The sequence below is a fragment of the Rana temporaria genome, chromosome 1 (genome assembly GCF_905171775.1).
Source record: "Rana temporaria chromosome 1, aRanTem1.1, whole genome shotgun sequence".
Lineage (NCBI taxonomy): Eukaryota > Metazoa > Chordata > Amphibia > Anura > Ranidae > Rana > Rana temporaria.
Window position 1 is genome coordinate 596,265,422 of NC_053489.1, and position 72,089 is coordinate 596,337,510.

Genomic DNA, 72,089 nt, shown 5'->3' on the forward strand with positions numbered 1-72,089 from the left:
TACCATCCAAAGGTCTAAGGTAGAGACTCAAGCAGCGGGGCTGCAAGAAGAAAGCCAGGAGGCTTGATAACATTTTTGGGGTTGAAATTATTGAGGAAACCCCTGTGAGAGCAATCATTTTGTTAAACTTTACTTTCTCCTTTAATTTAAAGTGGGTTAACAAGTCCTAAAAACATTATTTTCTGGCTGGGCTTTTTAATCCTTTGTTTTTAACCTACTCATGCAGTGGGAGTCCATATATCTGAGGGCTCCCTTATTCTAAAGTTGACTTCTGATTGGTCTTCTCCCAATTTTTAGCACATGTGGCCTGGTAGTTCAAGATGGGCATAACAGGTTGACAAAATATTATATAAAAAAAGCATGTCTCACTATGTATAGCCCTCCTCACAACCTTGTCCAGTGATGTAGATCCATCGCCAATTACAATGAATGATGCACTGATGACCACCACAAATACATGACAACCCTTGCACTACGATTTTCTTCTATCAGACATCTTTTGCAACTAACAGTTCCCAGCACTACTGGAATGTAAACAGCAGCATTGGGGAACTTGACTGACATTATTGATCTATTATTGTCATGACCAATTTTTTATCAATGACATCTCCCAGGATATTCGAAACAAGTAAGCGGACCAAGAAGGTTAATTTAGTGGCGGTAGTAATACCCCGTACTAAATAAATAAATTCTGGTTTCTGCAGCATCAAATCAGCTGATCTGACCATTTAGTATTCCTTTTCAAACTCACTGTTGACCAGGAACTGAAGCTTATGATTAATGTCTGCTACAGCATGTCCCTGGGCTCCCTTCATGCACACCTGCCCTGAATTTGTTCACTGCTATATATGCTCCAACTTTGAGACTCTCAATTAGGACCACACTTTACAGAGGAGCCATAACAAGGTAGTGTGGCTTCCACATATATGTGCAAATAAAACCTCTGTTTTTATTGTAAATTGTTAGAGAAAGCCAATTTTTTTTTCTTTGCAGGCTAGCTGGTAAGTGTGCTGGATATCTTCTGTTTGTTTCTAATGTGTACAACCAGCTCTCATGTACCAGGCCCGGTCAGTTCAGAAGGGGGGCCGGGCACCTGTACTTTTGCTGACACTCTTGTGGATCCCCCTGCAGTGCTTCTACTCCTTTTTCTCCCTCAAGCTGCACTGCAGGGGGAGTCATTCTAGGATCTGCGCCCCTTTCCAACTGTTGTTGCACCCCCTCTGTGTACCCCCTCCTCGCCTGAAGTGCTGCTGGCTTCCCCTTTCTTCTCTTCCCCAGATGGTACAGGCACACAGGGTGATTGTTTCTTTAAGGAGAGCGGGTGAGCTTTTTTGGGGGCAGTAATTTATTCATTTCTATATGTGCTCCAACTTGTAGACTCTCGAAAATAAGCATTAGGACCACACTGTACAGTGGAGCTGTGGTGAGGCAGTGCAGCTTCCACAAGTATTCACAGATATGTGCCACTAAATCTTCTATTTTTAATGCACATTGTTAGATAGTGCCAATTTTTTTTGCAGGTTAGCTGGTAAGTGTGCTGGGAATTCTTCTTTTTGTTTGTATTGTGAAATGCTCTTCAATGTGCATCTTACTTCAAAAATGGGTTATAAATTGGGATGGTTGCCATTCTTATATAGTAACTTGAGATTTATTTTTCTCTTGGGTTTTTTCTTTTCCTGTTGTAGGTGCCCCTGATGATGTCAGTTTATGATGAAACGGCCGTAGGGCGTCACATTTTTTTGCACTGCGCATGCGCGAAACGGCAACCCATGTACTGACACGAACGGAGCTTCTTTCTTATACATCCTTGCAAGGAAATTGTCTGCAACTCATTATAGAGAGTTTTTTTAGCTGCTATTGTGCATTTTACAATACATTTTTATAACGTCTACACTATTGGAAGCCTTCTCTCTTTTTTCCTATACCATTTGGCTTCACTACATTTTCAAAATCTGAATCACCATTGCTTCTCTTGTGCTGAAACACCTGTCACTGGAGCACCTGAGGGATTGCACTGACCATTGCTACAGAGGGGATAGATAAAGGATCATTCCTGGAGGTCTCCACAGGACACTATACACGATTATCTGTATCTCTGCAGAGCCTGTATTGACCCCCCTGAGAAGGGCGGTCACAGGCTAGCTGGTAAGCCTCCCCTCAGGCCTTGTACTCACGGCAGGACATGTCCGATGAAAACGGTCTGCAGACCGTTTCCATCGGACATGTCTGGCCGGGGACTGCCCGGGGACTTCTGTTCGATGGCTATACACACCATCGAACAGAAGTCCGCGCGTAAACATTACGCGGGGCGTGTCCGCGGTGTCGCCGCGTCGATGACGCGGTGTCGCCGCGACAATGACGCGGCGACGTGGGCGGCCCGCCTTTAAAATGCTTCCACGCATGCGTCAAAGTCATTTGACGCATGCGAGGGATGGCGGGCGGCAGGACATGTACGGTAGGTCTGTACAGACGACCGTACATGTCCGGGGGGACAGGTTTCCAGCGGACTGTTTTAAAGCAAGTCCAGGAAACAGTTGTCCGCTGGAAACCTGTCCGCTCCGCCTGGAAATGGTCCGCTCGGGCCAACACACGGCCAAACATGTTTGCTGAAACTGGTCTGCGGACCAGTTTCAGCAGACATGTTTGGTCGTGAGTACGGGGCCTCACATTCACTGGTGGTGGGTCTTTACATATTTTGGAATAACATTGGAGTAACACATGATTACATCTTTCTCGCGGGAATATTTCCCATATGAACTTCATTCACCTTTATTGGACACTATTTTTGTTATAATTATTTTTGAATCACTTTGGCAACATGTGACTTTTTTCAGCGCTACACATTTTTTATCTGCATTTGTTTTTTGCTTTATATCTAGCTTTTGTGTTTAGCAGCAGAACCTTTCTCTAGTTTATATAAATGTATTTTCCTTTATTCACCTAGCACACATTTTTCCTTCCTTTTACCCATTGTAGTATTAATAGTAAATAAAAATAACAACAAGTTTTGTTGTCACGTCATGGCTGTAGGCTAATATGGCTCTCTATTTGATTTCAACAATAAATTGATAAACAAAACACAATTTTTTTTATTTTTTTTGCAGTAAAATTTATGTAAATGCCATCAGTAACATGTTCTGATAAGAGAGGAGATTTATTTTTTGCTTGAACACAGAAAAAAGTAATCTAGGTACTCAAGCAAAAGAAAGACTATATAGACTGCAATGTATTGGAAAGAATGCAGACAGTCTACCTTGGTCTGGTTAAATGGGAATGTAACTAAGTGGACAAGGATTTAATGTCATCTCCCTAGAATGTACACAATTAGAGGTCAGTGAGAAAAAAGTCAAAAAAATACACAAAAAACTTTTCATGTTTCTTAACCTCCCTGGCGGTATGATTATTTCAGATTTTAGGTGCTGAAAGCGGTACCATTATTTTGCAAGGAAATTTGGCGTTTTACATTGTAGGCCTGTAATTCTTAGGAACAACTCACTTAAATCTGTCCGAACAAACAATGATAAAGTTTGAAAAACAAAATCATAAATTATAATATAATAAATAATTATAAATAATTATAACAAATAATAATATAATTATAATAAAAATTATTCAATAATGTAATCAACTCAAAATCACTGAAATTTGCTCAGTTGCAGAATTGTCGCTGCCATTACTTTTATTTATTTTTTGACGAATTTCCCCACAAATCGCTATCGCTCAATTCTGCAAGTGATTATAATTTATTATCACTGTTTTCTAGCTGGTCTAAAACCATTTTTGACATAAAGGGACACTTTTTGGTTGCTATGGACAATCTACAGTTTGCAGGCAGAAAGAACTGTTTTAATTATATAAAAGTATATGCAGGAAACTGGGCAGACCATTAGGGACAAAGGGGGTGTGTATTTTTTACATACAGTACTGTAATCTGTAAGATTACAGTATACTGTATGTATTGTGTTTATTAACTTTTTTGAATTTGGCGCCGTTCTCCACCCAGGTGCGTCGTAAGGTCGCAGGGAATGGAACTCAGCGGCACAAAGGGACACTGTGAATCGATCGAGGAGACACCGCTTGATCACACAGCGCGGCGGCATCGCAGGATCCAGTAAACCATGCCTGTGGACTCTGCGAGGCGATCCCGAGTCTGGCTTGAGGTTACCGCTTTTCGTAATGAAATACCACCCCGAGCCAGACTCGGGAATACCGCCAGGGGGGTTAAAGGGGTTGTAATGGTTTGTTTGTTTTATTTTCTAAATAGGTTCATTTAGGCTAGTGCATTGTTGGTTCACTAACCTTTTCCTTTGATTTCCCTTCTAAATGTTTTTTTTCTTTGTCCGAATTTCTCACTTCCTGTTCCTCCTCAATAAGCTTGCCCCCACCATCTGAGCCATTCTGGCTGGGGGTTAGTCAGCGTGCTCGCCCCCTCCCTTGGGACTACATCCATGCAGGGAGACAATGTGTTCACAGGTTATATTTTTTTAAATGCCCAAAATGTATATATTTTAATGTCATAGTTACTAATTATATTATATCATTTTTTATTTGTATGTCATGAAATTCTCAACAAAACTAATAATAGATAACAACAGGTATACAATGCTTTTTTCCAGCTTATAAATGCTAATGGACATCTGGTGGGTTCATTGCTCTATCACCTCTGTGGGAATTTACATATCTCTTTAACATGCCCAGACTGTCTCCTGACAGATTAGTAAAAGATTATTCATAATAAAGTGGTTTGTGTTAGGCTTTGCTTATACAGTAAGTTTGGTTGCTGAATATGACAGTTTTAGAATTAGACTTAGGAAGAGTAAAGGCTAATTCTTGGCATTATGTAATAATCAGTGTCAAGCTGTGTAACTCTTGTAGTCTTCCTGAAATGTTTAAAACAGATGTTTCAAGGCCCCTAATAGTACCATCAGATGGAAGATATTCAAGACTGTAGAATCGTCACAGTAGGACTGTAGAATAGTCACAGTAAAGGTCCACATCTGGCTGGTCCACAATTTTTGGGAGAGCTTTATTGAATGTGTTAATATCCTGACTAGGGATGAGCCGAACACCCCCCCCCCCATTCGGTTCGCACCAGAACCTTCGAACAGACTGAATGTTCGCACGAACATTTAGAACCCCATTGACGTCTATGGAACTCGAACGTTTGAATTCAAAAGTGCTAATTTTAAAGCCTAATATGCAAGTTATTGTCGTAAAACGTCTTTGAGAACCTGTGTCTTGCCCCAGGGAACATGTATCAATAGAAAAAAAGTTTTAAAAACGGTCGTTTTTTCAGGAGCAGTGATTGTAATGATGCTTAACCACTTCAATACCGGGCTTTAAAACCCACCTCCTTCCCGGGCCTATTCTGGCACTTCTTTCCTACATGTACAAATCCTCATTCTTTTGCTAGAAAATTACTCAGAACCCCCAAACATTATATATGTTTTTTAGCAGACACCCTAGGGAATAAAATGGCGGTCATTGCAACTTTTTATCTTGCACCGTATTTGCGCAATAATTTTTTAAACGGCTTTTTTTTGTAAAAAAAATGGTTTCATAAATTAAAAAATAACAAAACAGTAACGTTAACCCAATTTTTTAGTAAAATATGAAAGATGATGTTACGCCGAGTAACTAGATACCTAACATGTCACGCTTTAAAATTGCGTACACTCATGGAATGGCGCCAAACTTCGTTACTTTAAAATCTCCATAGGCGACACTTTAAAATTTTTACAGGTTGCCAGTTTAGAGTTACAGAGGAGGTCTAGTGCTAGAATTGTTGCACACGCTCTAACGCACGCGGCGACACCTCACATGTGTGGTTTGAACGACGTTTACATACGTGGGCGGGACTTACGTGTGCGTACGCTTCTGAGCGCGAGCTATCGGGGACAGGGGCATTTTAATTTTTTTATTATTATTTTTTCTTTTTTATTTTACTTATTTCTTTATTTTTTACACTTTTTTTTACACTTTTTTTTTTTTCAATCGCTTTTATTCCTATTACAAGGAATGTAAACATCCCTTGTAATAGGAATGTGTGTGACAGGTCCTCTTTAAGGAGAGATGCGGGGTCAATAAGACCCCACATCTCTCCTGCAGGCTGGAAAGAATGAGATTGTGAAAAAAAATTCACAGATCTCATTCAAACTAGCCGCAATTGCGTTTTGTTTACTTACGGGGACCCGGGCGTGACGTCATCACATCGCGCCCGGGCCTCCGACGGTCATAGAGATGACTGGTGACCAGATCGTCACCAGTCTTCTCTATGGCAAACATCCGGCGGACGGCGATCATCTCCCCGGGCCCCCGGTGGGACGGGAGAGCCCGGAGAAGCACCGGATGGCGGCGGGAGGGGGGGGATGTCCCCTCCCGCCGCCTGTAAGAACGATCTAGCGGCGGAACCGCCGCTATGATCGTTCTTACGGTGCGCAGGATCGCCGCTAAAAAATGATATCTCAATGATGCCTCCGGGTGCAGGCATCATTGAGATATCCCCCCCGCAAAGCCCATCACGTCATATGACGTCCACCCAGGATAACAGGTCCCCGTTTTGGACGTCATATGACGGCGTGCGGGTGTCAAGTGGTTAAATAAAAAAAATATATATATGAAAAATTATTTTAAATATTGTACCTGCTGGGTGTCTATAGTATGCCTGTGAAAACGTCTTTGAGAACCTCGGTCTTGCCCCAGGGAACACGTATCAATGGAAAAAATGTTTTAAAAACGGTCGTTTTTTAAGGACTCATTAAAATCACTGCTCCTGAATCTTTAGGTGCAAACTACAGAGCACACGGCCAGTACACATCAAGTAGCTTTAGGTGCAAACTACAGAGCACACGGCCAGTACACACCAAGTAGCTTTAGGTGCAAACTACAGAGGACACAGGCAATAAACCACGTAAGAATACTGCAGCTAGCACAATCACCTGCCTGCCAGTAAATTAGGAAAAACTGATCTAGCTAAACTATACAGTGTATAAATATATGTACAACACCTGGGATGTATATATATCCTCTACACACTGTAACATTAACTGACTAGCCTGCCTGCCTGCCTGCTCTATCTACCTGCAAAAAATGACACTCTCTCTGTCCTCTCTTAACCATCCCAACACACTACACAAGGCCGACCTGCATGCGGCCTTTTATAGTGTGGGGCGTGTACTAAACCCCCTGAGCCACAATTGGCCAAAGCCCCCCTTTCTTTGGCCAATTATGGCTCTCTGTTTTATGCAAGCTGTGATTGGCCAAGCATGCGGGTCATAGTGCATGCTTGGCCAATCATCAGCCAGCGATACCGCAGTGAATTATGGTCTGTGAAACGTAACTCAAATTTGGCGCGAACGACCCATTTTGTTCGTATTTCGATGAACGATCGAACATACGATGTTCGAGTCAAACATGAGTTCGACTCGAATACGAAGCTCATCCCTAATCCTGACGTGTTAGTCTTCTTCTGAGTACTTCACACCCATTTTCCATTTTTGAATCAGTTTGAATTAGGCATCTTTCTGACAATAGCTTACTTAATCTGTGGATATTTGCTACATTTGGTTGCTACTCATATCTTTTTTTTTTTTTGGCTTCGGATATATGGCCGTCCTGGGCTTCTGCTTATTCTTTGACTTTGCTTGCCTGTTGCCAACCCTGACGTCAAGTCTGTCCTGATCCTATTTGCAGGAAAGTCTGTATTTCACATATTGGCGGCTGGTGCCCAAAAATTTGGAGGGAGGGGGGCGCAGAGGACGCTGTGAGATTTACCCACAAATGGAGCCCTCCAGTGGTCACAGCTTTCCGGTGGCTTCTGTGGCTTCTGTGTTAACCAGGTCTTCTTTCCGGGTTCCAAATCTTCAGCCTACTGATTGGCCGGGGTGAGAAGCTGGAAATCAGAAGTGATGCAATGGCAAATATTGATACGCTAAAATCAAAAGTAAGAAGGTTTGGGGCACAGTGCTCTGCCAACAAGCCAATTAGAGCCTCAGGCAATCACATTGTAAAACAATTACAGACTAATAGAAACCCATTAGTCCGGTGTCCCCCACAATGCAAACACATAAAACGATTGATTTTAAAATAAATTATAATATGACTAAAAAATGTTAACTTCAAGATCTTAGTCATATCAGTTTATTAAAATAAATTGTTCTATGATCAGCTTTCTTATTTGCAAACTAACTTTGGGAACTTTGGGGGGGGGGCGGTGCCCCTGTGCCCCTTATGAAACGCCCGCCACTGCTCACATAATGTCTAGATGTCTTCTGTCTTCAGTCACAATCCTACAGAGTGGTTGTGTAGTGTCTCAAACATATTTTTTCTAATAGGGATATGACAGGATCCCATAGAAATTATTAAAGTACAAATTACTCAGGTTACTTCATATAATAATCAAAACCAGGTCATTAATTGGATACAGGAGGTAAAAAATACCCCATTTAAATGGCGAGCAATCCACACAGGCATACAGATGGGTATAGGGAATGACCGCTATTTGCACCATCCTTTAAGTATCTTCAGGCATGAGCTATTTCTAAGCAAAGTCAGTGGCTGAGGGATTTGGCTTACCTCCCTGAAGCCTGAAATTCTACTGCTCCAAACTCCAGCCTGTACACATCCCTATACTCCCTTCAAAACTTTGTTCTTCCACCATCCCCAAGATCCTATATCAGTTTTCATTCAGAGGTCCTGGGAAATCCCAGATAAAAATTGCTAGTGCACCAATTACCTCCCAAAAAACAACCTATCTACCTTCCTATCTTCTCATATAAAAGGAGTAAGCACTGTTGTCACTGATCACACAACCTGGAGCTTGAGTCTAGATCCCTCATGCTGGAAGCCCTGATTGGAACATGGAAGGAAGTGTAGGAGACATGCTGCATGCACCTTCACACAAAATTGTTAAACCTGTTGAATCACTACCAAGTTAATCCATGCCCTAACTCTACCAACATTATAATTGCTTCTTGCATCTCACAGTATTTGCAGGTAGTTTTTGGTTCTGCAGCTCACTAAAGTGTCATCATGCTGCAAAATCTCTAACACCTAAGCAACCCATGAGGCCCCGTACACACGTCCGAGGAACTCGACGTGCCAAACACATCGAGTTCCTCGTCGAGTTCTGAGTTGAAGCCGCCGAGGATCTCGGCGGGCCAACTTTCCTCATTGAACAACGAGGAAATAGAGAACCTGTTCTCTATTTGGCCCGACGAGTTCCTCGTTGGCTTCCTCGGTGAAAAGTGTACACACGACCGAGTTTCTCGGCAGAATCCAGCGCCGATCGAGTTTCTGGCTGAATTCGGCCGAGAAACTCGGTCGTTTGTACGGGGCCTAACACTTAAAGCTGCTTTCCAGGCAAAACAAAATCATTCCTTGCAATGGAGCTGCTCCATGGACTAGGGTAACAGGATAAAAAGCACATTTATTTACTTGATCTCCCCTGCTGCACTGGCAGATGATGTTCTTCTCTTCTCTCCTAAGCTTCCTACAATTGTGGATGGTCACTCAGCATCTTCTTGCCCAATGTAGAGCTATGATCTCTGCATTGTACTTGATGACTTCAGTGGACTTGTGACTGCCAAAGAATAGGCTTTGGGTGGCTGTCTAGAATCATGCAGGAAGTCTGCATGTAAGGGGGTTCAGGTAAGCAAAAGTGCTTTTTTCGTAACTCCGCCGGACCGTTTTCACCGTACATGTCTGCCCGGGGATTTCTGTACGATGGCTGTACTAACCATTGTACAGAAATCCGTGCGTAAACAATACGCGGGGCGTGTCCGCGGTGTCGCCGCGACGATGATGCGGTGTCGCCGCGACAATGACGCGGCGACGTGGGCGGGCCTGCCAGTTAAATGCTTCCACGCATGCGTCAAAATCATTCGACGCATGCGAGGGATGGCGGGCACTCGGACATGTACGGTAGGTCTGTACAGACGACCGAACATGTCCGAGCGGGCAGGATTCCAGCGGACTGTTTTAAAACAAGTCCAGGAATATTTGTCCGCTGGGAAAAGGCCCGGCGGGCAAATGTTTGCTGGAATCCTGCACGCTCGGGCCTACACACGACCGAACATGTCTGCTGAAACTGGCCCGCAGACCAGTTTCAGCAGACATGTTTGGTCGTGTGTACGGGGCCTTACCCTATGCCATAAACTTAAAACCCTAACACTTAACCTGTTGCTGACATTACTGTGTGTCAAGCCAAACCTTTTTTTCCTAATTTTTATTAGAGTGGGGAGTTTCTGCCAAGTTTTAACTGCTGTACATGATTCTGCTAGGGAGATTTACCCTAATTTCCTGTCCTGTTGACAATGTTCAAGAAGACAGGGAGTGAGGGGAATAATCATAAAAATAGAGTTGGGGAATGATTGAGCTCCTATCACATTTCATTCGTTTTTTTTCCTCACTTCCTGTCTTATAAAGCCATTGACAGCCAGGGGTGTCCACAAAGACCTTCAACCATACATAAAAACTGTGTGTATCTGAAGTTATTCATGCTTGCTTAATTTTTAGCTTCACTTTTGTATGCAATTTTTTTTAAGAAGAGAAAAAATGTAAACGTATTTAAAGAAATTAAGCATAGTTCACACAAAAATGTATACCGTGGGGGAGAATTACTAAAACTGGAGAGTGCAGAATCTGGTGCAGCTGTGCATGGTAGCCAATCAGCTATATATATATATATATACTGTATTTATTGGCGTATAACACTCACTTTTTTACCCTGAAAATAGAGGGTAAACTGTGCCTGCGTGTTAAGAGAGAAAGTAACTGCTCAAGAGAACCAGAGAGTCAGTCTCCTGGGATCCGAACCAAGGGTGCAGGCGATGCAATCAGAATGCAAATATGAATAAAAGAAAGGGCTGGGACAGCCGCACTCCAAAAAACTTGTTCCTTTAATAAAAATGGATCACAAAATGACATGCCACGGCCAAAATCAGAACAAAAAAGCTGATGCGTTTCGCACTGTATCTCAGTGCTTATTCATAGCTGAGCCTGCGTGTTATACGCAGGGGGCTGTGGAATGTTTTTTTCCTGAAACTTCCCTCTTAATGTTAGGGTGCGTGTCATACGCCTGTGTGTGTTATATGCCGATAAATACGGTATATATGTGTACCAAGCCCTTGCGCCATTGAATAAGCCTAAACAAAAACTGTTCTGTTGAGTTCTCTGTCTGTTCAGGATTCTCTCAGGATTTCATTATTTATATATTGCATGCATTATTCAAAAAAAAATTGATTATGCTAATGTACATTCAATAAATAGGAGCAAAGGTATAATTTTCATCACAGGAAAAAACATGCAGATAGAAATGTGATTTAGTATATATTTGCATTTTAAATAAATACTGTTCTTTTACTTTTTGCTGTAGTTTTCAAAATGGCATAGCAGTACAAATCTTGCACATAACCTAGAACAATTCTTAAAATGACTCTAAAGGTTACAAAAATGCTTTCCAGAAGAATTTCCTATGGGCTGTTTGACTGGGATGACTGTCAGCAACCTTATTTGATGATCCTTCAGTTACAGACATGCTCAGCCAACTGATGAACAGTTGAAATCACTGGAGTGGGTTTAGTAGCAATTGACATCTCTTGTGTGCATCATTCAAAGTTTTCTGTTGTAAGTATATGTTAAGGAAGAAAAGAAATGGGTATCATGAAATGTTGCAGGCATTCTGAGAGCAGCCAGACAATTATACTTATCTGATCAGTGAATCTTTCTGTAAACAGCAGTCTTTAAGAAAAAAAATACAGGAAAAAATAACCCAGTGTTCAAAGCTAAGAACATATTACAGTTACCATTGCTAATATTTGTTAGTTCTTATATGCATACAAGTCTTCATAAAGGGTAATGTATAATATTTTGTTGCTCCTAACAATAATGAGGCAATGTGGCATATGTCATTATGAAATATGTACTTAATGTAAAATAACTATGTACAGTTTATTAGTTTGGCTCTTCTGCTTTATACAACCCCTCTAAATATCTACTAGCTCTAATATGCCCAGTGGGGATTTTTCCATTATTCTGCCAATACGCTTTTCACATTTCTGGAGCTTCAGCAAAAGTCAGAGCTACCCAACCTTTATTCATGTTATACGACTATGTCTTGGAAACCCTGGCCCAGATTCTCGTAGATGGGCGTAAAACTGCGGCGGCGTAACGTATGTCATTTACGTTACGCCGTCGCAAGTTTTACAGGCAAGTGCTTTATTCTGTAAAGTTAGCGTAAATCACCCGGCGCAAGCCCGCCTAATTCAAATTAGGCAGGGAAGGGGGCGTATAGCATTTAAATTAAGCGCGTTCCCACGCCGAACGTAATGCGCATGCGCCGTCCCTAAAATTTCCTGACGTGCATTGCGCTAAATGACGTCTCAAGGACGTCATAGGTTTCGACATGAATGTAAATGGCGTCCAGCCCTATTCACGGACGACTTACGTAAACAACGTACATTTTAAAATTTCGACGCGGGAACGACGGCCGTACTTAACATTGGTTGCCCCTCATATAGCAGGGGCAACTTTACGCTTCGCAAATCTAACGTAAACGTCATAACTTCACTGTGTCGACCGCGCGTACGTTCGGGAATTCGCGTATTTTGCTAATTTGCATACTCGATGGGGAAAACGACGGAGGCGACACCTAGCGGCAAAAAAAAATTGCATTTAAGATCCGACAGCGTAAGAGCCTTATGCCTGTCAGATCTAATGGATATCTATGCGTAACTGATTCTAAGAATCAGTCGCATAGATACGACGGCCCAGATTAGGACTTACGACGGCGTACATTGCGTTGCGCCGTCGTAAGCCCTTTGAGAATCTGGGCCCCTGTTTTTAAGAACAGTTTGGAATTCCTCTTTTACAATGAACAGAATTTAACAGGCGTTTCAAAACTATTCATCATACAGTTCAAGTATATGATATATTTTAATTGAATATGTCTTTATACTGTAATTACAAAGGACTGTATATCTAAGGTTAAAATGTTTCCTTCAATTTTAATGGAATGGGGACAGGTTAAAACCTCTGTTGGGTATTTGTTGCTGTTTGTGTGGGTGGGGAGATTCACTGGGCCAGATTCATCAAGAGATACGACGGCGCCGTCGTATCTCTGAGATCCGACTGTCGGATCTATGCGACTGATTCATAAGAATCAGTTACGCATAGATCTCCCTTAGATACGACTGGTGTAAGTGACTTACACCGTCGGATCTTAGGCTGCAATATCCCGCCGGCCGCTAGGTGTCGCTTCGGTTTTTTACGCGAGGAATATGCAAATTCCGATTTCCGCCGATTCAGAAACGAACGCCCGCCCGTCGTTTTTTTTTACGTCGTTTGCGATTGGCTTTTTCGGGCAGATAGTTACCCCTGCTATATGAGGGGTAGCTAATGTTAAGTATGGCCATCTTTCCCGCGCCGAGTTTCAAATTTTTACGTCGTTTGCGTAAGTCGGTCTGGAATACGAATGGACGCAATTTACGTTGCCGCCGAAAACAATGACGTCCTAGCGACGTCATTTGGAGCATGCGCACTGGGAAATTTCGCCGGCGGCGCATGCGCAGTTAAATCGAAATTTGAATTCCGCCGGGGGAGTTAAGATCCGCCGGTGCAAGTTTCGAGGTAAGTGGTTTGTGAATACTGCACTAGCCTCGCAAAATTGCACCGGCGGATCGTAAATCACATAGGTTACGCGGATCTAAAGATCCGCTAATCTATGTGAATCTAGCCCAATGTCTCTATTTATTCTGGTGATAATAGTCACATCTTACATTTTGATTATGTAATGTCCTGTAAACATTTGTAACCTGTCTGACTTAAAGTGGATGTAAACCCTCCATATACCCAGTGAAGTGAACAGCCTCAGATGATATTTAGCTATATAAATACTGTTTAGAAAGTGCAGCTCCTTCCAGAGGTTTTCACTTCCTGGTTCACCTGTGGGAGTGGATTATTGCCATACACTGTGAGACAGCTGATTGAAGGAAAAGCACGCACTCCCTCTCCACTTAGGCAGAGACTTGCAGAGCTGTACTGTCAATTGACCAGCTCTCTGCTAATTTGACACAAAATTCAGCCTTGTTTTATCACAGTTGACAGAAAACTTGTCAGACGTTATCATGCTGATAACAGAAGAATGGAGCAGGAGAAAGCCATGGGACTTATTTATTTGAAGAAAGATGAGAAAACACTGTAGACATATGTGCCCAGCTCAAATTTCATGAATCAGGGTTACATCCACTTTAAATTAAATATATATATATATATAAAAAAATATATATATATATATATATATATATATATATATATATATTTTTTCCACATTTTGCCACCATGGCATTGGTTTAATAATGTTCACGACAGATGATACTGTTTTTGGCTATTATAATTAATAATAGAATATTAATAATAATAATAATAATAATAATAATAATAATAATAATAATAATAATAATAATAATAATACTAATAATAATAACAATAACAAAAAATATTATTGTCTTTCTGATCTGTAATTTGAATTTAATATGTATTAATATTAAACTGCTGTTATTAGCACTTGCATAAGAATAGCTTTGTTAACATCTTATTTAGTCTCAGAGGTGACACATTTTGAATTTTAAATTAGTGTGAGGAAGATTATCTGTCACAAATAGTTTCTCACATTATGATTCTAAAGACATCTAACACTGGCAGGTACAACAAACATGGTGCAAGTGATTATTTATTCAGACTTGCAAACTTCAAACACTTTTTTTATGTCAATGGGGATTTTCCTTGAGCATGGCTTAGGAAGCTAATGGGATGAATTAAAACATCAGCTTTATTATAATCACTTGTGGTTTTCTTTTTATTTAAAGGGGTTTTCCTCGCTTGGCAAAAAAGTGGACCTTTGATGGTGACGCCTTCCATGCAACATAATCATACACTTTAGCTATAGCTCACAGAAGCACCAATTTTATGGGGAGCACAACGTGTCTATTCATTTTTTTAGAATGAAAGGTGCTTAATGTTCAGCCTGCATGTGATCTTTCCCCAGAACTTTGAAAATGCACACAATTTCTCTTTGTAAAGAATACCCAATTGTGTGTGAGGAATACAATAAAGCAACATTTTGCTTGCACATGATTGGATGATGGAAGTCACCTTCACCTCATTCACTATTACAAAATCCCCTTCAAGGTGCAACTTCCCTTGCAACGTGAACTACGTATTTGCCCTTAGTAAATCAATCAGACTGTGTAGCAGGCACAAAGTATTACAGCACACAACTTGAACCAAATTACTCACAAGTGACATCTAATGAGACATCTACCTAATGATCCAAAATTAACTTTTTTTTATAAATCTGTGAAAGTGTTTTATTTGCAAGTCATGGTTCAAGGGTGTACAGACACCCAGGGTCACCCTTGTTTTCAGAAATGGCTGCCCTGAAGAAGCTTGGAGGAATCACTATTCCACATACTTTGTCGATACAACAGAACATGTTTACAAAACTCAAATATATCATTAACCTCCCTGGCGGTATGATTCTGTCTGAAATTACGTACCAAAAGCGGTAAAATTATTTTGCAAGGAAATTTGGAGTTTTATACTGTAGGCCTGTAATTTTTAGAAATAACTCACTTAAATCTGACCAAGCAAGAGTCTTGTAGGCATCCCGGGTATGATTTTTTTTTTAAAACAAAATTATAAATTATAATATAATAAATAATTATAAATAATTATAACAAATAATAATATAATTATAATAAAAATTATTCAATAATGTAATCAACTCAAAATCACTGAAATTTGCTCAGTTGCAGAATTGTCGCTGTCATTATTATTATTTTTTTATGACAAATTTCCCCACAAATCGCTATCGCACATTTCTGCAAGTGATTATAATTTATTATCGCTGTTTTCTAGCTGATCTAAAACCATTTTTGACATAAAGGGACACTTTTGGACAATCTACAGTTTTTAGGCAGAAAGAACATTTTTTATTATATAAAACTCTATAGTCACATGGGCTTCTCAGATGTGGTAGGGAGGAAATGCTCAGAATAGAAAGTTACTGAAAACTGAGTATGTGCTGAGTTGCTTCATCAGCTGCAAAATCCTGAGCTGAATTGGGGACATGAACAGAAGGTGGAGATAGAGAGCAGCAGGATCAACCAGATTTTTTGTAGAATATAGAAAACAAATCTCATAGTGACCGAGTGAGTATGAACAGCACTTAATACACCATTTATTGATTGTTTTCTATTATGTGGGTTTTGTGACACTTTAAGGTTTCTCCTGCTTTTATTTTTCCAGGTAAGACACCTGACTGGTCATCAGTTGAGCTGTCAACCTCCAACAAAAAGTTAGTCAGCTTGCTCCAGTTAGTAATTAAAAAAAAAAAAAGATAAAACCAAAAAACACACTGTTGTATTTTTTTGGTTGAAGCTGAAATCCTCCTTAATGGCTCATTCACACCATCCACTGTCAATGCACCAGCTGGTGTGGGGTGCAGTCCAGCGGGATTACCAGCGCATCACATTGTTATTTTTTTTAATTAACTTTATTAAAATGTCTCACAGGCATTTCAAAAAGTTCAGTTGGCCATCACATGTTGCAAGGTGGCATATTGCCCCGCAGTGCACTGTGCTGAGAAAAAAGTACTACATGCAATAATTTTTCATTGTCATAACTAGCACAGCACTGCAATGCCATGGTGTAAACCGAGTACACAGGAGACAAGGCATTTTGCATTGACATGCAGTGGGACTGCACTTGAATAGCCACCCAACTCAGTCCCAGGAACATTTGGTGTGAATCAACTCTTAAAGGGCAGGGACTGTCTGTCAGGGGCAGTGCCAGCCCACACAGGAGGTGCATGCTGCTGCAGATGAGAGGAGGCATGGGCATGGCAGACAGACACAGACAGTGGAAAGTTTGTAACTGTATCATGCACGCAGCCTCTAGCCATCTCCTGTAACATGCCCACAGGAGAATAAACAAATTGTTATTTGAACCATGCATTAGCATTACTGTCTCTTTGGTAAGTGCTATGTCAGTTTTTAATGATGTCTCTGTACTCCAGCTGGGTAAATTCACCCTCAACTCCACCGTCCTGCTTACCATTCCACCAAATCCAGAACAGAGATTGAGGGGACCTCTATTTTATTGATCCTGGTGGCTACCTGAGATTTCACCTCAATTTCTGTGTTGGTGGCTAGTTGTCTATGGGACTGAAATTTAAGAGAAATCTCTCCAGCTGGATGCACGTGACACAACTGCTGTGTTATATTACCCTGGCCTTCATGGAAATGGAGAAATATGTTTTTTAACTTTTCTTAAACACAATGCTAATAGCACTAGCTACAGCATATGTTTTTAGCTTAAATATTGATATGTAAACTGTTATGCACTTAAAACTGGCATTTTATGTACTATTTTTGAAATGTCAGTAAAAAATGTGTCTCTGTCAGTAGATTTCATGATTTTTGTCAGTAAATAAAGTACTGCTGCAAATTGGGGGAGTACTGTCATTAAATTTCACTTCGGGGAGTTGGCAACACTGGGCTGTTTATGGTAGCCAATCAGCTTCTAACTTCAGTTTGTTCAGTTAAGCTTTGACAATAAAACCTGCTGATTAGTTTCTGTGCAGAACTTCACCAGATTTTGCATGCCCCTGTTTTAGTAAATCCCTCCCCCCAACTCTTTTATACAAATAATTTTCTAATTTTAGCAATCCTAACATGGCTTACAATATTTTGAGCAATCTCAGGCCCCGTACACACGACCGAGTTTCTCGGCAGAATTCAGCCAGAGACTCGGTCCAGAGCTGAATTCTGCCGAGAAACCCGGCCGTGTGTACACTTTCGGCCGAGGAAGCCGACGAGGACCTCGGCGAGGAAATAGAGAACATGTTCTCTATTTCCTCGTTGTTCTATGGGAGAACTCGGCCCGCCGAGCTCCTCAGCGGCTCCAGGACTGAACACGCCGAGGAACTCGATGTGTTTGGCACGTCGAGTTCCTCGGCCGTGTGTACGGGACCTCAGCCAATGGCAAAAAGCGCTGATTGTAGTGTTCTGGTGGGGGGGGGCGTCCTCCTGTCAGAACACAACTGCTCAGTGGGGGGGGGGGGGGTCGCTGTACTAACCTTGCATGTTGCAGTATACATATTGGCCTAAATTGAAAAAAAATATTGGATTTTTTATTTTTTTATCTGAAGTTTTATAGCAGAAAGTAGAATAGTAGAACAGTACAGACCAAAAGTTTGGACACACCTTCTCATTCAAAGAGTTTTCTTTATTTTCATGACTATGAAAATTGTAGATTCACACTGAAGGCATCAAAACTAAATATAAAAATAAATGAAATATATTTCATATTCTAGGTTCTTGAAAGTAGCCACCTTTTGCTTTGATTACTGCTTGGCATTCTCTTGATGAGCTTTAAGAGGTAGTCACCTGGCGCAGCACCCCATCACTCTCCTTATTGGTCAAATAGCCCTTACACACAGCCTGGAGGTGTGTTTGGGGTCATTGTCCTGTTGAAAAATTAATGATGGTCCAACTAAGCGCAAACCGGATGGAATAGCATGCCGCTGCAAGATGCTGTGGTAGCCATGCTGGTTAGAGACGGGGTTGGAACCAAAGATCTCAAGTTTGGACTCAGACCAAAGCACAGATTTCCACTGGTCTAATGTCCATTCCTTGTGTTCTTTAGCCCAAACAAGTCTCTTCTGCTTGTTGCCTTTCTTTAGCAGTGGTTTCCTAGCAGATATTCTACCATGAAGGCCTGATTTACACAGTCTCCTCTTAACAGTTCTAGAGATGTGTCTGCTGCAAAAGGTGGCTACTTTGAAGAACCTAGAATATGAAATATATTTTCAGTTGTTTCACACTTTTTTGTTATGTATAATTCCACATGTGTTAATTCATAGTTTTGATGCCTTCAGTGTGAATCTACAATTTTCATAGTCATGAAAATAAAGAAAACTCTTTGATTGAGAAGGTGTGTCCAAACTTTTGGGCTATACTGTATATATATATATATATATATATATATATATATATATATATATATATATATATTGCTCAAAAGGTGATCAAATACCACCAAAAGAAAGCTCTTTTTGTGGAAAAAAAGGACATCAATTTTATTTAGGTACAGTGTTGCATGGCCGCCCAATTGTCATTTAAAGTAACGCAGTGCCGTATCGCACAAAATGGCCTGGTCATGAAGGAGGTAAACTTTCTGGTGCTGAAGTGGTTAATCCACCCAACAACAAGATGGGCAAAAATAAAACAAAACACATGTGTAAAAATGCAAAATGCACTGCAAAAAGCACTGCAGAAACAGATCAAAATCAAAGGGCATAGATGTGAACCAAGCCTTAAGATAGGTAAAAATGTGTGGCTATGCCATATTGTAAATCAGGCCTATAGAGTTGATTACAGTAGCTTGAAATTAATAATACATTTGCTTCTTATACGATTATAACTATGGTTAGAGACAGCAGCAGGTTTATGGAGATGCCACATATACCACGGTCTAGGTAAATAAATACATTAATGGGGAAGAGATTAAACCTTTTTCATATTATCACACTATTTGTTTGAAAAATATAGTAAATGGGAGTGATTATATGTAATGGATATGTGCTGATTTATTTCCTACATGGTGTGCAACACCAAACTATTCATCTAAAAAGATATGCAACCTGTATCTGAATCTATAGACATAGAACCTTATAAGGAGTGAGTCTACTTTTGGTCTCCCTGACCCTACATATTGCTCAGACAAAGATAACATAAGTTTCCCACACAAGGGTATGTTAAGCTTGACATAGACTCAATTTCCGATCCCCTGGCTAGATTTCTCTATATATTTTACCCCTCTTATGCCCTGTACACACGATTGGTTCGTCTGATGAAAACGGACCGATGGACCGTTTTCATCGGACGAACCGATCGAGTGTGTGAGCCCCATCGTTTTTTTTCCCATCGGGGAAAAAAAAAGAACCTGTTTTAAAAAGTTGACGCATGCTTGGAAGCATTGAACTTAATTTTTCTCAGCATGTCATTGTGTTTTACGTCACCGCGTTGGACACAATTGTATTTTTAACCGATGGTGTGTAGGCAAGACTGATGAAAGTCAGCTTGATCGGATTATCTAATGAAAAAATCCATCGGTCCGTTTTCATCAGACGAACCGATCGTGTGTACAGGGCATTAGAGTTTATCTTCCCACATGATGAACTTGATGTACAACAGGCACATGATTTGACATTTTATTAAAATGAGACATGTTATGTGATGGAATGATGTGATTTGATATGATACAGTCCTCAAGACAGTGCAGGCTTTGTCAATTTCAATATAGACTGTAAATAAATCAAGATTTCAGAAGTAAATTTGCTCAGTAGACATTGAAGCCCATAAGGCATTTTCTCCGAGCAAAATGCCACATATCAAAATACAGTACTAATTATTTGGAAGAGCAAATTCTCAGCATGAAAATAAATTCTCATTTCCTTTCTTCTCTATAAAACCACACACCGCAAATCATCTGATTAATAGAGGGGAAACACTTTTAGAAATGCTTCTGTTAATTTGGATGCATTTCTGCATGTGTTAATGTATATGAAAAAAAAAAGAATAAATATTTATCTGTATAAAAAAACACAGTAAAAAATGATATTACTCAGTAAAGGGTCAATGAAAGTTATAGACCTAATTGGTGATCAGATATCTAAATACCCTACAAAATAAACCCTTTGATGACAAGAGGTCATTAAAAACCGCACCAAACTTGACAGATTCCATATGCACTGGTTAATTTAACAAATTTGTCTAATAAATATTTTATCATTGATTTTAAAGAAAAATAATGTCACATATTACATTTGAATATAATTTTAACACACAGCACTAGTGTATGGTTGGGAAATAAATGTGTGTATTTTCGTTTTTAAAGGAATACTATTTCTCATATAATGGATGGAATAGTTTAATCTTATAGAAAAATAAATCCAATGTATCTTCTCTTCATGCTTGGCCTATAAAAGATTGACAGCCAGACCAGCCTTTTGTCCTTCTGCATGACATGATGTTCTCTCAGAAGGTGCCAGTTGCACAGCGGCAGGGATGCACAACGGTGTGATCTGTCACCAGCTGTTTCCACCGAACACAGCTAATGACTGATCAATATACAAGCCCTCTGCCAGTATCATGTGACCAATCGCAACAGATCACATGACAATTGTAAAAAATGGATGTCTTTCTTTCATGCCATCCATTGTATACAATGGTGTTGCTAGCTGTGATTGGTTACAGTTATCACATGGTGCAGACAGGAATAATCACTGCCCATCTGTACCATGGGATTAGTTTTGGCCAATCACAGCTAATCACAACAAGACACTAAATGAAACAATTAATGGATCTGAAAATTGGCCTGGTCAGGAAGAGGGTAAAATTGGCCAGTATTGAAGTGGTTAAAGTATATGACAGTACACAAAACATCCCTCCACAGACTCTGCAAGTACAGGGAAATGCCTGTTAATCAGAAATGATTGTAGCCCTTAACTCAGAATGTAAAACAAAATTACAGTATAATAAAATGTTGTTCTACTTATAGCACACAAAAGTGGACTAATGCCACATGTATCTATTATATTGGTTGAGGTTAAACATTTTTTGATTTTTTTTCTGCTGATAGTTCATGATAGTTCAAAAATAATAAAGCTAATACAGATAAATAGATAATAGCGCACCCTAATTGGTAGATTTTTGGATAGTCATGAGTAATTTCCAAACCACCAATAGAGATTTTTAGGTACTGTAATTGTTGCCATTCCACGAGTGTGAACAATTCTAAAGTATGACATGTTAGGCATCTATTTACTCAGTATAACATCATCTTTCACAATATACAAAAATAATTGGGCTAACTTTACTGTTTTTTTTAATTCATTGTGTATTTTTTCCAACAAAATTATGTTTAAAAGAATACTGCGCAAATACTGTGTGACAAAAAATGTTGCAATGACCACCAATTTATTTTCTAGAGTCTCTGCTAAAAAAAAATATATAGTAATTTTCTAGCATAATATACTGATTTTAACTTTAACAAATATCAGAAAAAGGCCTGGTCTTTAAGTGGTTAACCCATCCATTAACTACTTCAGATCCGTGCTATAGCTGAAAGACAGCTACAGTGTAGACCTAATTTGCCGGGAGGGCGTCCATGGACGTCCTCCCGTTCTCGAGCAGGCTACGCGCCCCCTCAATGAGACTCGGCTGATCACAGATCGAAGTAAGGCGTCAATTCTGACCCCTTACCACGTGATCAGCTGTCAGCCAATGACAGCTGATCATGTGATGTAAACAGAGCCGGTAATCAGCTATTTTTTCTCCTCACGCTAATATCGCGTGGAGAAAAAAAAAAAGCCGATCACCGGTGGCTGTCAGAGGGACATCGGTCTCGATCAAGGAGAGCAGCTGCCTGCTCATCTATGCCACCTGTTCCACCAGCCAGTGCACAATAGTGCTGCCTACCAGCGACACCCATCAGTGCCCAAAGTGCCAACCATCAGTGCCCACAGTGCCACCCATCAGTGCCCACAGTGCCACCTATCAGTGTCACCAATCAGTGTCACCTACCAGTGCCGCCCATCAGTGTCAACTACCAGTGCTCATCAGTGTCACCTACCAGTGCCCATCAGTGCCACCTATCAGTGCCCAGCAGTGCCCCTATCAACATTTTATAACTATGAAACATGATTTTTTTTTGTTTCTTTAGCAAAAAATAAAAACCACAGCGGTGATTAAATACTACCAAAAGAAAGCTCTATCTGTGTGAAAAAAAATTATACAAATTTAATTTGGGTACAACGTTGTATGACCGCGCAATTGTCATTCAAAGTGCGTCAGCGCTGAAAGCTGAAAATTGGTCTGGGCAGGAGGAGGGTTTAAGTGCCTAGTAAGGAAGTGGTCAATGTGATGTTTTTTCCCCTCTCTAGTTATCCAGTTACATTGAGAAACCCCAAAAGATTCACGATTAATGAATTTTGGGGGTTTCCACAGTCAGTTATCATTACATCAATTAATAAGAGTTTTCTGCACAATCTGCACTGTCATCACCCAATAGGAAATATAGGTTCTATTATATAGCTAATGTAATTATGAATGTCATTAACTAACTGCATATGTTGCATAACTGAACTACTAATAAACTGCAGCAAATTATTAAATATAAACAGTGAATCCCATTGGTTTACATGCTCACATGGAGCCTGTGTCCATATATAATTAACACAAAGAGCTACACTCCTCTTTCACTTCAGATCACAATACAAAAAAAAATGCATACAACAGTTGTAATTAAAATCAGCCATGTTGGGATAAAAGATTTCTGAAGCTAGTGCCAAAAGCAAAAGCATTTTCCACATCTCAAACCAAGATCAGGATACCCATAAAGGATTACATTTGGCAGTTACCTAAACAGCTTATCTAAGTCACAGGACTTACTGAGAGAGTTTCTATAAGGACCCTTTAACAATGGGGAGGGGACCGCATCGGCGGTAAAGCGCCACTATATTTAGTGGCGCTTTACCGTCAATTTTGTGGTGCTATTTGCCCGCTAGCAGGGAAGTTTTACCCCCCTCTAGCGGCCGAGAAAGGGTTAAAAACCACCGCAAAGCACCTCTGCAGAGGCGCTTTGCTGGCTGTATAGCCGCGATGCCCCATTGATTTCAATGGGCAGGAGCGGTGGAGGAGCGGTATACACACCGCTCTTTCACCGCTCCAAAGATGTGGCTAGCGGGACTTTTTTTACCATCCTGCTAGAGCACCACTCCAGTGTGAAAGCCCTCGGGGCCTTCACATTGGAGAGACAGCAGCGGCTGTTTCAGGTCGGTTTGCAGGTGCTATTTTTAGCGTTATATAGCCTGCAAACCGCCCCATGTGTGAAAGGGGTCTAAAGGAAACCAACAAGTTGCTAAATCACAGTTTTTAGCAGTAATTATGTATTGGTCAGCTCATATCTAAATGCTCCTCAATACTAATTTCCTACTGCACATTTTTTGGAAAACAAGGCTCACCAATATTGGGTGCTGTAATGATTACCAGCTGGATCCGGTAAGTGTACAGTCGCCAGCACACCAAGGATCTACAATCACTGTACAAAAGGTTGTTTTTTTTGCAGCGATCACATCCCGTGCAACATTTCAGAGTCGCCCAGGACCCCTTTGTCAGGCTCACATACCAGACAAAGGAGTCCTGCGCAATGTTGTACTTGTCTCTGTGATGTGATTTCTCTGCAATAAAAACCTTTGGATGGTTATTGTCGATCATTGGTGTGCTGGGGAATGTGTACACTTACATTGATGACTATGACACTATTCATTGAGCTTTAAGAACTCCCTTCCCAGAAAAAAATGTATGTTTAAATATTCAAAACTGTCTGAAGTATTAATTAGTAGAAGTTTCAAAAATAATAAAAATACTACAGTGTATCTTCCACAGTTTGACAAAGTTTCAAAATAAATGGGACCCATTATACAAAAAAAAAAACGTATATGAATTGTTAAAATATTACCGGTATGTTACAGATAATTATACGGCAATTTAGTCATATCCATCTGTCATTACTAAAACCACTGTCTTAAAAAAATCATTCTAAAGTGCCTATTAAAAGTTATATTTAAATATTTGACACATTGATGTCTCATTTGTTAACACTGTTATGTTATCATTCTTTTTAATAATAAAAAAACAAATAGTTATAAAAATGATTGGAACAGAAGGTCAGAAAAGGAGTCAAAACATATCTTCCTAACAAGATGAACTTTAGCTAATAAGCTAATTCAAGACTGAGCTTCATTTCATATAATGATTCACAGCTAGGATAGACAGACTTAACATCAGTAATTATTATCATGATAAATTGTTGCCTAACATGTATTTTCCTTTTGTCCATAGGATTTATTTGTCATTATGTTATTACAATTGCCTCATTCTTTTAAACCTGTGATTTTAAATAACTGATACCTGTGTGTTTCTTTACCTTTATATGCAGTTTTTTTTTCTGATCTCTAATGATGCAGTTCTGTGATAGCAAACATATGCATTACCTACTGCTGTTCTTTTTGATTCACAGATAAGATAAAAAGACTTACCAAGAGTAATTTCATCATGGTAAATAGTTGTTCATAATGTACTCTCCTGTTGTCCATAGAATTTAAGCAGTCATTATATTAACACTTTTTTACATTGTGATTATTTAAAAAAATGAAGCTCATTTATTACCTTTCTATTGTATGCAGCCTTTCTCTTTTCTCTAATGATGTATTTCCATGATAGCAAATGCATTTGCCTTCTGATGTTCTTTAACCACTTCAACTTTTTCACCTATAAATTCCCTATAGAAAAGAGCATGTTTGTTCAGCAAGGCTTTCTTTTGTCTTGCAAGAAAGAAAAACACACCTTTGATCAGTGTTAATTGAAAAAAAAAAAAAAACATTACTGTGTAAAGTACAGTAAAACTTTAGATTGAGAGTAAAATGGTTTGAGAGCATTTTGCAAGACAAGCATTTTTTTTTAAATACATTTTGACTTAATATACAAGTGATGTCTTGATATACAAGAAGCGTCATGTCACAACTGAGTATAAAAGAGAAGAGAGGCGCCTCTAAGTGTAGCAATATGGTTACATTTAATGAAGGTACAACATTTATCAACTCACATGGTTAAAAATGAACCCTTTCCCTGCCAGGCCCTGTGCCCTATTTTGTACACTCATGAGGCCAGACCATTTTTGCAATTTTGCCTTTGCTTGTTTATTTTTCACTTTTAGCATTCAGAATTTGTAAATGATATATTTTCTGAAATCACATGATCAGTAGAATAAAAATAAAGTGCTACTGTTTTTTTGGACCCCTCTGTATTTGCGCAAATGTTTATCAAACCAATATATTTGCAAAAAAATACACTAAAACCATTATTAGCAGATAAAAACACAGTACATTTTTACACAATTCCTACTGAATATAAAAGCCTAACCTGTATTGAGTTAATAAATAACAAATATTTTTACATTTTAAATTGTGCCTTTTTGCGAAATGGTAAAAATTGAACAGACGCAAAAGTGTAAATATCCAAATTTCTCAAAAAATCTGAAGGTTTTAATTTTTCCCTTACAGCTTTAAGAAATTGTGAAAGACCCCCAAAACCATACATTTCCTGAAAGCATATGACCTCTAGAATAAAAAGAAGGTGCTACTGATTTTAGAAATTTGTATGTGCACAAATGTTTATCATACCAACATATTCGCAAAAAATACACTAAAACCATTATTAGCAGAAAAAAACAAAGCACATTTTTACAAAACTCCTGCTAAATCCCTTCTAAATATAATAGCATAATCTGTATGGCATTAATAAATACCAAATATTTGTCAATTTTAAATTGCGCCTTTTTGCAAAATGGTGAAAATCGAACGTACCCAAAAATGTCTCTATAAACCTGGAGGTTTTCATTTTTCACTTACAGCTTTCAGAATTTGTAAAAGACCCACCAAACCAGTCTTAAAGCATATGACCTCTGGAATAAAAAGAAGGTGCTACTCATTTTTTAGGCCCTGCGGTATTTGCGCAAATGTTTAAGAAAATAATATTTTTGCTTAATATACACAAAACCTTTAATAGCAGATAAAACACAGCTAATCTTACACAATTTCACATTTCTCAAAAAATATGAAGGTTTTCATTTTTCACTTTTAGTATTCAGAATTTATGAAAGACCCTCCAAACCATATATTTTCTGAAAGCATAGGACCAGTAGAATAAAAATAAGGTGCTATTGATTTTTAAAGTCCCACAATATTTGTGCAAATGTTTACCAAAACAATATTTTTGTTAAAAATACACTAAAATCATTATTAGCAGATACAAACACATCAAATTTTACAACAAATCCTGCAAAACTCCTACTAAATATAAAAGCTTACCCGTACTGAGTTAATAAATAACAAATGTTTGTAAATTTTTAATTGCGCCTTTTTGAGAAATAGTGAAAATCAGAGGTGTGCAGAAGTTTTAGAAAATCTGGAGGTTTTCCCTTTTCACTTACAGCTGTCAGAATTTGTAAAGGACCCCCCAAACCATACATTTTCTGAAAGCACATGGCCAGTAGAATAAAAAGAAGGTTCTACTGATATTTGAGGCACGATATTTGCGCAAATGCTTATCAAAACAATATTTTTATCCGCGCAGGAATGCACAGGTGTTCCATGCATCCACATACAGACAGTCCCATTTATGTCAATTGGGATGCAACGGCTTCACAGGCATAGCTGCTGTTCCCAATTTGACATCCGTGTGGATACATGACCCAGAACGCACACAGTGTGAGCTCAGGTACATGCATGCGGACCTACATGGATGTAAAATTGGGAGCAGGTGCTACATCCCAAGTTAAATCAATGGGACTGCCTGCACAGAGATGCACAGGACACCTGTGCATCCCTGTAAAGGTACTCTGGGCCAGATCCTCAAAAGGGATACGCCGGCGTATCTACTGATACGCCATCGTATCCCTGTTTCTATCTTTGGAACTGATCCAAAGAATCAGTTTCCAAGAGATAGACAGAAGATCCGACATGTGTAAGGGACTTACACTGCCGGATCTTAGGATGCAGTACCGCATCCGCTGCTGGGGGCATTTCGCTTCGAAATGCCACCTCGGGTATGCAAATTAGCACTTACGGAGATCCACAAAGCTTTTCAGCTTCGTTTTTTCTCTGTAAGTTTTAGTTTGCAATCGTAAAATTAGGGCTGCTTTTACAAAGTGTAAACTGTTTACACCATGTAAAAGCAGACCCTTCTGTCCAGCGACGCGGTTTTTTTTTGTTTTAAATTTTTTTTTTTCGCTGTATCTTTTTTTTCCCCCGACGCAACTTTATTGACCCGGCGCGATCCACAAAGCTCGGTGTAACGTAATTTCGCGCTATGCATGTCGGGAGCTGGAGCGCACCTAATTTAAATGGGAATCGCCCCCATTTGAAGAGGAACGCCTTGCGCCGGCGGAATTTAAGTTACACAGCCGAAAATTTCTAGGTACGTGCTTTGTGGATCAGGCACTTAGGTAGAAATTTTAAGGCAGTGTAACTTAAATGGGAATTTTTACGTTACGCCGGCTCTTTGTGGATCTCGCCCTCAGTGTATGCCCTGTGTGGACAAGGCTTTAGGCCCCTTTCACACAAGCACATCAATCGGATCTGCCGGACCACCCATTGTTCTCTATTGAGAGGCTGATGTAAATAGACATGTGTCTATTTACACACGCCTGCATCCAATCAAGTCCAGTCCACTAAAAAAAGAGGGATGAGGATCCCATTCCCCATCCATCTAGCAGATCGCTATAAACTATAAGAAAAGAGCTTTTAAAAAATATAAAAATGAAAGAACACTAGTGTCATTTAAGAATATAACAGGATATGTAAAAAGGAAATCAAGGATGTAAAAACTCAAAATGAACGACAGATTTCAAAAGATAGTAGGACAAACCCCATAAAATTCTTCAAATATATTAATAGTAAAAAGGTCAAGTCTGAGCATGTAGGCCCTTTACAAAATAATCTACAGTGGGTGACTGGGGAGAAGGCTAATTTATTAAATACCTTCTTCAGTTCTGTGTATACACAGGAGCATGGGGGAGCTCATGTCCATAATGGGGGTGGTAGTGACAAAGTCCCAATTGATACACAATGGCTCAAAAGTGATATGGTCTAGAAATATTTAGACAGAATAAAGGTGGATAAAGCACCTGGACCAGATGACATACACCCATGGATCCTAAAAGAATTGAGCTCTGTAATTTCAAAGCCATTTTATCAAATTTTTAGGGACTCATAAATGATGGGAATAGTACCAGGGCCAATGTGGTGCCCATATTTAAAAAAAGGAAAAAGTCTTTACCAAGTAACTATAGACCTCATAGTTTAACTGGGAAGATACCAGAGAGATTAATAAAAGACCACATATATGAGTTCTTGCTGGAAAAAAAATCATTCTATACAGTTCCCCACACACGGCTAATGTGTAAGGTAAAGTCTACAGGAATGGAAATATTAGTTTGTAAATGGATAGAAAACTGGCTAAAAGATATAATTCAGAGAGTAGTGGTCAATGATTCTTAGACCTCGTACACACGACCGAGTTTCTCGGCAAAAAACAGCAAGAAACTTGCTGGGAGATATTTTTTTGCCGAGGAAACCGGTCGTGTGTACATTTTCGTCGAGGAAACTGTTGAGAAACTCGACGAGCCAAAAAGAGAACATGTTCTCTATTTCCTTGACGGGAATGGAGAAAATTGGCTTGTCGAGTTTCTCGACAGCCTAACAAGGAACTCGACGAGGAAAACGATGTGTTTCGCCCGTCGAGTTCCTCGGTCGTGTGTACGAGGCTTTACTCTGAATGGTCTAAGGTTATCAGTGGTGTACCCCAAGGTTCAGTGTTGGGACCCTTACTTTTTAATATCTTTATAAATGATATTTGGTCTGAGATCAAAAGTAACATTTCTGTCTTTGCAGATGACACCAAGCTATGCAGTGGAATAACGTCTTTACAGGATGTCGCCAATTTACAAGCCGACCTCAATGTTCTGTCTAATTGGGCAACTAAGTGGCAGATGAGGTTTAATGTTGATAAATGTAAACATATGCACTTGGGGGCTAAGAATATGCATGCGTCATACATACTAGGGGGAGTACAACTGGAGGGATCCATAGTGGAGAAGGATCTGGGGGTTTTGTTAGATCATAAGCTCAATAATGGCATGCAATGCCAAGCTGCAGTTTCAAAAGCGAGCAAAGTCCTTTCTTGTATTAAGAGAGGTATGGACTCCAGAGAGAGAGATATCATTTTGCCCCTGTACAAATCATTAGTAAGACCTCATCTGGAATATGCAGTTCAGTTTTGAGCCCCAGTTCTCAAAAAGGATATTGGGGACCTGGAGAAAGTGCAGAGAAGGGCAATCAAACTGATAAGAGGCATGGAGGAGCTCAGCTATGAGGAAAGATTAGAGGAACTGAATGTATTTACTCTTGAGAAGAGGAGATTAAGGGGGGATATAATCAACATGTACAAATATATAAGGGGTCCATATAGTGAACTTGGTGTTGAGTTATTCACTTTACAGTCAACACTAAGGACAAGGGGGCACTCTTTACATCTAGAGGAAAAGAGATTTCACCTCCAAATACGGAAAGGTTTCTTCACAGTAAGAGCTGTGAAAATGTGGAATAGACTCCCTGCAGAGGTGGTTCTGGCCAGCTCAGTAGATTGCTTTAAGAAATGCCTGGATACTTTCCTAAATGTACATAATATAACTGGGTACTAACATTTAAGGGAAAAGTTGATATTGGGAAAATCCGATTGCCTCTCGGGGGATCGGAAAGGAATTTTTTCCCCTGCTGTACCAAATTGGATCATGCTTTGCTGTTTTTTTGTTTTTTTTGTCTTCCTCTGGATCAACTGTGGGTATAGAATTGGGTATATGTGATTGTATGATATTAATATTATTTTTATTTTTTTGTAGGGTGCCATGGGCTATTCTTAGGTCAGTGTTGTCAGGATCTCTGTGTTTCTTATTGGAAACTGTCCGTAAGGTGTTCCTTAATGCTTTGCATTCTTTGTCAAACCATTTATTGGATTGTTTGTTGGTTGGTTTCTTGTAGTTGGCTTTTCTCTGGCTGTTTCTGCCTGGTTCACACCTCGTGAGCTTATCTCATAGGCATTGTTTTGGAAGTTTTCAAGCTGTTTTTTAATGTCAGGTCTGTCAGTTACCTCTCTGTATTTTGTGGTAGACTGGACCATTTAGGTGAATGGAAGGCTTTGACCTGGTTTTGTCAGCCAGCTCTGTGTCGATTTGCTGGATTATGTTGTTTGGTATGTCCCTTTTTGGAAGAAGGGAGGACAGAATTACGTTGGACTGTAGAAATGTTTGTTGTACAGTCTCTGTTAGTTGCAATAATGTGTCTACAATAACTTGTTGTTCCTGGATGTTGTTTGTGCATGTGTGTATTATGATATGTTTGGGGTTAGTGAAATATGGATTGTTGATGACTCCTGTTGTCTGTTCAATTGTGGAGCAGTAAGTTTTGGAGACTCTTGTTCCTGGGAAGAGCCATTTAGTGTTAAGGTATTTCCCATTTGAGTCTATTATTAAAACAATTTCAGGAGTTTGTTGCCTGTTCTTGTGGTTTGATAGGGGTTAGTTTGGGGTTTCCGGATTATTGGAGTTGTCTTGGCTGTTGCTGGGCTTTGTAATGTTCATTTTAGAAAGTTGATGAGTCTCACCAGTCTGTTGTTTGTTGATGGGCACTTTGTCCATACAGACCATTCCTTTTATTTCTGTTTCCTGACTGTGGAGTATCATTTGTGATATTAGTGCACTTATATCTTCCCTCAATTGAGAGTTTTCGTGTTGTAGCTGTTGCATTGTAGATCGAATTTCTAATAGGACAGACTTGTGTTCAGATATGAATGTATACGGCTCTTCAGCTTGTCATTTACATTTTTGTCACCTAACTGACTTTGAAGCTGTTCTTTGAACTGTACAAAATCTATCTCTAGATAGGATACGCAATCTCTAAGAAAGTTGGGTGAGGGGACATCAGGCATGTCTATGCACAATGTCTCTGTTGGTATTTGTTTCTCATCATTTTTATCTGAAGTTTTTAGATCCTTATAAACCTTGGCCTGATCTTTAATTTGGAGGAAGACCTGCTTAAAACAAATTTTTATTCTGTGCCATGATAGTGCCATTGTGATATATGTTCAAGGTGAGTTCCGCACAATTTTCTTCCTCATCCCTGACCTTGATCTGCCGGCCAATGCATCTACCTCTCTTTGTAATATTCTTGTAATATTTACAGATTCTCAGTATAGACTAACAAAACAGTTTTCTATCTGTCATGTTCAGTACTTGTGAAGTAAGCAAATAGAGTCTCTGGATTTTGCTTAAGTTGTTTTTTTTTTCATGGCTTTCTTTGTTTGTTTGCTCTTTTCTCCCTCTGAGTAAACAATCTCCAAGACACCAGACCACCTGCTGGGTTTGGCTCGTGTAATGGGGTCTGTGTTCGGGGTATTTGCTTTCTGCTGTTCCATTTTTAAGACGTTTTGCGTAAAAAAAATATTTTCTATATGTTTCTGTGTTTGCTGTTGCTGGTATAGCGGGATGGCTCTACCTTGTGTTACTGTTTGCTTGAATCATTCAGCCCTGGATGCTCTCTGATGCTGTATACTTGTCCGCCTAATGGTCTTGCTGTTTTTCGTTGAGTTATTTCTTCTTGTTAATCTTTGATTTGTGTGTAGTCTCAATATTCCTGGTTTTGTCTTTCAATTTTGCTTATTAGAAGGTGAGTGAGTGAGTGAAAAACTTATATAGCGCTGCACATGCGAACTGAATCAACTCTGGGCACTTGTTTAACCAGTTCTCCTTTGACCTCAAAAGAGATGGGTTTTGATCTTTCTCCTAAAGGCCAAGTGGTTCTCCTCCAATCGAATGGAGGTTGGTAAAGTGTTCCAAAGTCGAGGGCCCAGGACAGCAAATCTTCTTTCTCCTTTGGACTTGTATCTGGTTTTGGGGATTTGGAGTAGATTTTGGTTGGAGGATCGCAGAACGCGATTGGGGTTGTAAGCCTTTATTTTTTCGCATAGATATTTGGGTGCATTTTCCCAAATACATTTATGCGTCAGAAAGAGTGCTTTGAAAGTGATTCTGTCTTTCACTGGCAGCCAGTGAAGGCTTCTCAGTGAAGGTGAGATTGATTCCCAAGGTTTTTTCCCAGTCACCAGTCGCGCGGCCGTATTCTGAACAACCTGCAGGCGTATAAAGTGATTACATTTCAGGAGCTCATTCTTAGGCCCCGTACACACGGTCGGACCAAACCGATGAGACTGGCCCGTCAGACTGTTTTCATCGGTTCACCTCTGAAGTGGCCGTACGGCCTGATATGTGTACACACCATCAGTCCAAAATCCGATCGGGTCAGAATGCGGTGACGTCAAACACACGACGTGCTGAATAAAACGAAGTTCAATGCTTCCAAGCATGCGTCGACTTGATTCTGAGCATGCGCGGGTTTTGAACCAATGCTTTTCTGTAATAACCATCGGTTTGGTCCAATGGGGCAGCGGTCCATCGGTTCGGTTTTGAAGCATGTTTAGAAATTTTGGACCGAAGGAAACCAGACCGATAGCCTATACACACGGTCGGTTTGGTCCGATGAAAATGAACTTCGGTTCATTCTCTTTGGACCAAACCGACCGTGTATACGGGGCCTTAGTGCTGCTGTCTCTCTCTCTCCTGCAAAATCTGGTCCGAAAAAAACCCCCTCCAAGGTGGATGTTAAAACCCAGACCAGATTGCACCTTAGAAAAAAGGAAAAAATACTGCACTCCCTAGTGGTGACTAAACACAATAAAAAATTACGATGATACATATATATTATTGAAAATGCAACTGGCCTACCAGCAAGTGCAATGATAGAAATATAAAGCAGCAGTGAAAAAATGTGCGACGACACAAATAATTAGACAAAAGAAAATACGAAAACTGTGCTATAAACCAACATGTGAAAAAGAAACTATTGGAATGTATCTTGAATGAAAAAATATGTAAACATATGAATACCACACTAAGTGCATAAGTGGGAATATAAACCATATAATGTATAACATAAAGGGGCAGATCCAGAGAGTGAGTACGCCGGCGTATCTACTGATACGCCGGCGTACTTTCAAATTACCCACGTCGTATCGTTGTTTTGAATCCTTAAAACAAGATGCAATTCTTTGGCGTCCGCTGGGTGGCGTGCACGTCGTTTTCCGCGTCGAGTATTAGCTATTTCCGACGATCCACGAACGTACGAGCGGCCGGCACATTCCTTTACGTTGTCTCTAGTCGGCTTTTTCCGGCGTATAGTTAAAGCTGGTATTTCGTGGCGTATAGTTCGACCTGCCATGTTAAGTATGGCCGTCGTTCCCGCGTTTATTTTGAATATTTTTTTTTTTTTTGGGTAAGTCGTCCGTGAATCGGGATGGACGTAATTCACGTCTATGTTAAAAAAAATGACACCCTTGCGACGTCATTTAGCGCAATGCACAGCGGGAAATTTAGGGACGGCGCATGCGCAGTTCATTCGGCACGGGGACGCGCTTCATTTAAATGAAACACGCCCCCCTAATCGCCGATTTGAATTCCGCGCCATTACGCCGCCAGAGATAGACTATGCCGCCGTAACTAATGGCGCAAAATCTTTATGGATTCGAACTAAAGCCGGGTAAGTTACGGCGGCGTAGCGTATCTCTGATACGCTGCGCGGGTGCAGATCTCTGTGGATCTGCCCCAAAGAGTCCAATTGTCAACAATAGAAATGGCAGCAAAAAGTCCTAATAAGTGTCAGACAAAATTGAGTCCATAATAGTGGAAACGTGAAAAGAAGCCTGTGATGACACCAATATCAAACGTGCACCTACACCAGATGTCTGCTTACCAGAACACAGGCTATGCAAGCCTGGAAATCAACCACACTCTTGGCTGGTATTCATCGTACAACAGGGAGATGAACACTGGTAATCTGAACGAATGCAGACCGGTCACCTCGATCTCCGCGGCTGGAAGGTGGATGGAAGTAATCCGAGTGAGTAGAAGCGATCACCTCAATCACGACAGATGTCTCGTACAGTACCAAGGGAAGAAATACTCACATAGCATAATATTGTATGCACAGAGTTTAATGTAAAAAGGAGTCAGATATACTTACAAAAGCATCTGAATAAAATCACGGTTAAAAACAAAGAGCTGGCCGGGAAGCGCACACCCGTCCTATGGGCGAAGACGTCAGCGCGTCAACTTCCTGACAATCGTTACGTCTCACAAAAACGTCGTCACAGGGGATTGTAGATTCCACCTTAGTTCTCTACAAATAAATGCATGCAAGGTGAAACATAAAGTCCATCACCTCGACTTTCATAATGTCACAATGGATAGGAAACTGGTTACATGAATGGATCCTGAGAGTAGTGATAAATTACTAATTTCATGAATGGTCAAAAGTTTTGAGTGCTGTGCCCCAGGGTTCTTTCTTGGTGCTGATGCTGTTGCATTTGTTTATTAATGATGTATAGGTTGGAATAAAGAGCTAAATTTCCGTGTTTGTTGATCAGAGCATAATATGAAGGAAAATACGTTTGGCACAGGATGTAGAATCATTGTGGGAAAACTTATAAAAAAAATGGAGGTTGCATAGCTACAGTAAATAACAGATGAGGTTCCATATTAAGACATATAAAGGTATACACTTGAGTGTCAAAACACACATTAAAAGGGGCGCCCCTGGGAGAATCAATAATGAAAAAGGAGGGTGCTTGTAGATCACAGACTAAGCAATAGCCAGCAATGCTAAGCCACAGCTAACAAAACTACCAAAATTGTCTCTTGCATTAAAAAGTGCATACATTTATGATATAAATCAATATTTCTACCCCTTTACAAAACATTGGTATACCCTCATCATGAATATGCAGTTTAATTTTGGCCATCATCTTTAACAAAGACACTGTTGAATTAGAAAAAGTTAAGCAACGTTTTACACAATTAATAAGGGGGGGGGATTCTTTAGCATTGATGATCAATTACATAGATTATAGTTATTCACTCTGGAAAAGGGATATGATTATAATAATTGTAGCGCTAGACCCACAGGAGCCACTGGTATGTTGGCCAGGTCTTCTCCACTTTTGCTGTGCAGTCAAGCACAAGGTAAATTCACACAGCCAGGTGCACACACACTTCCGCTCCTTGCCTTCAATATTTAGTCTAGGAGTTTTGTTTTTGTTGTTTTATTTTTGGAGAACTTGCATAGGGAGGGGGATTTAGTGGGATACGCCAAGAAATAAAACTATTCACAATTGTGGACATCTAACTGATCTCTCAGTCAAGCTCTGGTGAAGTCCTTGCTGAAAGCAGATAGCAGACTCACTTGCCGTCGCCGCACCGTCGAAATACGTCCACAAGGTGGCTCTCCTAGGCAAGATCACGTTATATGACGTCCTGCCTATTAGCCGCCACTAGGGGCGCACGCGCGCCGCCGGAGGTGCGCACGCGCGCCCCCCGCTCGCCCCCGACTCCCGTGCGTGTGCCCGGCGGGCGCGATCGCCGCCGGGCACACGCGATCGCTCGGTACAGAGCGGGGAACGGGAGCTGTGTGTGTAAACACACAGCTCTCGTTCCTGTCAGCAGGGGAAATGCTGATTTTCTGTTCATACAATGTATGAACAGAAGATCAGTGTTTCCCCTAGTGAGGCCACCCCCCCCCACAGTAAGAACACACCCAGGCATACTTAACCCCTTCCCCGCCCCCTAGTGTTAACCCCTTCACTGCCAGTGGCATTTTTATAGTAATCTAATGCATTTTTATAGCACTGATCGCTATAAAAATGCCAATGGTCCCAAAAATGTGTCAAAAATGTCCGAAGTGTATATAAATATAAATAAATAAATTCCTATAACACAGATGGACATAATGTCGCAATACCGAAAAAAAAATCGCTGATCGCCGCCATTACTAGTAAAAAAAAATATTAATAAAAATGCCATAAAAATACCCCCTATTTTGTAAACGCTATAACTTTTGCGCAAACCAATCAATAAACGCTTATTGCGATTTTTTTTTACGAAAAATATGTAGAAGAATACGTATCGGCCTAAACTGAGGAAAAAAAATGTTTTTTTATATATTTTTGGGGGATATTTATTACAGCAAAAAGTAAAAAATATTCATTTTTTTCAAAATTGTCGTTCTATTTTTGTTTATAGCGCAAAAAATAAAAAACGCAGAGGTGATCAAATACCACCAAAAGAAAGCTCTATTTGTGGGAAAAAAAGGACGCCAATTTTGTTTGGGAGCCACGTCGCACGACCGCGCAATTGTCTGTTAAAGCGACACAGTCCCGAATCGCAAAAAGTACTCTGGTCTTTGGGCAGCAATGTGGTCCGGGGGGTAAGTGGTTAAAGTAGCGCAAAGTAGTTTCAGGAATAAGCAAAGTCACTAGGTGCAGACTCTCAATAGTTGCAGCGTTCCATATGTAGCGCTGCAGTCTTTAAAAAAAAAAAGGGGGGGAGGGTGACACCCACTGTTTCTAGTCAGTATTCTGGTTTATTTTAAAAAAAGACCCATTCATCTGGTGTTACCAATCCTAAAATGTCTCAGTTTACATGGAGATATTCATAGAGTGGGGCTGACAGTATGCAGCAGCCGTTTTATCAAGATCTTACTGGAATACCTGTGTCTATCAGCTTGCCTCAATGAGCTGGATGAATGGTTTTCATGATCCAAATCCTCCTACAGTGTCACTAAAGGCAATTTGGATAGCATGCAGGAAGGTTATAACCTTTTAGATTTTTTTTGTTGTGTCATCTGTGTCCCATTGCAAAGGTTTCTCTTTACTTCCTGTCCCATAGCCAAAACAGGAAGTGTCTCTCACAGACAGCAATACAAACGGACAAGAGTTCTAATCTCTCTCTATTCTATGCAAAACAGAAAAAAAATGCCTTTAGTGACACTTTAATACACAGTAGCAGATGTGAAGCACATACTTCTCACTTCAACTTTAAACAAACACATTATTTCTGTACACGTATGCTCCAGATGAGATAAGTAACAGATAACACTGTATCCAATGCCTATAACCTCAGATTGTTTTATGTTACTCATCTCAGTCTTAAATAATAATACATGTGTGCACCCTGATGTTTTTTCGCAATGCACACACAGTCACCATAGTAGTAAAGTAATATTCATTATTAATTTTTCATTTATAGTTTAAACTAATTGGAGCATATTAAATATAAATGTAGCGGCGGTACCCCTGTAGGGACTGCTGAGTGATTGTGGCCCACCTGCCACCCTGCCCAGCCCGACATTCACTTCCAGACACTTCAAGACAATGACATCTTTGTTTTTGTATTTTATTGAGGGATTAGAACTTGGATGGGGTTAAATAATTCATGGGATGCCCAGGAAAAAGATTCTTGCATATTTTGGGATAATTTAGATACTCTCCTCCTGTGCAACACTTGCTGCAGTTTACCTCTCCTTCTTCTTCCAGGACAATTCTGCTAGCACATTTTTAGGCCTGACTCTAGGCCTTAGCAAAAGTACCTTATTACAGGCAATACAAAATAGATTATAGCGCACACATACAAAAATGACATGTAAATCCTGCAAGGCTATTTAAAAAAACCTTAACATATTCAAAAATCTTGACTATATAAATATGACTATTGACTAAAATAAATTCCTATAACACAGATGGACACTAATGAGAGGTAATGAAGGGGGGGGGGGGGCGCTCTTGCTCAAGGGACCTGGTCAGGATCCATACAATAAACAAACAACAGAGGGGTATTTTTATGCAGTAAGTGGGCTTAGCACTATATGACTATATAGTGTGACCAAATCCCCATATTTTGATTATGTTCAGGTGTTTTTAAATGGCCTTGCAGGATTAAAATTAAATTTTTGTATGTGTGCGTTATAATCTATTTTGTTCTATTTGCGGTCTTATAGCAGCACCTTGAATGTAAATGCATTTTTAAGGTGTTGTTTGTATATTGTATGGATCCTGACCAGGTCCCTTGGGCCGGAGCACCCCATCCCCCCTTCATAACCTATTATTAGTCTCCACCTGTTTTATAGGAGGAGTCTTTTCAGTTTTCCCATAAAGAGGAGTTTGTCTCCCATGGTTGAGATGCAGGATCTTTTATTCTATGAATAGTGTCGGACCCACTGATAATTGGGTTCTTTGACGCAGTAAGTGGGCTTAGCACTAGATGACCATATAGTGTGACAAAATCCCCATATTTTTTAATATGTTCAGGTGTTTTTAAAGCGGTTGTATACCCGCATTTTTTTTTTTTTTTACACCTGTAAGGCAAAAGCCATAATGAGCACCGCATACTGCACCACATAATGCACCGCATACTAGCTCATTATGAAATACTTGCCTTAAAACGAGGTGTAGAGAACTTACCTGGTCCACGCCGAGCGAGATGTCATCTTGCCTCGGCGTGTCTTCCGGGTTCCGCCGCTCCAGCGCTGTGATTGGCTGGAGCGGCGATGTCGTCACTCTCGCGCATGCGCGCGGGAGATTCCATTCCGGCAAGGTCCGGCAGCTGCCGGGCCCTTTAGCCGAGGATCTCCGCGGCGCATGCACCGCTACAATCAGCGGCGCATTCTGAGGGAAATATCTCCTAAACCGTACAGGTTTAGGAGATAGTCTTTATACCCACAGGTAAGTCTTATTATAGGCTTACCTGTAGGTAAAAGTGAAAGACTTTACTACCACTTTAAATAGCCTTGCAGGATTTAAATGTAATTTTTGTATGTGTGTGCTATAATATATATTGTTCTGTTTGCAGCACCATCTTGAATGTAAATGCATTTTTAAGGTGTGCCCCCAAGTCTGTTGTTTTTACCTTATTACAGGCAGGGACCACGGGCCCCTGTCGTGTAGCAAAGAAAGTTCTGGTGCTAGCTGCCCTCTTTGGTGGACTACTAATGCCAGTCAGCCCTCTACAGACTCTGACAGCCCTCCCAACTGCAGCTGTCTGACTTCACTGCCAGTAACATCACAGTCTCTCCAGCTGGCTCTACATCCATCTTAGATTGCACACTCCCAGTCCGCTCGGGCATGCCTCATCCAGCTCTCCCCACTGTGCCTGTCACTCACCGACACCTGATGGATCCCTCCTGGAGACTTGCCTGGCAGTATTCCCCGCTGTCCTCTCCTGCTCCTGTTCAGGACACTCCTTGGGTTGTGTGGGGTTCCTGTACAGCTCTGAGCCCCTGGCCCAAGGTCACACCCCCCAGAGTAGTGGGCTTTCTCAAAGGCCCAGACAGCCCAATACTCCTGTAACGCTATTAGCGTTAATTTATGTACTAGGAGCGCAGCTTTACCTAATATGACAGCTGCGCTCCATTCACAAAGACATCCGCGTCACTTCCGGTACGCGGACGTCTGCGCTCCACGCTGGAACGCGGAAGTGCGTTCCAGTGTGCGGCGCTCGGCGTGCATGGGAGACCGGGCTATTTAAACCTCCAGCACTGGCGACAGGTTGTTGGAATATTCCTGTTGGACCCTGTCGCCACCTGGAGACCCTCCACCAACTCACACCAACCTTGAACTTCACTTTTGGGATACTTGGATCCTGATCTTAGTTGCTATACTAGATAGAAGGACCACCAGCGTTACACCTGTGCTTATTTTCCCAGTTTGGACTACCTCCTAACCGCAAGTATCTAGAGTATATTACTGCATATTGGGATTACCATCTACTCCTGTGCAAACAGACCTGGTCCACACTACTTCTTAAACTGCATAAGGATATATAGCATATTACTGCATAAAGGGATTACCATCTACTCCTGTGCAAACAGACCTGGTTCACACTACTTCTTAAACTGCATAAGGATATATAGCATATTACTGCATAAAGGGATTACCATCTACTCCTGTGCAAACAGACCTGGTTCACACTACTTCTTAAACTGCATAAGGATATATAGCATATTACTGCATAAAGGGATTACCATCTACTCCTGTGCAAATAGACCTGGTTCACACTACTTCTTAAACTGCATAAGGATATATAGCATATTACTGCATAAAGGGATTACCATCTACTCCTGTGCAAACAGACCTGGTTCACACTACTTCTTAAACTGCATAAGGATATATAGCATATTACTGCATAAAGGGATTACCATCTACTCCTGTGCAAACAGACCTGGTTCACACTACTTCTTAAACTGCATAATTATATAGAGCATATTATTGCACATTGGGATTACCATCTACTACTATGCAAACTGACCTGGTCCACACTACCTCTTTAACTGCTTGTGTTTAAAGACTATTTTGCCATATAGTTAGTGTTGTTGCCCATAGTCTGGACTACCTCCTTCTCTCTCTTTCAGAAATACATATTAACTATTGAGATACTTGCTCTAAATATATTGAGGTTTTGCTTCTATATGTTATATCAGGAGTGCTAATTTCCTACATGACTCAAGTTCAGTACCTATATATTCAAAAAGCACTTACTAAAGACTTATCCTTGTCATTGCTCTAGACAAAGGTTACTATATAGTTTAACAAGTATTAAACTATTACTACATGTTTTGCTCCAATCAGAGGATATGATGATATAGACCCCATACTCTTATAGTTCAGTGAGAGTGAGCTGGTGGTTAATTCTGATAGGCCTCTACAGCTGGAGTCTAAACTTGAGACAGAGTGTTCTCAGAATCAGGGTCGTAACATAATATTCCAACCTCTTTAAAAAAAAAAAAAAAAAAAAAAAAAGGAAACATTCAAGATGGATCCAGCTGAACTTGCAAATCATTTAGTTACACTCTCCCAAAGAGTGGATAACCTGACTGCTAACATGAATGAATTGCGTGTTCAGAATGATACCTTACGCAATCTCAATCATGCACAAGCTAGAGACAGACCTGAAGCTAAGGTCTGCCCACCAGAACTTTTTTCTGGTGAAAGGAAGAATTATAAACAATTTATTAGTTCATGTCGTTTGATGTACGAATTACGTCCGCGCACTTATTACTCTGATAGAATAAAGATCCTCACTTTAGTTACCTATCTCAGAGGTGAACCCAGAGTGTGGGCTGATACATACATAGAAGAACATGGAGATCTTTTGGGAACTTTTGATACTTTCATTAATGAGATGTCTCTCTTATATGAAGATCCTAACAAACAGCTAACAGCTGAAAATTCAATCAGAACCCTCAAACAGGGTAAGAGGCCTGTGGAGGACTTTATTTCAGAATTTAAATGCTGGAGCAGGGAGACCCAATGGTCAGAGATTGCTCTTAGAAATCAATTTCGTTTGGGTTTATCAGAGGCTATGAAGGATGAGCTTGCTCGCGTCGTGCTCCCTGATACTCTAGAAGACCTCATGCACCTATCAGTGACTATCGATCGCCGTCTGCGTGAGAGAAAGGCAGAACGTGCAAATACATACCCAGTCACTTCCTTCAGGAGATTCAGATCGCCTTCAAAAGAGTCTCCAATGGAACTTGGAACTATAAGAGGACCTTTGACTCCAGCAGAAAAGCAACGCCGTAGAGCCAATAATCTATGTCTTTATTGTTCAGCTCCAGACCACATTGTGTCTACCTGTCCTCTACTTAAGAAAAACTCTGAAGGTAAATTTTCCCACATTAATAAATTAGACTCATCCCTTTCCACGTCTAATCGATATATCTTTATCCTTCTTACTCTACAGTGGGATCAAGAAGAGATTTCCATTGAAGCAATGGTCGACAGCGGAGCCTGCGGCAACTTTATAGATTCAAGTATTGTAGAATCAAATAAAATTCCCTGTGTGTTTAAGCAAAATCCAGTGTCACTCACTTTTATTGATGGGTCCAGTTCAACTCATGGTCCTGTTATATCTCAGACATCTCCCCTAAAGGTTACATGTGCCACTGGTCATTCTGAGACCCTCAAATTTGATATTATTTCCTCACCTGTCTTTCCCATTGTTCTAGGCCTCCCATGGTTACTTCTTCATCAGCCTATTTTCTTATGGTCCACCAAATCAATTTCTTTACAGTCTGATTATTGTAAACAGTTCTGTTATTCCCCATGCATCATCTCTTTCTCTGACGCCATTCCACATGACCTACCTGAATATTTACATGATTTCCTTGATGTATTCAGTAAGACTAATGCAGATAAACTTCCTCCACATAGAATTTACGACTGTCCCATAGACCTTATTCCCGACAGTCCTATTCCTACTGCTCGAATCTACCCCCTCTCTCAACCAGAGCTTGTACATTTAAAAGAGTACCTCGATGAGAATCTAAAAAAGGGGTTTATTAGGAACTCCACCTCTTCAGCAAGTGCAGCTCTCTTTTTTGTAAAAAATAAAGATGGTTCACTCCGACCAATCATTGATTATCGTTCCCTCAATAATATCACTGTAAAAAATAGATACCCATTACCACTCATTCCGGAACTCATTGAGCGTCTACAGAACGCCAAGATCTATACAAAACTGGACCTCAGAGGTGCATATAATCTGATCAGAATCCGTTCGGGTGACGAATGGAAAACTGCCTTCAAAACCCGATATGGCCTTTTTGAGTATTGTGTAATGCCTTTTGGTTTGTGTAACGCTCCAGCAACTTTTCAGTGGTTCATTAATGATATTTTTCATGATCTACTTGATATTTGCGTTGTAATTTATTTGGACGACATCTTAATTTATTCTGAGAATCAGGATGAACATCACAAACATGTGCGCTGGGTTCTGGCTAGGCTTAGGACACACTCTTTGTATGCAAAACTTGAAAAGTGTGTATTCAATCAAACTACTATTTCCTTCTTGGGTTACCAAATTACTCCTAGTGGAGTTCAGATGGATCGATCTAAGGTAGATTGTATTCTGTCCTGGCCTGCACCACAAACTAGGAAAGCTCTTCAGAGATTTCTCGGTTTTTCAAATTACTACAGAAAGTTCATAAAGAACTTTTCAGCTATTGTGAGACCATTAACCAGCTTAACCAGTTCAAAGATACCTTTTGTTTGGAATGATGATGCACAGAAATCTTTTGACACACTCAAGAATAGTTACACTTCTGCTCCTATTCTTCAATTGCCAAATCCATCATACCATTTTACATTAGAAGTAGATGCTTCGCATTTTGCTCTTGGCGCTGTACTCTCCCAACAACCTACATTATCGGAACCACTACATCCAGTTGCCTTTTTTTCCAGGACACTCTCCTCAGCGGAAAAAAATTATCCTATTGGCGAGAAAGAATTACTAGCAATAAGAGATGCTCTCTCTAACTGGAGACATTTGCTGGAGGGTTCAACACATACTATCACCATCCTCACTGATCATCGAAATTTACAACACTTAAAATCTTGCAAAACTCTCTCTGCCCGTCAAGTCAGATGGAGTCTATTTTTCGATAGATTCAATTTTGTTATTTCCTACCTTCCTGGCACTCAAAATACTAAAGCAGACTCTTTGTCTCGTATGCATGAAGAACAAACATTGGAGATTCCACCATTTTCAATTATTCCATCCAATAGGATTCTGGGTACTACTATGACCTTCAATAAATTGCTTATTCAAACCCTCACTAAAGAGAGATCTCATTTACCTATGGGTTTACAACAAGAGTCTAACGGACTATTAACTTTTAACAACAAGATATATGTTCCACCAAAATTGCAACTTATGTTACTAAAACAACTTCATGATGCTCCACTTGCAGGACATCCTGGCATTACTAAGACCCTTCATCTAGTCAAGAGAAATTACTGGTGGCCAAATCTCACAAAGACAGTTCAGGACTATGTTAATTCTTGTCAGACCTGTGCCACCAACAAACATTCTAGAAAACCTCCCTATGGTCTATTAACTTCTATCCCAGTACCAAATAGACCTTGGGACGTTATTTCTATGGATTTCATAGTTGACCTCCCAAGGTCAAATGGAACAAACACCATCATGGTCACAGTTGATGTTTTAACAAAGATGGCCCATTTTGTACCTTTGAAGAGGTTACCAACCTCTCAAGAGACGGCAAAGGCTTTCATATCCAATATTCTTAAACTTCATGGCTTACCATCTCAGATCATTTCAGATAGAGGCTCACAATTCATTTCCAGATTCTGGAAAGCTCTCTGTCAAACGCTACAAATAGATCATCGCATGTCTACCGCCTATCACCCCCAAACTAATGGGCAAACAGAACGGGTAAATCAAACACTGGAACAATATCTGCGCTGTTACTGCACCCACCTCCAAGACGACTGGTTTCATTTACTTCCACATGCAGAATTTGCTTACAACAACGCCTCCAGTTCATCCTCCCAGTTTTCACCTTTTTACGCAAATTATGGTTTTCATCCTAATAATTTACCGTCTACTTTTCCTTCAACTAATGTCCCTGCTGTTCAGAATCTTTTATCAACCATAAAGGATACTCTAGATACTCTCCGTTCTAATCTTGAAGATGCGCAGATTAGACAAAAGAAGTACTACGATTCTCATAGAACAAAACCCCCATCTTATAAGATTGGAGATTTGGTATGGTTATCTACTAGGAATTTACGACTCAAGATTCCTTCTAAGAAACTTGGCCGTCAGTACACGGGACCTTTTCCAATTTCCCACATCATTAACAATAATGCTGTCAGATTAATTCTACCCTCCGATTGGAAGATTCATCCATCCTTCCATGTTTCATTAATTAAACCTTTCAAACCAAACCCTTTTCCAAACAGAGATCCACAACCTCCTCCACCAGTTCAAGTTTTTGGTGAGACTGAATATCAAGTAGAGAAAATTTTGGATTCTAGGAGGAGAGGTTCTTCCATTCAATACTTGATTCGTTGGAAAGGCTATTCTCCCACAGATGATTCCTGGGAATGCTCATCAGATATTCATGCCCCTAGACTTATTAAGCAGTTCCATCACAAATATCCTGATAAACCATCTCCTATTAGGCGCCCCGGATGGGCCCCCTTGAGGAGGGGAGTATGTAACGCTATTAGCGTTAATTTATGTACTAGGAGCGCAGCTTTACCTAATATGACAGCTGCGCTCCATTCACAAAGACATCCGCGTCACTTCCGGTACGCGGACGTCTGCGCTCCACGCTGGAACGCGGAAGTGCGTTCCAGTGTGCGGCGCTCGGCGTGCATGGGAGACCGGGCTATTTAAACCTCCAGCACTGGCGACAGGTTGTTGGAATATTCCTGTTGGACCCTGTCGCCACCTGGAGACCCTCCACCAACTCACACCAACCTTGAACTTCACTTTTGGGATACTTGGATCCTGATCTTAGTTGCTATACTAGATAGAAGGACCACCAGCGTTACACCTGTGCTTATTTTCCCAGTTTGGACTACCTCCTAACCGCAAGTATCTAGAGTATATTACTGCATATTGGGATTACCATCTACTCCTGTGCAAACAGACCTGGTCCACACTACTTCTTAAACTGCATAAGGATATATAGCATATTACTGCATAAAGGGATTACCATCTACTCCTGTGCAAACAGACCTGGTTCACACTACTTCTTAAACTGCATAAGGATATATAGCATATTACTGCATAAAGGGATTACCATCTACTCCTGTGAAAACAGACCTGGTTCACACTACTTCTTAAACTGCATAAGGATATATAGCATATTACTGCATAAAGGGATTACCATCTACTCCTGTGCAAATAGACCTGGTTCACACTACTTCTTAAACTGCATAAGGATATATAGCATATTACTGCATAAAGGGATTACCATCTACTCCTGTGCAAACAGACCTGGTTCACACTACTTCTTAAACTGCATAAGGATATATAGCATATTACTGCATAAAGGGATTACCATCTACTCCTGTGCAAACAGACCTGGTTCACACTACTTCTTAAACTGCATAATTATATAGAGCATATTATTGCACATTGGGATTACCATCTACTACTATGCAAACTGACCTGGTCCACACTACCTCTTTAACTGCTTGTGTTTAAAGACTATTTTGCCATATAGTTAGTGTTGTTGCCCATAGTCTGGACTACCTCCTTCTCTCTCTTTCAGAAATACATATTAACTATTGAGATACTTGCTCTAAATATATTGAGGTTTTGCTTCTATATGTTATATCAGGAGTGCTAATTTCCTACATGACTCAAGTTCAGTACCTATATATTCAAAAAGCACTTACTAAAGACTTATCCTTGTCATTGCTCTAGACAAAGGTTACTATATAGTTTAACAAGTATTAAACTATTACTACATGTTTTGCTCCAATCAGAGGATATGATGATATAGACCCCATACTCTTATAGTTCAGTGAGAGTGAGCTGGTGGTTAATTCTGATAGGCCTCTACAGCTGGAGTCTAAACTTGAGACAGAGTGTTCTCAGAATCAGGGTCGTAACAACTCCCTAGTTCTTCCACCTGAACAACTCCTCCCCAGCTTGGCTGACTCTAGGCATCTAAGGAGGCCTTCCCCCTGCCAATCCAATTTGGGGATTGGTAAGGGGTTCCCTAAAACACCCCAGGCAGCTCCACCTCTCCTCCCTACCGTCCTTCCAGAAGCAGAAGTAAGGTAACCGAAAGATTAAACTAGCTGTGAGTCACCAGCCTACTCTAAGCCACTCCCAACCCCACAGATCAAAACAAACAGGCTTATCTTTAAGCTAGGCCTGCCTATTTTTATCTGTCCTACAAAAAATCTCACTCTAGCACCTACACTATATAGAGGGTGTGACACTAATTATATAATTGGTAGCTCCAATTTTTGATAGCTCCCATTCAGAATGTAATTACTACCTACTAAGTCATTGAACATTCCAGCTAGCTCACTTTTCTTAACTAAAATCATCATATTTATTAGAAAATAATTGAAAAAATTGGGCAAAGTCCATCACAAGAAAAACAATATATCACATTAACGTAAAAATCTGTTTAACACCAGAATAAGATGGAGTACTTTCTCATTACTTATTAGTCAGAACCTTCTACTAGGCTTTTTTTTTTATCAATACTTAAATTCAATTGGCTTTGGGTATTAATATAAAGAATTGGGAGGGCGTGGGGTGAAGGTAAAAAAGAAAGGAGGGGAAGGGGGAGGGAAGAAGTAGGAAGCGGAAGGAATGAAAGAAGGAGGAGAAGGAATAAGGCCTCGTGCACATGATAGGTTAACCAGAGGACAACGGTCTGATGGACCGTTTTCATCGGTCCAAACCGATCGTGTGAAGGCCCCATAGGTTATTTAACCTTAGGTTAAAAAAAAGCCAACTTGCTTTAAAATTAACCTATGGAATCCTAACCGATGGGAAAAAAATGATCGTTAGTAGGCACGTCCATCGGTTAAAAATCCACGCATGCTCAGAAGTCGACGCATGCTTGGAAGCATTGAACTTTGTTTTTTTCAGCACATCCTTGTGTTTTACGTCACCGTGTTCTGACACAATCGTTTTTTTAACTGATGGTGTGTAGGCACGACGGACCATCAGTCAGCTTCATAGATTAACCTATGACAACGGTCCTTCAGACCGTTGTCCTCTGGTTAACCTATTGTGTGTACGAGGCCTAAGGGGTTGAAGTAGAAAAAGTGGAAGAGAAAAAGGAAAGGGAGGGGTGGGTTTCTTCACTAATGAAATTCTTCAGGTCCTGTGTGTATTGACCCCATCAATTCAAATTAAACTTCAGGGCTTTGAGACCCAGTTTGTGGTGACCATTTTGTAACACCACTGAATAAATGTCTTTACATAGTAGGGCAGTTCTTTTTTGCTTTTTTATTATTTTTTATTTTTATATAATTTTTTTCTATATTATTATTTCATTTTATTTGAATATGTAAATAATGATGATATCATGGATTATGGCATGTATAGTCAACTACCAATTGCAAAGAATGATATGATATAAATAGTGATTGTTATTTAAAATAACATGTACTGTGTATTTTCAGAGAATTATCAATGGATATATTACCAGATGTACATCTGCTTGGGCAAAACACAATGTGCATGGAGTACGAAAAAATGAACGGAGGAAAATTTTACATTCTGGTGGAATGTACTAAAACTATCACATACAGTGGGTATAGAAAATACAGGTAGTTACCCCCCTTTAAAATAATCACATTTGGTTGCTCTGCAGCCTGAAATGAACACAGACACAGATTTTGTTTTATCTATCTGAATTTAGTGCAACCTATAACATCCAAATGAAAGATATAACACCACCATGTCAGCAAAAGATAAAAAAAAAATCAAAGACAGAATCACTGAGTTGGAAAAAGGATCACCCACTTGTGTCAGTATTTTGTTAACCACCTCTTACTTTAACTACAGTCTTTAGACTTTAGGGATATTTCTCTACTAACTTTGTAAAACTAGACTTTGCAATATGTGCCCACTCTTCTTTGCAGAACTACTCAAGTTCAGATAAAATTTATGGTGGCTGTTTGTGGACGGCAGTCTTCAAGTCATTCCCATTGTAGATTCTTCTTACATGTGTTGTAAGTGTTATTAGTTTTAGTTGTGGATCTTCAACTGTGAACAGGTAAACAGGGGTTAAATGTACTCTACTGCGGAATATGAAGTTTCAGCTGCAGTTATGCCTGTTGGTATCTTACTATTTAAAGGCATTAATAGATTGGCTATTTAAATACAGCGAGCAAGTGAGCAAACCAGCTGTGATAAGAGGGTCTGCCTTTAAAACTGGTCAGTGGTTATGCATGCTAAACGCAAGGCTGCTGCTCTCTAACAGGATCCACCATAGGGATTTTTTCTGAGTAATAAGGGTTGAGCATGTTTCTTCCTGGATGCCAGTTTATGTGATAAAGACAGTCTAAAAATAGTACCACATTTTACTATTCTTTAATAAAAGGTTATATGAAGGTGTCACATGATGCTTGTGTTTCTTTCTGCTATATGCTATGCTATACCATTTCATGTAAAATCAAAAGAAAATAAAGCAAAAACATCAAGGGAACACTTTAAAAAAATTAGAACAGATTATCAGACCAATGTAGAAAACATCTTTTTAGAGATACATGCTAAAAACACAGATTTTTTTAAAAACATATTATTGAACATATTGGGAAGGCAGTTAGCGGGGGGATACGTTTTCCAGATTATGTCTCTGGGAAGCATTTTGGATTTTTACTTTGAACACCAATCTTAACTTTGAATGCGATGCTTCCCATGATTGTGGTGTCTGTGGTGTTGTTTTGGTCTCTAGAAATAATACAGTATGTTTGTTTAATATTAAATTGAGGAGTTTGTGCTTGATATCTGCAACTATGTATTAAGAGGATCTTGATCCTGAGAACCAATCATCCAGCTCATCGAGGTAAACTGCTAGACACAGGTGTTTCAGTGAGATCTGGATATAAGAGCTGCCTTAGGGCTCTTTCACACGGGCGGACCGTATGTCTGCTTTTTCATCCATGCGTGTACGGATGAAAAAGGGACATACATTGGTCCCTATGAGATAGAAGGTGTCAGCAGATGAACATCCGCTGACACCCGATCTCACCCGGTTCCACAATCCTCCGATTCTGCAGACGGAGGAAAACCCTATTTTTCCATCTGTCTGCGTATTGGATCGGATGAACACGGACAGACGGTCCGTGTTCATCCGATCCCCCCATAGGGGAGAGCGGAGATCTGACAGGGCGGTCCCTGTACAGTGTGCGGAGACCGCCCTGTTATCTGCCGGATCAGCGGGGATCAACAGAGCGATCCCCACTGAGCAAGCGGAGGTTCACGGTGCCGATCATCACGGATCCGTCCCGTGTGAAAGAGGCCTGATCCTGTGATCTCCACTTTATGAACAAGCTCCAAATGAAATGCACACTATTAGATTTTCTGCAGATTTTTTGTCTTCAGATTTACCAAAACCATGCAGTGAAAGGGCCTGCCTGATTGCATACAAATTGAAACTCTTAAGGTTTGACCTCATATTATATGGTTTTGGTAAATCTGAAGACAAAAATCTGTTGAAAATCTAATAGTGTGTATGGGGCTTTAGAGCTGGCAAGATGTACACTGCTCCAAGACAGTCCACAATACTCTGTCAATCACACACCCTTGGTACTGGCGCAGCTCACAACTGTGTAGCATAAACTGAAAAGGAACTCTGGAAAGCTGCACTCCAATATAGCACCTTTTTTGTACCTTGTTAAAAACACCAGGCAATCACAGTAAGCAGGGGAAAGAATATGTTGACATGTTTCACGCTACCTTTGCATCATAACTAAGTGCTAGGGTAGCGTTTATCTCTTCAAAAATGTCTGTCCTCTTCCTCCTGTGATTGCTAAACGTTTTTTAACAAAGTACAAAAAATTTGCTAGCCTAAAAAACGAAAATTAATGCAGCAACCATATGACTTCTAAGCTGCAATCAATATATACAATTTTTGTTTTTTGGTTATATACAATACAAGGAGATCAGTGGTACTGAAATTAGTTTGGACCCTTGGCAATGTCTGTTCCATGCCATGACTATCCCCAGGAAAAAATATAAAACGACAATTATCCCAATACTATTAAACGCAGCAAAGACACTGATCCCGAAAAGGTGGAAGGATAAACAAGCTCCCCCGATACAAGAATGGCTAAGGGAGGTAGAAAGGATAAGAATTATGGAGGAGATAACATACCAACATAAGGAACTAAATAGAGGAGATATTGGAACCTGGGGAGGTTGGGCGAAGTTTAGACAGTCTATGATTTACAGACGTTATATGTGCATGGAAGACAGTATCTAGGTAATATTGGCTTGTTTAGGTAGAGGAGAGAGTAAAAGATCAGAAGGATGCAGGATCGACCCATATTGTTGTTTTATATGTAGTTGCTTTTGTTATTTATGTATATGAAATGTTGAACCTATTTTAAATGTGAATTTTTTTCTGTATGCTTATTGGCAATGAAATTTAAAATATATTTGTGTTTTAAAAAATGTAATAAAAACAAATTAAAAATAAAAATAAAAAAATAAAGCGGAGCTCCACCCTAAAGTGGAACTTCCACTTATCAGATTCCTCCCTCCCTCCGGTGCCACAATTGGCACCTTTCGGGGGCAGGTATACTTTCCGACTTCCGGGAGTCCGGCCGCGGCCGTGACGACACCTCTGGGTTCCCTCCTCCTCCCCTTACCGCCAGACTAATAGGAGAGAGGATCAGGGCCTCGCGCATGCACAGCAGGGTTCCCGGCGTGAAGCCGAAAGGCTACACTACCAAGTTCCCTTACCCGCTATGGCCACAGCAGCACCCAAAAGCTGATGGTAACATCAGCTGCGGTGCCGACATCGAGTCTCCATTTATTAAAAGCCAGCAGCTGCAGTATGTGTAGCTGCTGACTTTTATTTATTTTTTTACGGAACACCCCTTTAAGTAAATATTTTAATGCTATATTAAATATAGCATTAAAAAAAATAAAACCAATGAATGGCACTTACACTTATTTAGGATGCGGAGAGACTTACAGCAGAGCACAGCATGGACAGGGGAGGGGGAGCTGCCACAGTTACTGTACCTTTTCCTATTAATAAGCTGGTAATTGGTTGCTAGGCAGTCTAAGCAACCACTCACCAGTTTGTTAATAGGAAAAGTAAACTTTGGCAGCACCCGCACAACCCCCCTCCCCACCCCACCTCGTCTAGTTCTTTGCCAACTCCATATGCCCCGCCCTGCTAAGAGAATAACAGGGGGCGTAGTCTGGGAGGAGAATCAGCTCCTATTCAACCCTAACTACTCAAATAGGGTTTGGCACCAAATGAGGGCAGAAATAAGATGACTAAACGGTCCACAGCTGCTGGGGAAAAAAGGACCCTTCGGAGATGGGTAAAGAACATACAATCCACAAATTTATCCCAAAAAAGCTTAGGACTGGTGTTGAACCTGACACTGGCTCTTGAAGTGTCCACTGTCATAAATGTGAATTCACCAAAACAATGTTCATAAATTACAATAACATTTATATAATAATATACAATCTTAAAAAGTCTTGTAACAAAAACAATTGATCAATGCCAATTATTCTTGGGTGTAATTACAAGAAGAGCATAAGGCTCCACACTCGCCCTCAGCTTATCTCCACTCGCCAAATGCGTGCAGGTGAATAGAAATTTTGAGGGCTAAAATAAGGTGCTTATAGGTACCATAATACCATACAGTGTATGTTCAGGTGTTGTTCGTAAACGTGATTATGCAACCCGTGATCTTTGCTCATGAATTTTTATTCCAATAAACTCACTTACAATTTGTAACAGTCCAGTTAAGATAACTATCTTATTGTATGAAACAGAGCAATTACCATCTAGCATTGTTTCACATATTTTACATACTTACTGGAATCATTGCTGTAATTATTAATTTATTTCACATTGCCATACATAATTAGAAATTAAAACTGGCCAACTAAAAGAGAATGTCCTTGTATATGAAATATGCTTAAAGATCAAAGAGAGAATCAATGACTCATTATTACATGTTCATTCTTCCCAGTACTTGCATAGGGATCTAGCTGGTCTGTGGAGAATCTCACAATTTTGGAAGGCAGGCTATATAGATTCATGAACTGTAGACATTTCTGCTGTCTGGATATTTCTGCATTCTTACCGTGTATTTGGGTGAATTCACACAGCACACGCATGCAGCAGTTATCATTTTGGAGATCTTTTCATACATGTGACACTAGGAAATACATCCAGAATGAAAGATCTTAAAGTGGGGAATCTATTCACAGATTTTTGGTAAAGAAACAACGTACTTTTTATTAATAAATGTAAGGAGCAAAATGGTACAATGTGTGTTATCTGTGTTATCTCTAATGCCGCGTACACACGATTGGTCTATCCGATGAGAACGGTCTGATGTACCGTTTTCAGCGGTTAACCGATGAAGCTGACTGATGGTCAGTCGTGCCTACACACCATTGGTTAAATAACTGATTGTGTCAGAACGCGGTGACGTAAAACACAAAGACGTGCTGAAAAAAACTAAGTTCAATGCTTCCAAGCATGCGTCGACTTGATTCTGAGCATGCGTGGATTTTTAACCGATGGCTGTGCCTACTAACGATCATTTTTTTCTATCAGTTAGGTATCCATCGGTTAAATTTAAAACAAGATTGCTTTTTTTAACCTATGGATAAATAACCGATGGGGCCCACACATGATCGGTTTGGTCCGATGAAAACGGTCCATCAGACCGTTCTCATCGGTTTGACCGATCGTGTGTACGCGGCATTAGAGAATCATGTTTTTTTTTTTTAATGCTATCATTATAGCTTTCCTCCACTTTATGCACTAAATAGAACGTTTTATTCATAAAGCACAGCAACATTATGAGTATAGAAGCCAATGGGGCTTTGATGAGAAGAGGCTTAGTGCTAACACCCAATTACACTGATTAAAATCATTGTAATGTTACAGGTCAAACAGTATACCGAGCTGTGTTATTAAACATACAAAATTTCCTAAATCATTACAAAAGATAGAAATTATGGCTATTAGATCAAAAGAATGAGATAAATCCAGAGATAAAAAATGTGTCTAATTATTATTAGGAATCTCTATTTGTTGTTTCAGTACAACAAAATATTTTCAAAATGTAAATTGTTTTATATCAATTATAATATTTGTGGAAATCTGCTTCCTTCTACTGTCTAAATTTGTAAATAGCTGTTTGTAAATTACTACAGAGTATGTTATAGAAAGGTACTTCCTGTTCCTGCTAGCTGGGTTAGAAATCACAGAGGCAGGAAATGGTGAGAAAGAGGGGGAGATAGAGGAGCTGAGACAACATGTCTAGTCCATGGAAAGCTGCTGCTGCATCCAGTCCAGGAGCAGGAGTTATTAGGCAAGCGTTTCCACGTTTAATAGTTTGCTATTGTTGCCCATAGCTTCTAATATCTTAAAAACTGGTGACAGTTGCAGTTAGCTGTGATGGGGTATGTCCCCCAGGATTTCTAATCAGGCAGGTTGAGGGGCAACAGGATAACAACAAAAACCTGGGGAATGCCCAGGGAAAAACCAAGCCTACTTACCGACCAGCTTGCAGAAAACCAATTAACCTGTCTACAGTATGCGTTAAAAACAGGGGTTCAGTCCGCACGCATTTGCAAACGCATGCGTGAGCCACAGGCAACAGGATGAATGTGTAATTTTGGAGGAAACTATGTTTCAGTTTACTCTGAGGTCGGTAAAATCTATTTGGGGACCTGGAGCCTGGAGATTTCATAGAGATCTGGGTGGGAGGAAATCTCCAGTCCCAGGACCATGATTTAGGTATTGCCAGCACACAGGTGTGTGTGTGTGGGTCTTTTTGTGAGAGTCAGGACCAGGGTTCTGTGCTCCACCCTCCTGGGCAGTCTGACAGAGCAGACGGAGGGCACAAGCTGAAAGGAATGGGTGGCAGCAGAGGTACAGTGTGTGTACAGAACGGGACCCTTTTGCATGGTCAAGAGGACTGATGCCCAAATCTTGAGCAGTGGTGCTGACCAGAGAGCCAGATGGCTTGTTTTTTTTGGCTTGTGTAAAGTCGAAGCCCCTGCGTGGGAATCCTGTATGGACTGTTTATTTTTGTTTAATAAAAGTGGGTCAACAAATCCTTAAACGCCAGAACTAGCATGAACTCAGCTAACTGGTAAGCTCTACACTAAAGTTAGTTAACCCCAAACATTACACTGACAAAAATAAGATCTGAGAGGAAAGGAAAAAAAAAGAGTACCAATGCAGACATTACAACTAAGAACTGGTAATCTTCAATATAATAAATACTTACTTTGGGGTTTAATACTGCTTTAACAGATCAAAAGAGAGCAAATAACAGATATGTATTGCAAGGGTTTGCATACACTTTAAGACCCCACAAGGACTCTTGGCCAAATTATTAAACATTAAGCTGGCCATAAGCTAGAGGAATGTTGTTTGAACATTTTAATTTTAAAAATGTTCTTTCAGTTTTGTCATCATTAGTGGGGTCACATTAGCGTTCATTTTCAATTGCTGTAGTGAGAAAATTTGAAGAAACAGGTTGGAAAAAAATGATTGAACAAACAAGTATCTAATAGCGTATGTGGTTTTCATTCAGGAAAGTTAACTTTCTCCAAAATCAATTTTTAAAAGCAAACACTTTTGAAGTACTGTACTTTTAAATGACATTTGTCGTGTTATCGGATGCACTAATAAGAATTTGCATTTGAATGTTCATCCCAAAATCTTCTATTGTATGACCAGCTTTATTTTTTGACAAAAAGATCCTGATATATTCTAAAACCTTTAGTGCTTCCACAACAAATAACCTATTATTCTCCCTGGAGAAGAGATGCTTGAGAGGAGATATGATAGCAATATACAAATACCTCAGTGGTGATTCTAGCATAGGGAATATGGTATTTAGTCTCAGGGAAGACATGTAGCCACTCAATGAAATACAAGGAGAAGTGTTTTAGCCTTAATCTGCGTAGGGGGCTTTATGCCCCTGGAGGCAGCTTTGCTGAAAAATCCACCTGTGGATGCTGGGTGACAGAAAGCTCCTATGACACTGTGAGTAAAGACCTTGCTGGGCACTATTAGTTGTGCAAGTGCCAGAAGGGAACAAAGTGGTAGAAGCTGCTATATGTACTGGGACTGTTATTATATGGTCATAGAAGTACTGGCCATTCCCTATTACCTCCAGGAAAGGTGGCTATAGAGAAGATTAGTGAGACGTTTCTCCTCCCATTACTGCTATTGATCATTTTGGAGTATCCTGTGAACCTAAACCCCTCTCCAGTAAAAGTTCTTCAACAATAAATACTAAAGAGAAATCCCCCATGGGTGTCAGACTTCAGCTGATACAGAACTAAAAGTCCTATCATGCCTCTGCCTTTGGAAGTCATGCTTGTAAGTGTCAGCCTTGCAATGTCTCATGAGACTTGTAGTTCTGCAACAGATTAGAGGGCCGCCAGTTTGACACCTGTGCGAGACTGAGCTTGAATTGTCATGCGCATGGGACTGTGTTTGTGTGACCTGGTCCCTTTTTTTTTCTGCAGACAAAACTTGAAGCTGGGGGGAAGGGGTATGGTAGGGGGGACTTGGGATATCTATAAGATTGAATATGAAAAAAAAAATCTAATTTCAAAAAGGTCAAATTGCAATACCCAAAAGTGTCTGCTATACCTCACACCTAGACATTTGCAACCTTTCTATCGTTTCAGGCCTTTGCAAGATTGGGTTTAATTAGTTTCCTTAAATTGGATTTCTGAATTGTGCCAGCTGAGTGCTGTGGATTTTTTTTAATGCACTGGGAGAAATTTACCTATTATGACCATCATGATCAGTAAACCTATATTCCAATTTTTCTGTTCTGATTCTGAAGCTGTTGCAGTTACAGTTTATTAACAAGTATACAGTAAGTGTTTATTTTATTTGCCGGCTTGCATTTTATATTATTTAAACATTCTGCAATATTTTTATGCATATATAACATTCTGCTTCTCTGTTGTTAATTGCTCCTCTAATATATTTTCTAAACACATTATGCATTTTAGATTAGTAATTTTTATTTATAAGGTGCTAGCATCTTTCATAGACCTGTTCAGTAGGGAAGCTATAAACATCTATGATATTATAAACTTTATTATTATTTATTCTACTGATATGTCAAAGTTTTGTGCACTACTACATCATTGAGCAATCAATAACACGTGACAATGAAGTTCAGTCATGGCTTAAATAGTTTGGAGTTAAGCAGGCATATATAATAAGTAAATGTAATGAGCATTTATGATGTACAGTAAGGTACCAATCAATCAAATTTTCCATTTATTCAGCATATACTGTACAGTGCCTGCCGCCGAGAATGTGTTTTTAGCACGACGGCATCGCGCTGATTCTCGGCGACAGGGTGCCGACATCTCGCACTCACTGGAATAGTAAAAGCACATCCCAGCAAGCGCGTCATGGAAGCGACAGGAGATCCGACTTGGATTCCCGCCAATTCTACACGTGTGCGGCGTTTGGTATGAATCCTGAGGGGGAAGTCCCCGCCGGATTTTAACTAAAAATCCGGCATGGGTTCCCCCCTCGGGAGCATACCGAGCCCTTAGGTCTGGTATGGGTTGTAAGGAGACCCCCTACGCCGAAAAAACAGCGTAGGGGGTCCCCCTACAATCCATACCAGACCCGTATCCAAAGCACGCTACCCGGCCGGCCAGGAAAGGAGTGGGGACGAGCGAGCGCCCCCCCCTCCTGAGCCGTACCAGGCTGCATGCCCTCAACATGGGGGGGGTTGGGTGCTCTGGGGCAGGGGGGCGCACTGTGGCCCCCCCACCCCAGAGCACCCTGTCCCCATGTTGATGAGGACAGGGCCCCTTCCCGACAACCCTGGCCGTTGGTTGTCGGGGTATGCGGGCGGGAGGCTTATCGGAATCTGGGAGCCCCCTTGAATAAGGGGGCCCCCAGATACCGGCCCCCCACCCTAAGTGAATGAGTATGGGGTACATCGTACCCCTACCCATTCACCTGCAAGAAAAGTGGTATAAACACAAATAAAAAAACACAGGGTATTAAAATATTTTATTAGTCTGCTCCGGAGGCCGCCCCCTGTCTTCTTTAGCTCTTTTCACCAGGGGGGGGCTTCTTCTTTGACGTCTTCGGGTGGGGGCCGCTCTTCTTCGCTGTCGTCTGGTTCTCTTCCACCGCCGGGGGGGGTTCGCTTTTATAAAAGCGCCCACCCCCCAGCGGGTTTCCTCCGACGTCTTCGGCGGGGGGTGGTGTGCTTCTCAGGGGGGGCTTCTTCTTCCGCTATCCGGGGGGTCTTCTCCGCTATCCGGGGGGGTCTTCTCCACTCTCCAGGGGTCTTCTGCTATGTTCACCGCTCTCCGCTGTTGACTCGGCGCACCCCGGTTCTTCCTCCCGCTGTCCGGTGCCTTCTGCTTCAGCGCTGAACGTCTTCATCTTCTTCTTCTTCCGTGCTGTGACGTCTTCTTCTTCTTCCGGGCTGTGACGTCGTCTTCTTCTTCTCCCGATGTTGACACGCCGGCTCTTCTCGCTGCAATGACAGGTGCGCGGCTTGCATCGGACTTATATAGGCCTCACAGTCCCATCATGCTCCGTACCTACCCATGTGATACCTTATTCAAGGGGGCTCCCAGATTCCGATAAGCCTCCCGCCCGCATACCCCGACAACCAACGGCCAGGGTTGTCGGGAAGGGGCCCTGTCCTCATCAACATGGGGACAGGGTGCTCTGGGGTGGGGGGGCCGCAAAGCGCCCCCCTGCCCCAGAGCACCCAACCCCCCCATGTTGAGGGCATGCAGCCTGGTACGGATCAGAAGGGGGGGCGCTCGCTCATCCCCACTCCTTTCCTGGCCGGCTGGGTAGCATGCTTTGGATACGGGTCTGGTATGGATTGTAGGGGACACCCCTACGCCGTTATTTTGGCGTAGGGGGGTCTCCTTACAACCCATACCAGACCTAAGGGCCCGGTATGCTCCTGAGAGGGGAACCCATGCCGGATTTTTAGTTAAAATCCGGCCGGGACTTCCCCCTCAGGATTCATACCAAACGCCGCACACGTGTAGAATTGGCGGGAATCCAAGTCGGATCTCCACGTCGCTTCTATGACGGCTTTGTCTCTATCGCGGCAAGCCAGCTCGGCGCTGGCTCCCGCGATGGGGCTCGTAGGTGCTCAATCTCGCCGAGAAAGGGAGCGAGATTGACACAATATCGCAGTCACCCACTGTATATATATAAAATGCTAAATAATGTGTAAGCCTATATTCGCACAGGTGTTTTGACCTGGTATGAATTGCAGCAGCAGGAATCTGCATGTAACCTGGTATAATTCTGTTATATGCTAACAAATGCTGGGACAAGTAAAATTTTGTCCAAACTTTAAGAAAGTTGGCCACCGGCATATACAAGCACAGTGTTAATATTTGTGTACTAATTAAAAAATGTCTTGTGAAAAAAAAATGCAGCTAGTTATCATTGTAGTGAATCATAGCCAACAAATATGGGAATATATATATATATATATATATATATATATATATATATATATATATATATATATATATATATATACAATGTAAATATAATATACACTATATATACAATGTAAATGTCTGTTATGACTATAGTGCACATGGACAGTTGTAAATGATCTTCACGACAAACATAAGCAGCATTAAAGTGGATGTAAACCCCAGTCATACATTTTTAACAGAGCACATATATCAATAGTGTTTACTTGTCTCTCTACAAAGCTCTAAGTGTTTTTTCTCTCTGGTGCGTCATTCCTTATCAGCATGTGTCATTTCTGAGAAGTTTTCTCGACACATGAGATCAATTTGTGGTGGGGAGGGAAATAAGCGCAAAGCTTGTCTATTCAGAATACTGTTCCTCTGTTCTTCTGTGGAGGGGGATGTCCCTTTGTTCCAATCAGCTCTCAAACAGTGTATAAAAGCTGTAACTGCAGCTCTCGACCCCCTCCTCTCTGCTCCTCACAGATGCATTAGGATTTTATCACAAATCTGCACTTTTGAAGGGTCGTAGACAAGAGAAAACTGCAGATAAACAAGTAAAACTCATGTAAAATGATTTGTTTCATCTCTGTGAATCATCTGAGGCTGTTTAATTCAATGGGTATATGTGAGGGTTTTAAAGCATTTTAAGATGTAAAAATACTTTCCACCCCAAATTTGCCCAAAATATATTGCATTTCAGCATTCAGTAAGGGTTCATTTTAAATCATAGTTCCACCCAAAAGTGGAACTTCTGCTTTAAGCACTCCTTGCCCCCTTATATGCCACATTCAGCATGTAATTTTTTTGTTGGGGGGGAGTGGGTGCCTACTTTAGAGAGGGATTTCCTGTCCCACTTCCTTCTTCCCCTTCTTGGCCACCTAGGCAACTCCCTCCTCTCCCCCTAGGCAGGCCTTCCCTCTAGGCAATTATCTAGGACATGTCACAGGTCCCAAAAGGTTTCACGGCTGGTTGCCCACAGTTCTAATGATGGCTCCGCGGAGAAGAAGGGGGAGAGGAGCGAGGCTTCGGGTGCCAGCATTGCTGGACCATGGAACAGGTAAGTGTCTGTTTATTGAAAGTAAGTTTCTGTTTGTTGAAAGTCAGCAGCTACACTTTTTAATAAATGGAAAAAAGCCTGGAACTCCACTTTAAGAGGCCACTGACCTCAAGCCCTATGCAAAAGTTTCCCTATGCACTTTATCAGTAGCACTTCCTATGTTTTTTTCCAAATACAGCTAAGCACATTGTCAATATGGCTGCATTAATAGTGGCTTATTAAATTCCCCCTTACTGGCCCTTAATAACCAGTAGCTAGATGCTGGAAGCATGACATAGCAAATCAGCTAATAGGGGTGTTTTTTTTATGGTGCAAATACTGTTTATTGAATATAATTTTTTAACTTTGCAAATAAGGATTTGCAATATTCAATGAACATTAAACGTCTATCAAAACATTAGTAATGTACTTCTCTTATTTTCCATTTTACCATTGAAAGTGTTTTGTTATGTCTGCTCAGTAAATACACAAAAATAACTGTTGATCTTGAAAGAACTCATAACTCCCAATCCTCACTGAACATGTGAAATTACCATATTTGGCCTCTTTGCCAGCCCAAACCCCTGGCTGCTGCAGCCAGAAGTGATTTATTTAATGGCAATTTTACTTCCGAAAATTATTTCTTAGACCACCTGTCTCACTGGCTGACTTGCTAACATTTAAAAACCAGGTCATTGTGCCAGGCTAGCCAGGCTGGTATAATGATCTGGTATGGATTTTGATTGAGACCACCCTATGTTTTTGTCTGTGATCACGCACTAAACTACAGTATATAACAACCTTATCAGGGAAAAGTTTATGTTATATATTTAGAGGGACCCCTCATTTTGTTTTTGCCTGGGACCTCTTTCAAAAATCCATAGTACCCCTTGTTACTTATTCACAAACAAAGAAATACAATGCACTGGGACACAAGCATTGTTTATAACCCCCCAAAAATGTCCCATGGTGTAAATCCAGTGTTAATCACATTGTCCAGGAATGTACAGTAGCTCTATTATCAATCATTATGGATCAGTGGTCTGAAGAAGAAGCTTGTTACTTCGAAATGCATTATTGTCCACTTCACGTCATCATGCCCTACACGTCCTCCTTGTGACATCACATCCAGCCCGGCACCATCTTGCATTCCACGCTGGTCATGGTAGCGTTCGGCCACTTCCTGCTCCCATCCAGGATAGATAGCCAGTACACGAGGCAGCCACAATCATAGGAGGATCTGAAGAAGCCCTGGGACCGACATGTTTTGTCCTTTTTATCCACTATTTTGTGAGTTGACACATGTCTTTTAATTAAACCTTTGTTTTTAATGATGCACTTAGCCTGGCTCCCCTTTGAATGAGTGAGTGAATAACTTGTATAGCACTGCAAATGCGAACTAAATTGCCTCAAGGCGCTTATTTCCATCCAGTGTCATCCTGATCCTTCAGAAGAGGTGGGTCTTAAGTTTCTTCCTGAAGGTCCGATGGTTTTCTTCCATGCAGATGTTTGTGGGTAGAGCGTTCCATAGCTGTGGTCCTTGGACTGCAAATCTTCATTCTCCCTTCGATTTGTAGCGGGACTTGGGGATGTGGAGGAGGTTTTGGTTGGTTGATCGGAGAATGCGATTGGGGATGTAGTGTTTTATTTTCTCGCACAAGTATTGAGGCGCATTTCCTTGTGTGCACTTGTGAGTGAGTCTTGTATGTGACACAATCCTTTACGGTTAGCCAATGAAGGGTCCTCAGGGAAGGGGTGATGGATTCCCAGGGTTTTTTCCCCATTACCAGTCTGGCTGCCTTGTTCTGGATAACTTGTAGGCGTGAAATATGGTATTTAGGTAGTCCTATGTAAAGGGAGTTTGCATAGTCAAGTCGGGAATTGATGATTGTTCTAAATACTACTGCTATGTCCTCTTCTGGAATGAAGGGGAAGAGTCTACGCAGGAGGCGGAGGAGATGGTGAGATCCACTGACTACTGATCCTATTTGTGCATCCATCGACATCTCAGAGTCAAAGATGACTCCAAGACTTTTGACTTTGGTACTCAGGGTAATGGTCTGTCCTAGGATAGTGGGTGGTGTCCATGAAGTCTTAGCTTTTGTCTTTCGGTTTGCGTGGAGCAGAAGAAGTTCTGTTTTGGATCCATTGAGTTTGAGGGAGCTCTCATCCAATCATCGATCAATGTGAGGCATTTTTCTAGTCTGTGATATTAGTCTTTTTTTGGGTGATGCAAAAGTAAATTTGAGTGTCGTCAGCATATGAGTGGTAGCACAGGTCCTGTTTGCTGATGATTTTGAGGAGTGGGCGGAGGTAGATGTAGAAGAGTACGGGTGACAGGGGTGATCCTTGAGGGACTTCGCAAGAAATTGTACAAGTTTCAGAGGTGAAGGCTCCTAGTTTCACTGTCTGGGAACGATTTTCTAGGAAGGATGTGAACCAGGGTAGATCTGAGTCTGTGACTCCCGCTACTTCTTTAAGGCGAATGAGTAGAGTTTTGTGGTCTACAGTGTCGAACGCTGCACTGTGATCCAGCAGCACCAGGAGACACGATTCTCTGTCATCTGCTGCTTCGAGGGTGTCATCCCATATTTTGAGAAGTGCTGTTTCTGTGCCATGGCCTGGGCGGAAGCCTGATTGTAGTGGGTCCAAGAGTTTGTGGGTGTCCTTTGTTCCTATTGCTGCTGTATCTGAACCAATGAGGAGCGAGACAGCAAAGGAGCCTCCGCTCTTGTGCACATTGATCGGGCTTAGGTAAGTATTAGGGGGATATGGGGGAAGCTGCATGCAGAATCTTTTTTACCGTATTGCATAGAATGCAGTAAGGTAAAAAACCATCTGCCTTTACAACCACTTTAGGATTTGTATTTATTATATAGTTTCATGGTGTTAGTGCACAGCCTATAGTACAGTAAATCTTCACATTCCTGTGTCTGACGTTCTATTTTTTTATGTTGAAACATAAGGCATGCAGCATGGAACTTGACATTTTAATGCATGACCTTTGTCTGTAGTCTAAGAACTGACAATTCCTGTTAAGAAACTTCATATCCCACAATCTCTGGTTCTCTCAGTCTAGTTTTTGTTTAGGTGAGAGTTAGTAATTAGATCTGACACAGACACAAGCAGGCAAAGCAATTAACTGCAAAATATCACTATTTCATCACATTAGCACATTTGTGAACAAAAAGCAAATGGCAAAGCATGCACTGGACACTGTTACCTGGAACAAGAAGTTGCCTGTTCCTTTAGCAAATAGGGACAAGCTAGATTAATGAATACATGGGCATAGAGAATCGATCAGTCATGAGTCCATGACACTACAAACTGCGAGCCCATCTTGGTAAGGCAAACAAATAATGCAGGAGATATAACTACACAAATACCTAGTTAAAACAACAAAAATATTTGAAATGTACAATGTCTTTAAAAATATGTTTATTTTAAATGCAGTTCCTTTGCCTACTGGACATCACTTCAAAATGAAGGAATTGGCCTCTGTATACTTCAATGAAGTTGTAGCACCATGCTTGGGGATCTCACATTTTTCCATTATTTTGGCAAATAAAGTTCGACTCACACACTATTAGTTTTCACCCTGGCAGGATCATCTATTTATAAGAAATAAATAAAACCTTAAAATAGAAAATGAATACAGTCACTATATCTGAGGACCGATAAGCTTCATAATTGTTTTCTTAGCTTTAGATACACTTTATTCAGTACATTGCTTGGTAAACAGTCTCTTCTTGTTTAACTCCACTGACTTTGAGAGATACATTCAGAATTTGTATATCAGAGTACCTCAGTTTTTAGAGGTTCCATATGCTCAAACCTAAATGAATAGAAATATGGTACATCCTTTCATTTTTATTGCTGGTTTACAATTGTTTTGGAATAGAAAGGTTTGATTTAAACTGTATTTTTATTATTGAAGCAAGTGACCCTATCTATGTTGGCATATTCATTTCAATATCAGCAGCCAGTATTATTGACACTCTCTACAAACTAGGTCAAGAACAAATCTACTATGAATACATTAGGCAATAATACACCATAAAGAGAAAACACTGAGGCCAATGGATTCAATGTCATGGTATTGTAAACCCAGGGTGTAGTGTAATATGATTATAAAGAATATTGTGTGTAATTTCAGCAATGATACCTATTAATAAAGAAAATATTAAACATATCTTCGTGGCCTAACTGTATACAGTACAAAGCATTGCATGAGATATTATATTTGATCACTTGACTGCTTTAGCTGCATTAAAGTGTAATTGGAATAATCCTGTTACTTTACAATAAAAATTTAGCTTTCATGACTGTAGTTGTTCACAACGATCATTTTAAGATTGGGAAACTTCAATAGGTGACACCTGGATGTGCTTATAATAGTACTGGAAGCCCTGGTCTTAATTCAGGTAGGTTATGCAAATACAGTGTTCCAAAATAATCTGATTGCACAGACATAAAAGAATCATTGTCCCACTCAAACTAAGGAGGAGAGTAATGAGAGGGAGGTAGAGACCAAGGGCCAGATTCACGTACAATTGCGCCGAGGAAACGTTAGCCATTTAAGTTACACCGCCGTAAGTTTTCAGGTTTAGTGCTCGATCCACAAAGCACTTACCTGGAAACTTGCAGCGGTGTATCGTAAATGCGTCCGGCGCAAGGCGGGCCAAATAGAAGTACCATTTAAATTAGGCGCGCTCCCGCGCCGGACGTACTGCGCATGCTCCCGTTACAAATTTTCCGACGTGCTTAGCGCGAAATTACGACGCACCAACGTTTTGTGAATCGCGACGTGAAAAAAGATTTACGCCGGGAAAAATATTTTTTTTTAAAAAAATTCAAAAGCGATGCGGGAAAGACAGGCATACTTTAACATGGTGGAGTACTTTTACACCATGTTAAAGGTGCCCTATCTTTGCGACAGAAATCTAACACTCGCGACGACGTAACAACGGTAAAAAGCTTCGTGGATCGCCGTAACTCCTAATTTGCATACCCGACGCTGGTTTACGACGCAAACTCCCCCCAACGGCGGCCGCGGTACTGCATCCTAAGATCCGACAGTGTAAAACTATTACACCTGTCGGATCTTAGGGATATCTATGCGTAACTGATTCTATGAATCAGTCGCATAGATAGAAACAGGGATACGATGGCGTATCAGGAGAAATGCCGTCGTATCCCTTTTGTGAATCTGGCCCCAAATGTTTATATAATTCTGTCTGTCTGATTTAGACCTATCTCTAGTTTGAAGCCTTTTTCCTTTATCCTCCCACTACTACCAAACTTGTACATTATCTGCAAGGATATAAACTATTATAAATACAAACAGCAGAATGGTAAAGCGCAGTACACATGGGCCGATTGTAGGGTGACATTGGCTGGTTCATTAAAAACTGGCTGACATTTGGCCTTTGCGTATATCAGCCAGTCCGACAGAAGTTGGCTTTTCGGTTAGCTTCTGTTGGACATGAATGCTGGAAAACCAGCAGTTGACTGGCTCCGGATCAGCACTCTCAGGCCTCGTACACACGACTGAGTTACTCATCGGGCGAAACACATAGTTTTCCTCGTCGAGTTCCTTGTTAGGCTTGTCAAGGAACTCGACAAGCTTGCTTTGCGTACACACTGTCAAGACAAAATCTCCTCGTTCTCAAACGCGGTGACATACAACACCTACAACGGCAGGAGAAGTTCGATTCCACTGGCTAAACTCTTGGGGCTGGTTTTGCTAATCTCATGTGTTTGCGTGTTAAGTAAAAGTTTGTTAAGAGGCGATTTGCACTTTTCAGTCTGTTACAGCTTAAAATGTGTTATCTCCATTACAAATGCTACTTTTACTCCTGTCTCATACTTTATTCTGAGCATGCGCGGGTTTCTTAGCATACAGACGTTCAAGTTTCTCGTCGAAAACCAGCCCGTCGAGGAACTCAACGAGCCAATTTGAGACTCCCATTGAGGAAATAGAGAACTTGCTCTCTTTTTGGCTTGTCGAGTTTCTCGACAGTTTCCTCGACTAAAATGTACACACGACCGGTTTCCTCGGCAAAAAATATCTTTCTTGCTGGTTTTTGCCGAGAAACTCGGTCGTATGTACGAGGCCTCAGCCAAAGGCTGACTGGAGTGTTCTGGTGGGGGGGGCTATGCCCCTGTCAGAACACAATAGCTCAGGAGGGAGATCGCTAAACTAACAATGGATTGTTAGTACAGTGGCTCTGACCGGAGTTGTCAGGTTTTTTTTTTGTTTAACCCACTGGGTTTTATGAAAAAAACGAATGGTGTGTACTAGGCTTAAGTTATACTGCAGTACCAGAAGAAAGGGGGCAATACAGACTTCACCCTCATCCCCAAAACATACCAGGCAGGAACTAATTAGCCTATTTAACCCAACTGATGTGCAGATACATTTCCATCCCCTGAAATATGTTCCACGCTGATTATCTCTACCTCTGGGCCCTCTGTTGTGAAGGTAATGTGCAATGCTGGTGTGCGGTATTTTTGATAGACCTATTTTTATTAAAAATCAGATGAGGTAAATCTTCCACAAAGCTTTGAGTCATAGGGTACGTATGCGCCAATGTTTAGCAAAAATGTGTCTAATCTGATCTTCTTGGTTGTTATGCTGCATAATGGGGTTGATTTTGTGTGGATTATTTGAGTGCTCACCCTGAAATAAAAGCAGATAGGACTGCTCTTTGCTCTTTTATATGCCTTTTCAAGTGATTTCTTGCTGTATACTTGCTCTACAAAGCAGTTTTGCAGTACAGTACCTGTAACTTGTCTCTCAAAGTTAGCTTCATCCATGCAGCTTTTCTGAATGCATAGATATTGACCCCTTGGGATACTATTAATGAGATGTTGAGTAGGGATGAGCCTGATGTGCGAGTCAAACGTAAGTTCGACTTGAACATCGGGTGTTTGCCTGTTTGCCGAATAGCAAACAATTTGGGGTGTTCGCTGCAAATTAGAAAGTGGCGGAACACCCTTTAAAGGTCTATGGGAGAAATCAAAAGTGCTTGAGTCCAATAGACTTTAACGGTGTTCGTGCGTTCGAACAAATGTTGTGCCTGTTCGCATGTTCTGCTGCGAACCGAACCGTGGGGTGTTCGACTCATCCCTAATGTTGAAGTTGTGCACTAGTAAAATGCAAGAAGGAATTGCCTGCAGTTTGCTTCCTAAATACATCTATTTGAATGTAACCTTCAGTATCTTTTTCAGTATCAGCAGATCTAAGAATCAGAGGCCATCTTTATGCAAAGAAAGGATAAATATTAGATTGAAGTCATTTGTGTTTAACAGATCTACAAACTCAACCAGCTGCTCACTCGTACCATTCCAGAAGATCAATATGTTGTTTATATACCTTTGCCATAATGTAATATGGCTTATGTATACTGTCAGGTTATCACAGGCGAATACATAGGAATACCCAGATCCAGTATATATGATTTGGTTTCATTAACCTTGTAGTATGATATTTGATTAAACAACATCAAAGCTGTATGAACTGAAGTCAGGGAATTCTCTACATCTGTTAACATCAAAATGATATCATCATCGAAGGGGCTAATGGTGTATATTTTATTCTGTATCAGGAAGACAGAAATTCAGGGATGAGAATGAATAAAGGTTGACATTGGCTCCATTAAAAGGTACCAGACAGTACCTATTACCAGACAGTACCTGAGCCAGATATTACCAATGAATTCTGTCACATGCCTTCTCTGCATCTAATGCCAAAGCAGAGAAGGTGACCGCTGTACTCCAGCTAACTAAATTATATTGATTAGATGACGAGTGGCATCTGTGGTCTGACGGCCCTTCGACCCCAAATGATCCTGGTGTATGAGTAGAGGCAGGATGTCTATCAGACGAAGAGCAATACGTTTAGCATAGATTTTAAAGTCATTGTTCAAAAGCAAAATGGGCCTAAAATTTTGTGATTTGGTCTTTCCCTGGATTGGGTAAAGTTAAGATTAAAGCTTTAAGCATCTCAGGACAGAAAGAGGAAGAGGCAACCGCAGCATCATAAATTTGTTCTTAACCACTTAAGGACCACCTAACGCCGATATACGTCAGCAGAATGGCACGGCTGGGCACAGACACGTACAGGTACGTCGCCTTTAAGAGCCCAGCCGTGGGTCACGGGTGCCGCGGACCCGATCATCCATCCGTGTCCTGCGATCGGTCACAGGAGCTGAGAAATGGGGAGAGGTGTGTGTAAACACACCTTCCTCATTCTTCTCTGTGGCAGTGTCACTGATCGTCTGTTCCCTGTTATAGGGAACGACGATCAGTGACGTCACATGTCTAGCCACACCTCCCCACAGTAATAATCACTCCCTTAGGGCACACTTAACCCCTTAGCGCCCCCTAGTGGTTAACCCCTTCACTGCCAATGTAATTTTTACAGTAATCAGTGCATTTTTATAGCACTTTTCGCTGTGAAAATTACAATGGTCCCAAAAATGTGTCAAAAGTGTCCGATGTGTCTGCCATAGTGTCTCAGTCACAAAAAAAAGCTGATCGTCACCATTACTAGTAGAAAAAAAATATAAAAAAAAAATGCCATAAAACTATTTCCTATTTTGTAGACGCTATAACTTTTGCGCAAACGAATCAATAACAGCTCATTGCGATTTTTTTTACCAAAAATAAGTAAAAGAATATGTATCAGCCTAAACTGAGGAAAACAAATATTTTTTATATATTTTTGGGGGATATTTATTATAGCATAAAATATTGCATTTTTTCTAAATTGTCGCTCTATTTTTGTTTATAGCGCAAAAAATAAAAAACGCAGAGGTGATCAAATACCACCAAAAGAAAGCTCTATTTGTGGGAAAAAAGTACACCAATTTTGTTTGGGAGCCACGTCGCATGACAATGCAATTGTCAGTTAAAACGACGCAGTGCCAAATTGCAAAAAGGGGCCAGGTCCTTAACCTGCATATTGGTCCGGGTCTTAAGTGGTTATTAATAGGCTGTTAATAGATGTTTAAATGTTTTGAAATAGTCCCCAATAAAACCGTCCGAAACAGGAGATTTGTTATTCGGTAATGAGTTGATCACTCGATTGATTTACAAAGAGGAAAATGGTGAGTTTAAAATGTTTCAAATGATCTTGGACAAATGAGGAAGATTTAATTTTTGAAAAAAGTCATTAATCAATTCTACAAAAAAAGTGCAGCGCAAAGCACTATATATGACAAACTAAATGTTATAAAACAGCGCATGCAAATAATAATATACTGATAGACTGTGTATCAATAGCCCAAATCAATAAAACATGTATATAACAATGCATGAATTGCATAAATAAATCTTTATGACAAGAAAGCTTCAATACAAATGTGACATCCTTTGTGGGCTGAAAACACACTTTTGTAATCAAGCCTCCCCCAAATGCTCACATAGGAGTTTGCCTTACATTTTCACTGCCAATATGGATAATAAGAAACAAGGAGTTTTTACACCAATTAAAGACATGGTATATTTTACCTTGCATAGGTAAGTTAAAGACACACAGGGCCGATACCTAATTGTTATCTGCAATAATAACTCAACAACCTACACAATAGCAAATGTCTATGGCCCCAATGCACATCAACGTTGTTTCTTCCATAAGCTTATACGGAAAATTCGTAAGCATCAACAAGGCTCCTTAATACTCTGTGGAGACTTTACTCTCACTCCGGACCGAAATATTGATTCCATGTCTTCTCCTAAACATCCAGTTCCTTCTCTTAAATGCTCAATGCAAACCCACACCTGATGACGTCAGTTATGACAAAACGGTCGTAGGGTCGTCATGTACACGCACTGCGCATGCGCGAACCGGAAGTATTCCATTACATCACCAGAGTTGTTTTTAATCCTTGCAAGGAGCTTTTATATTTATGAGGACTTGGTCTCTTTTCTCTTGGAATTTTTTTCAAATAAAATATTGGAGGAACTTCTACACTATTGGATGTTTTTTTGTTTTCCTTCTTGAAAAATGTACTGGTCATCCGCCGGGTGCTTGCCTCCACATTTATGGAAGAGTATACACAACGATGTATATGGATTGCCCCTCAAATCACGTATTCATCACTTATAGCTGATCAAGGAGTATCCCATGATCCAGTGAGGATGCCATCATTCTGCTAAGCCTTGTTTGACACACCTGAACAAGGGTGGTCGCAGGCTTTTCGGTAAGCCTTCATTTTTACCTGAGGTGGCAGGCTGCTCAAGATTTTATTGACATCACTTATGTTTTTACAGTGTTGATTTCACTGGACACTCACATTTATGAACTGTTCATACATGTGTATTAACATGTATGAACATTGGACATTGCACCAATTATTTATTAATTTTCAATTCTTTTTGTGTCACATATTCACTTATATTTAAACACTGATTAATTTATTATCCAGCGCTACACTTTTTATTGTATATATTCAAGCTGTGCCCCATATCATGGTTATTGTGTTTAGCCGCAGGACATCTGTCACAGATTTGTTTTCACTATCTCTTTCATATAATAATTTCTACTATACACCTAGCGCAAATTCCTTTTTTATAACAATACCCAAACCCACAACCTACAGTATCTCACAAAAGTAAGAACACCCCTTACATTTTTGTAAATATTTTATTACATTTTTTCATGTGACAACACTAAAGAAATTACACTTTGCTGCAATGTAAAGTAGTGAGTGTACAGCTTTGCTGTCCCCTCGAAATAACTCAACACAAAGCCATTAATGTCTAAACTGTTGGCAACAAAGGTGAGTACACCCCTAAGTGAAAATTTCCAAATTGGGACCAATATTTTGTGTGGCCACCATTATTTTACAGCTCTGTCTTACCCCTCTTGGACATGGAGTTCACCAGAGCTTCACAGGTTTCCACTGGAGTCCTCTTCCATCCATGACGACATCACAGTGCTGGTGGATGTTAATGACTTTGCGCTCCTCCACCTTTTTTTTGAGGATGCCCCACAGATGCTCAATAGGATTTAGGTCTGGAGACATGCTTGGCCAGTCCATCACCTTTACCCTCAGCTTCTTTAGCAAGGCAGTGGTGATCTTGAAGGTGTGTTTGGGGTTGTTATCATGTTGGACTACTGCCCTGTGGCCCAGTCTCTGAAAGGAGGGGATCATACTCTGCTTCACTATTTCACAGTACATGTTGGCAATGACATTAATGGATGATTTGTTCATGAACTCTAGCCCCCCAGTGCTGTTAGCGCTCATGCAACCCCATATCATGACACTCCCACCACCATAATTTACTGTAGGCAAGACACATGTGTCTTCATACGCCTCATCTGGTTGCCGCCACACACACTTGACACCATCTGAACCAAATAAGTTTATCTTGGTCTCATCAGACCACAGAACATGGTTTC